Raw genomic sequence first — 58,562 nt, forward strand, 5'->3', positions numbered from 1 at the left:
GCAGATAAGGCAAATTTCAGAAGCATACTAGTCTCTTAGCATAACTAGACCGACAACCAAGGCCCCTTCATTCTATCTGTATATTCACAACATAAGATTTCTCATAACAAAAGAAAATTTAATAAATATTTTATTAAATTGATAAAAGTAGATGGAGAAAAACCATGGACAACCACTCTCTAGGCCTTTATTTACCATTCATGAAATGAGGAGAAAGACTTTATGTTATAAGTAGTAAATTCTCAAATATTGTCCCCAATGTAGATATGTAGCCTGTTATACTACTTCTCCGTGTTCTATCATCTGTCTGTCTGTCTGTCTGACTGTCTGTCTGACTGTCTATCTATCTATCTATCTATCTATCTATCATCTATCTATCTATCTATCTATCTATCTATCTATCTATCTATCTATCATCTTTCTATCTATCTACCATCTATCTGTGCTTCAAAGGCTCCACAGTATAAGGGTACTCCAAAGGCAGATGCTTGAGGAATTCAAGTTTTGCAAATTCTAATATGAATTGTCCACATCCAAACCTCCCAGACAAGGATGAAAACCAGAAAATAGCAATCCAGCAGATTATGTTCTTCTGTAAATGGTGCAGCACAGTCCTTATCTCAAAAACCATATCGAATGGTGTTTACTAATGTGTATTTAGGTAAAATGCATTTTGAAATTCATACTATGAGTTAAAATATGTTTAGAAATGCATATTATGAGGAAAATATATTAAAACCATGTATTTAAATACATATTTAAAGGCAAACTTGCATAAACATTTTTCATACACAAATTGCAGATTCATGCAGGAAACGGATGGGACAGACTTCTATATATACTCTCAACTTTGTATCTTGTTGTGCTGTACATTTTCCTGCAGAGTTCAGCTAGGTTTATTTAAGAAAATTATATTTCCCAAACATTCTTGCCAGAGCAGTTTTGATGTCTTTGTTTTTCAAACTGTATATGATAGGGTTTAACATGGGAGTTAAGATGCTATACTGGATAGAAACCACTTTGTCCAGATCTATGAGCGATTCCGAACTTGGCTTCATATACCGGAAAAAAGCTGCAATGTAAAATAAGCCCACCACAATGAGATGGGAAGTACAGGTGGAGAAGGCTTTACGTCTGCCTTCTGTTGAATGAATCTTCAGGATGGTGGAAATGATGTAAATGTAAGAGATGAGAGTGAGAAGGAATGAGCTTACACCAAAAAACAACACAGAGATAAGAAGAACAATGGAATTGGTGAGGGTCTGAGTACAAGATAACACCAAGAGGGGCGGAAGCTCACAGCTAAAGTGGCTGATGACATTGTTCATGCAAAAATGCAAGTTTAACAAAGGCAATGCATTCACCAAAGTTATGAAAAAGCTAACTGCCCAGGCTCCAGCCACCAGCTGTTCGCACATTTCTTTTTTCATGACTGTTGCATAATGCAGTGGGTCACATATAGCAACATATCGGTCATAAGTCATTGCTGATAGGATGAATACCTCAGCACAAGAAGTCTGAAAGAAGAAGAATATCTGTGCAATGCATCCTTCCCAGGAAATTGTTTTCTTCTTTGTTATGAGGTTTGCCAACATCTTGGGAACAGTGACAGATGAATAGCAGATGTCGACAATAGCCAAATTACCAAGAAAGAATAACATGGGTGTCTGAAGGCTAGACTCAGTCCTGGTCACCAGCATGATTGCTGCATTTCCTGATAATGTCATTAAAAAAATTATTAGAAATGTCAAGAAGAGAAAAACCTGTAGGAGGGGATCACTGGAGAGTCCCATGAGTATAAACTCTGTAAAAAGAGTTTGATTTTCCATCTCAAGTTATTCAACAAACGTAGAATCTGTACAAATGAAAAACAAATGAAATTGGTTTAATATGTAGTAAATATGAGCAATGTTTAGTAAAGATACATATGCATGAAATTATACATTAATTTTAGGGATGGGTAGAATTTCTCCCCGAAACTTCGGGGGCCGAGTGCCAACGCATTCGGTCCTCCAAAGGTTGTTCGGGGAGAAATTCTCCACCCCCCCTGCCCCCCCCCCAGGATGGGACTTACCTTTCACGAATGTCGCTCCCAGCGGCGGGTCCCGGCGGCGGTTCGGCAGGCCTTCTTCAGGGGCGGGGGTGGCAGCCGGTCTTTTGACCGGCTGCCACTGCCGCCATTACAAGAAAAGTTAAAAAAAAACAACGCCCCGTTATAGGCTACGTAATGATTAACGTAGCCTATCACGGCTAGATTTGCAAAGTCAGCCGTGATAGGCTACATTAATCGTCACATAGCCTATCACGGGTGACTTAAAAAAAAAAAAAAGCGCGTATGGCTAATGGCGGCCCCCATAGGGAGCCGCCATTCGCGTTCCTTATTTGGTCCCTGTAGTCTACGTAAAGATTTATGTAGACTACGGCGAAAATAAGGGCAACGCAAATAGCATTCCCTTATTTTCGCCGTAGTCTACGTAAATCTTTACGTAGACTACAGGGACCAAATAAGGAACGCGAATGGCGGCTCCCTATGGGGACCGCCATTTGAGTACGCACTTTTTTTTTTTTTAAGTCACCCGTGATAGGCTACGTGACGATTAACGTAGCCTATCATGGCTGACTTTGCAGATCTAGCTGTGATAGGCTACGTAAATTGTTACGTAGCATATCACGGGGCGTGTTTTTTTTTTTTACTTTTCTTTTGAAGTTCGCGGCCGGGGAGATGGGGCACTTCTCCCCAGCCTGAATTTCAGCCTAGCAAGGCAGGAAGCCTCCCCCCTGGCCTGAATTTTGGCTGGGCAAGGCGGGAAGCCTCCCCCCCCAGCCTGAACTTCGGGAGGAGAAGCGAAGCGCCTCCCCACCACTGCGAAAAAAGCTGCGGGACAAGGTAAGTCCCTTTCGTACATCCCTAATTAATTTAAGCATTAAAATGCTATTCCAGCACATTGAAGAAAATGCATGTGAATGAATGGTGTTGGGTTATGGTTTCTCTTGATGCAGAAGGGGATAGTGACATGGATTTGATGAGGGATGGCTGAGCCTCACTGTTGATTCAAGTAATCATTCCTCCTGCAGATGCTCCACTTCTGCCACAATAGTTGCACATAGATAAAACACAGCACAAAAATAATCTTAATGCACTCATGTGTACAGTAATACCAACATTGTTTTAATGCAGTTTTAGCAATGCACATATTAATGTAAAAGGGGGTAGATATAAGTCAACTGAAGGAACTGAAAGCTCTAGCCACCTGTGCATGAACACAAACAGAGCAGTGTACAAAAGTGTGAAACAATGGAAGATATAGAAGACATCAGTTCTGCATTCGAGCAAAGGGCTGGATGTGCCTGATCTTGTCTGATCTCAGAAGCTAAGCAGGGTCAGCCGTGGTTAGTTCTTGGATGGGAGACCGCCTGGGAATCAGGCTTCCTGCATTGAGCAGGGGGTTGGACTTGGTGGTCTTGTAGGCCCCTTCCAACCCTATGATTCTATGATACAAAATTAGCTAATCAGAACTCCAAATTCCAAAGTTCAATAGGGAGAAGTTTTGGAACACAACTTTTGAAGGACATACTCCTGTGCCAGAAAGTCAGACATGTAACTGCTGGTCCTTTTTCTAGCACAGATGTGCAATGATGGAACCTATGTATCTGCTGTATTCCTCCCTACCATGTAGCTTTTAATCCACAGGAATCTGTTTATTAAAAAAGGATTTATCTCTGAGAACCCAGGTCTGGATTGTTGCACATGAATCAATGCTTGCTGCCATAAAAAAACTGTTACTGGTGGAAAATGTTTCAAAACACCTCCATGATCCACATCTGCTTGGTAAAATTAGAATGTCATGTTGATTCTCTTGGCAGATATAAAGAAAATACAAAATAAATCTTTATATACTTTTGCGCTAACTATTCTTTTGGGTTGGCTGCAAACCTCCCTTTTAATATAGAAGACCTTGGGTTGGACACACACAGAGGGTGTTTCCAGATGAAGGACTCTTAGAACCACTTATTAGAAGGCATTGTGAAGCTATTCTGGCTTATTCTCATCAACAGATTTTCTACAGTAAGAAAAAAAATGGAAGAATTGTGGGCAATATGGGAGGGTTACAAATGGAAGATGGCATTGTCTTGTAAGGATCATGATAATCACTGTGAAATCCAGCCATGTTTGGGCTCAACAGACTCCTGGCAAGCACCAAATTCAGCTCACATTTGCATAGGGATGTCAGAGAATTCCGCCATGGATCTCGGAATGCCAGTGCATTTGGCCCCATGAACTCCGTGGCGGAACGGCCTGCCCCCCCGCCCCCCGCAGATCGCCCCCGGGATGAGACTTACCTGAGGCGGATGTTCCAGATGGCAGCAGCTCAAGCGGCAGCTTCGGTGGAGGCGGCGGTGGCGGCTGGTCTTCCGACCGGCTGCCGCCATTGCCATTTGCAGTCTCCCCCCCCATTCGTGATAGGCTACGTAAAGACTTATGTAGCCTATCACATTTGGATAAAAAAAAAACACGTATGCAAATGGCGGCTATGGCCACTGCCATTTGCGTTCCCTATTTTTGGTTGTCTTAGTCTATGTAAATATTTACGTAGACTAAGATTATGAAACCAGTGCATTCGGACCCCCGAAATCCATGGTGGAATGAAGCCCCCACCCCCCCAACCCATGAAAGTCCCGCAAAAGGGAGCACTTACCTGCTGCCGTCCGTGATGACTTGCAAATGGCAGCCATCCTACGGCCGCCATTCACTTCTTCATCATAGCCGTGATAGGCTACGTAAGTATTTACGTAGCCTATCACGGCAAGCCAAAAAACAAACAAACAAAAAACAGCATATGCAAATGGCGGTGGCTACAGCGGCCACCATTTGCATTCCCTATTTTTAGCCATTTTAGCCTACATCAATATTTACGTAGGCTATTACAGCAAAAAAAAGGGGAACGCAAATAGCGTAGTGGGCACAATTTGCATTCCTTTTTTCCCTGCAGTTTTAGCCTACATAAATATTTATGTAAGCTATTACAGCGGGGGGGGGGGAGGAACGCAAATAGCGCCCACTACGCTATTTGTGTTCCCCTTTTTTTCACCGTAATAGCCTATGTAAATATTTACGTAGGCTAAAACGGCTAAAAATAGGGAATGCAAATGGTGGCCACTGTAGCCACCGCCATTTGCATGCACTGTTTTTTTGGGGGGGCTTGCCGTGATAGGATATGTAAATACTTACGTAGCCTATCATGGCAGCTTCGCTGGACGCAAATGGAGGCTGCCACGGAGGCTGTCATTTGCGTCCGCAGCAGCCCGTCCGCGGCCGGAACCCCGGCTGCGGACAGCCTTGGCCAGCGGCTCCGCAGAGCTGCCACGGAGCAGAGCTGGCCCAGGGCAGATTCCAGGGGGAGGGATGGAGCACCTCCCCCCCACTGCGAATCCAAGCTGCGAAAAGGTAAGAGACTTTCGTACATCCCTAGGCTGAGCTGATGAGAACTCAGTGACTTCCCCCATCCCCGGACCAATTCCTCTGACATCCGTAGTAAAGTGACATGGATGAGGGAGGGTAAAAGCAGTATTAAAACCTCACTGGAAGACCATCGCAGAAGTACTGAGGGAAGTTGAATATTGTCCAAACAGCATCCCTCCATGAGTTTCTTTGTGTACTCAGACTGCATGGCTCCATGTGCATGCCACTGAACTCAAGAAGAAAACACTGATAATGGGCATAAATAGCACAGCTGGTCCCCTTAAAAGGATGCACTGTACTGGTTACTGGCTATTTGAGACAGCCTTGGACATACTAAGCAACCACTGAAGCCAGTGAACCACTTCCTATTCTGGAGGAAGATGCTGGTCTTCTGACATTAAGATATCAGATAGTAAGATATCTGATAGTAATACAGTTTGATTTTCCATCTCAAATTATTCAACAAACCTACAATCTGTATGAATGAAAAACAAATATAATTGGTTGAATATGTAGTAAATATGAGGAATGTTTTGTTTTGTTTTAAAAAACAACTCACATACAAGCATAACTATACACATTCATTAAAGCATTAAAATACTATTCCAGCACCTTGCAGAAAATCCATGTGAATGAACAGTGGTGTGTTAATAGACAGGTGAGGCTGATGGAGATAGGAGCACTAAGTTGGTGGGGGCTGGGCTGGCCAAATTAGCCTCATGGTTGAGTCAAAAAATTATGCTTCTTGCAGATGCTTCTGCATCTACAGACAGACATTGAGTAAGCACTGCACAAAAATAATGCACTGATGTGTACAATTACATTGCTATTACTTTTTACTGTTGTTTAATCAATTAATATATTGGTGTATAAAGAAGAGATAGAAGTGAACTCAAGTAATTAGAAACACTGGATAGAAGAGGAGGTAATCAGAACTACACATTCCAAGGCAAAGGTTGGATGAGGGAGAATTTTAAAAACAGCACAACCTTTTTAACGGACAACTTCTGTGAAAGGAGTCAGAAATGTAGCTGCTGAACTGTTTTCTAGCACAGATGTGCAGTGGTAGGAACCTATTGATCTGGTGTATTTCTGCCTGCCATACAGCTGTTAAGTTCACAGGAATCTGTCTACTAAAAAAAAAAAAGGATTTAACTTGAGACCCCACCATCACCCCTTCCAAATTGTATTGTTGCACATGGATCAAACTCACTCCTCCTGCCACAAAAAAACCCAAAAACCTTACCAGTGGAAAGTGTTTCAGAACTATTCCATGATCCATATCTACTTGGTAAAACCAAAATGCCATTTTGCTTCTATAGGCAGATATGAAGAATATGCATAATTATTTTTTATGGAGTTATGGAGTTTTATGGAGTTACTATTCTTTTCAGTTTGGCTGCAAACCTCCCTTTTTATATTGGAGGCACGGGGTTGGATGAACACAAAGGCTGTTTCCAGATGAAGGACTCTTGGCACCACTTTTTCTCCTCAACACATTTTCTGCAGTAAGAAAAAAGATAGAACATGAGGTGGAAAAATATGGGTGAATTGAAGATGACATTGTCTGGACCCCCTGTAAAATGCCATGGATGAGGGTGGGTGATGGAAATATTTTAGTCTCATCTGGAAGACCATCTCAGGAGTACTGAGGGAAGCTGATTTTTTCCAAGCAGTATCCCTTCATGAGTCCCTTTGTTTACTGAGACATCATTGTTCCATTTGCACATGAAACTGAACTCAAGAAGAAAATATTGATGATCAATAATGTGTAGGAGCAGGTCAATTGGTCCCCTTAAATGGATGCCCTGTAGTGGTTACTGACTATTTGAGAAAGCCTGGAACATTCAACCCAACCACTGAAGACCAGACACAGATGGCTACTTACCTGAGATGTAATCCATGCATGCAACTACTACAACTCCAATTACATTTGATTGAAAACGTATTTCAAATTGGAGTCTCCATTGATTTCCCAATCTTTTGGAAAGTTAATTCTGTGGAAAACAACAACAACATGCAAGAGAGAGAGAGAGAGAGAGGTGAAAACATAAGAAAAAAAATGGAATGAAATTCACTCATATAATCATCTTGTCCATTTAGAGAGATTCTTATTTTTTTCCCCAACAATAGCAACAAAGAAGAAGAAATTAGTTACTTTGCTTTGACAGAGGCACAAAATACCTTTCATCTTCTATATTTTTAGTCTTTCTACTATGCACTGAAAAGCCTTTTCTTGAGCAAGGTAGTATAAAAAGTGACTGATATCTTCTTATGTAATATATGATACACAATTTCTTTTACTTATCTAATTTTCCTTGGGGATCCATTTGTATTCAAAGCAAAGTCTGACTTCATTACAATGCCACAGCTGGGGACATCCATTAAGGGTGAGATGGCTTAACTGTTGCCCAGGGACTACCAGTGGGTCTCAGCTGACTTTCAGGTGGGCCCTAGTGCTGCAACCTATCCAGTACTTCCAACAGCAGGGAGAGATGAAATAAACTTTGAGTGTGTTTGTGTGCGTGTTGGGGAGGGAAGGTGAACTGAATAAAATGGTTTTCTAATTTTGTATAAACCTTTTGGATATTATGGGGTTAATTTATTTTCTATATTTTCTATATTCTAAAGGTCAAAAGTTCAGGAACTGAAGGGATAGCAGGTGCTGTTATGTCTATGAAGCAAAGGAGAGGACTGGCGCTTCAGCTTAAGGTCAGGAGCTTTGGTCAGGTTTTTCGTGCTGAAATGTCTACACAGAGGAAGAAAAATAGCTTTGAGTTTTGCAATAAGTTCTTGGCAAAAAGTTGGCACAACACAATCTCACAAAGGCTCAAAACAAGCAAAAGCTCTGGTATGACCAGAAAACCAGGAAAATAAGTTTTTAGATTGGTGACAAAGTAATGTTTTTCCTAGGGATGGCGGAGAATTTCTCCCCGAAACTTCGGGGGGCCAAGCGCCAACATGTTCGGCCCCCTGAACAAGTTTCGGGGAGAAATTCTCCGCACCCCCCCGCCCCCCGCACCCCCCCAGGGACAGGACTTACCTTTGCCGAATGTCCCTCCCGGCCTTCGCGTTCCTTATTTGGTCGCTGTAGTCTACGTAAAGATTATGTAGACTACAGCGAAAATAAGGGCAATGCTATTTGCGTTGCCCTTATTTTCGCCGTAGTCTACGTAAAGATTTACGTAGACTACACCAACCAAATAAGGAACGCGAATGGCGGCTCCCTATGGGGGCCGCCATTTGCGTACGCGCTTTTTTTTTTTTTCCAAGTCACCCGTGATAGGCTACGTGATGATTAACGTAGCCTATCACGGCTGACTTTGCAGATCTAGCCGTGATAGGCTACGTTAATCGTCACGTAGACTATCACGGGGACTTTTTTTTTTTTAACTTCTAATTTCGTGGCCTGGCGAGGCGAGGCGCCTCCTCCCCGGCCTGAATTTCAGCCGGGCGAAGCGGGAAGCCTCCCCCCCAGCCTGAATTTCGGCTGGGCGAGGCGGGAAGCCTCCCCCCCTGGCCTGAACTTTGCGGGGGGAGCAGCGAAGCACCTCCCCCCCACCGCGAAAAGCTGCGAGACCAGGTAAGTGACTTTTGTGCACCCCTAGTTTTTCCTGCCCAGACAGCACAAGTGAGAGGCCAGTTGGGAAGGGCCTTACAAGGCCCAGGATTTTTTTAAAAAGGGAAGACCCCACTACTTATGTGGTTACCAGGTTTGCTGGTGGTGGGAATAGGATCATGCACATCAATATGATCAAGCCTGACTATGAGAGGGAAGCTTCTTTATACTACCTCTCCATTCTCCCTTCCAATGAACAAAAAGCTGAACAAGATTTACTTGTGGAAAGTAAAGAGAAGGGAGGGGAAGATCAGATGAAATGGGAAGAAGGAATACCTGATAACATCAGAAGTGCCATACTAGGGATCTTGACACAATTGGCACACTTCTTTAGCACAAAACCTGGACAGACCAGACTAGTTAAACATACTATCAAACATACTTAATCACCCACCCATAGGGTCTACTGCTTACAGGGTGAATGTAGGGATGGCAGAGAATTCCGCCACGGATCTCGGTGAGACCGAATGTCAGTGCTTTCGGCCCCCTGAAATCTCTGGTGGAACGGCCTGCCACCCCCCGCTTCCCCGCGGATCCCCCCCGGGACGAGACTTACCTGGGGCTGATCTTCCAGGTGGCGGCGGCTCCAGCGGCAGCTGATCTTCTGACCGGCTTCTGCTGCCGCCATTTGCAGTCCTGTTAAAAAAAAAAAAAGACGTGATAGCCTACGTAAAGATTTACATAGCCTATCACGGCTAGGTTTAAAAAAAAAACGTGATAGGCTATGTAAACCTTTACGTAGCCTATTATAGCTGGGTGGGTTTAAAAAACAAACAAACCCACGTATGCAAATGGAGGTGGCTACGGCCGCCGCCATTTGCGTTCCTTATTTTTAGCTGTCTTAGTCTATGTAAATATTTAAGTAGACTATGACGGCGAAAATAAAGGGGAATGCAAATAGCGTAGCGGGTGCTATTTGCGTCTCTTTTTGATTCGCCATTTTAGCCTATGTAAAGATTTACGTAGGCTAAAACGGGGAATCAAAAAGGGACGCAAATAGCGCCTGCTACACTATTTGCCTTCCCCTTTATTTTCGCCATCATACTCTACGTAAATATTTACGTAGATTCAGATGGCGAAAAATAAGGAACATAAATGGCGGCGGCTGTAGCCGCCACCATTTGCATATGCGGTTTGTTTGTTTGTTTTCCCCAGAGCCCTCCGCGGCCAGAAATCCAGCTGCGGATGGCTCTGGGCTGGCTGGGCCTGGCCGGCTGCTCTGCAGAGCTGCCGCGGAGCACAGCCGGCCATCGAGGATTCTGGGGGGGAGGAACGGATAGCCTCCCCCCCGTCGAGGATTCCAGGGGGAGGGACGGAACACATCCCCCCCACCATCAACATAATCCACGAAAGGTAAGTCACTTTCGTACATCCCTTGGTGAATGGGAGGGTATTATCAGACATCTGGAGGGAAGTCCAGGACATGTTGGAACTTGGGTGATTAAGGAATTGGATAGCCCCTGGGCATCACCCATTGTAATTGTCCCTAAATCTAGGGATGTCAGAGAATTTCGCCACGAACCTCGGGGTGGCCGAATGCCAGCGCATTCTGCCCCCTGAAATCGGTGGCGAAATGGTCTGCCCCCCACCCCCACCCTGGGACGGGGCTTACCTTGGGCTAATCCTCCTGGCGGCGGTGGCTCCAGCGGTGGTGGTTCGGCGGCACCGGCTGCCACGGCCGGTCTCCTGACTGGCTGCCGCCGCCGCCATTTCCAGTAAAAAAAAACACAAAAAAAGTGATAGGCTATGTAAAGATTTATGTAGCCTATCACGGCTAGATTTTGAAATCTGTCACATTTCTTCCCCTTCTATATGCCAGGAACTGATGGGGCCAGATGCCATGATCTTAGTTTTTTTAATGTTGAGTTTCAAACCAGCTTTTGCACCCTCCACTTTCACCCTCAACAAGAGGCTTTTTAGATTGTCTTCGCTTTCTGCCATTAGGGTGGTATCGTCTGCATATCAGAGGTTGTTGATAATTCTCCCGGCTATCTTAATTCCGACCTGTGATTCATCCAGCCCGGCATTTCTCATGATGTACTCTGCATATAAGTTAAATAAGCAGGGTGACAATATGCAGCCTTGTCGTACTCCTTTCCCAATTTTGAACCACTCGGTTGTTCCATCTCTGGTTCTTACTGTTACTTCTTGACCCTCATACAGGTTTCTCAGGAGACAGGTAAGGTGGTCTGGTACTCCCATCACTTTAAGAATTTGCCACAGTTTGTTGTGATCCACACAATCAAAGGCTTTAGCATAGTCAATGAAGCAGAAATAGACATTTTTCTGGAATTCTCTTGCTTTCTCCATGATCCAGCGAACGTTGGCAATTTGATCTGTAGTTCCTCACCTCCACTATTCTATTCTATTCCTATTCTAATCTATTCCTCACCTCCACTGTATATTCATCAGGGATATGATTTAGGTCATACCTGAACGGTTTAGTGGTTTTCCCTACATTCTTCAATTTAAGCCAAAATTTTGCGATAATAAGCTCGTGGTCTGAGCCACAGTCAGCTCCAGGTCTTGTTTTTACTGACTGTGTAGAGCTTCTCCATCTGTGACTGCAAAGAACATAATCAATCTGATTTCGATATTGACCATCTGGTGATGTCCATGTGTAGAGTCGCCTCTTGTGCTGTTGGAAAAGAGTGTTTGCTATGATCAGCGTGTTCTCCTGGCAAAACTCTATTAGCTTTTGTCCTGCTTCATTTTGTGCACCAAGGCCATGCCAGCCTGTTATCCCAGTGATTTCTTGACTTCCTACTTTAATAGGGATGGCGGAAAATTTCTCCCCGAAACTTCGGGGGGCCGAGCGCCAACGTGTTCGGCCCCCCGAACAAGTTTCGGGGAGAAATCCTCCACACACCCGCACCCCCCGCACCCCCCCCGGGACGGGACTTACCTTCCCTGAATGTCCCTTCCGGCGGTGGGTCCGGCTGGCGGTTCATCGGGTGTTCGAGCGGGGCGGGAGCGGCAGCCGGTCTTTCGACCGGCTGGAGCCCCCGCCATTGCAATAAAAGAAAAAAGAAAAAAAAAGTCCCCTGATAGGCTACGTGACGATTCACGTAGCCTATCACAGCTAGATTTGCAAAGTCAGCCATGATAGGCTACGTCAATCGTCATGTAGCCTATCACGGGTGACTTAAAAAAAAAAAAAAAGTGTGTACGGATAATGGCAGCCCCCATAGGGAGCCGCCATTCCCATTTCTTATTTGGTCGCTGTAGTCTACGTAAATGTTTATGTAGACTACGGCGAAAATAAGGGCAACGCTATTTGCGTTGCCCTTATTTTCGCCGTAGTCTACGTAAACATTTACGTAGACTACAGCAACTAAATAAGGAACGCGAATGGCGGCTCCCTATGGGGGCCGCCATTCGCGTACGCGCTTTTTTTTTAAAGTCACCTGTGATAGGCTACGTGACGATTGACGTAGCCTATCACGGCTGACTTTGCAGATCTAGCCGTGATAGGCTACGTGAATCGTCACGTAGCCTATCAGGGGGCGTTTTTTTGTTTTTTTTTTAACTTTCGCGTTCGCGGCCAGGCGAGGCGGCAAGCCTCCTCCCCGGCCTGAATTTCGGCCGGGCGAGGCAGGAAGCCTCCCCCCCGGCCTGAATTTCGGCCGGGCGAGGCGGGAAGCCTCCCCCCCCAGCCTGAACTTCACGGGGGGAGCAGCGAAGCGCTCCCCCCCACCGCGAACAAGCTGCGAGAAAAGGTAAGTGACTTTCGTCCACCCCTACATTCCAATCCCCTATGATGAAGAGGACATCTTTTTTTGGTGTTAGTTCTAGAAGGTGTTGTAGGTCTTCATAGAACCGATCACCCTCAGCTTCTTTGGCATCAGTGGTTGGGGCATAGACTTGAATTACTGTGATGTTGAACGGTTTGCCTTGGATTCATACTGAGATCATTCTATCGTTTTTAAGATTGTACCCCAGTACTGCTTTTCCCACCCTTTTGTTGACTATGAGTGCTACTCCATTTCTTCTAAGGGATTCTTGCCCACAGTAGTAGATATGATGGTTACCTGAATTAAATTCGCCCATGCCTGTCCGTTTTAGTTCTCTGATTCCCAAGATGTCGATGTTCAATCTTGCCATCTCATGTTTGACCACCTCTAGCTTACCTTGATTCATTGATCTTACATTCCAGGTTCCTAAACAATATTGTTCTTTACAGCATCAGATTTTCTTTTCACCACCAGACACATCCACAGCTGAGTGTCCTTTCGGCTTTGGCCCAGCTGCTTCACTCTTTCTGGAGCTACTTGGAAATACCCTCTGCTCTTCCCCAGTAGTATATTGGACACTTTCCGACCTGAGGGGCTCATCTTCCGGTGTCATATCTTTTAGCCTTGTGATATGTTCCATGGGGTTTTCTTGGCAAGGATACTGGAGTGGGTTGCCATTTCCTTCTCCAGTGGACCACATTTTGTCAGAACTCTCTGCCATGACCTGTCCATCTTGGGTGGCCCTGCACGGCATAGCTTATGGCTTCACTGAGTTACGCAAGCCCCTTTGCCACAACAAGGCAGTGATCCATGAAGGGGGATGGATGTGTATCCAATGGATATATTACTAGACCTTTTAAGCTCAGCCACCATCATCTCCATTATTGATTTGTGTAAAGGGTTTCGGCAAATAGTGCTAGATAAGGAGTCCAGAGCTAAGTCTGCATTCATAACACCAGATGGACAATAAACACCAGTGAGTTTATTGTGAACCCATTTGGTCTCATGAATAGTCCTTTGGCATTCCAGAGGCTTATGAATGAAGTATTAAGAGTCATGGCTAGTTATGCAATAGCCTATATAGAGGATATAGCCGTTTTTAGTCATTCACTAGCGGAATATTTGCAATGGCTTCAAAATTTCCTGTCTGCCATAGAGAAAGCAGGACTGACAATTAAAGCAGCTAAGTACTGGTTTTGGAGAAAAGAAGTGATTTATCTGGGCCACTGAGTGAAGAGCAGGACCTTGACTCCACTAGAAAACAAGGTTGAAGCAATTAAGACCTGGCCAACTCCCACCACAAAGAAACAAGTCAGAGCATTTTTAGGGATGGCTGGGTACTACCAGAGATTAGTTTGGAGAGACTGCTGCTTCATTGCATGAACTTACCTAAAAACACAAGTCTGATAAAGCGACCTGGAGTGAGCCATGTCAGAAAGCCTTTGACGAGTTAAAGCAAACTCTGAAGAGCACCCATATTAACTGCACCCAGTTTCGACCAGCCATTCATTCTGGCAACTGACACATCAGAGTCAGGAATTGGGGCTGAATTCATGCATGAAAAGGAAGGCACCAATCACCGTATAGCCTACTACAGCTGCAAGCTGAATGAGCATGAAAAGAACTACTCATCTGTGTAAATGGAGTGCCTAGAAGTCATGTGGACACTGGACAAAGTTAAGCCATATATCTGGGGCCAGAAATTCACTGTGCTGACCAATCAATGAGCATGCATGTGGCTGCAGACCATAAAAAATCACGATCATCATCTTCAACTTTGGTTGTGGAAACCCCAGGAATTCCAGGCAGAGATTCACCATGTAGCCAATAAAGGCAACCTCATTGCAGATGGCCTGTCAAGAAGAGAAGCATCCAATGTGCCCATCATGTAAGACTTTATTTCTGACCAGAAGTGTTATTGGCCAGAAGAACACTGAGGCATTCATGGGGCAATACCTTCCCTTCCACTGACTCTGGGTGAGGGTGGAGGGTTTGTTTATTATCCTGGGGATGGGTTTTGTGGGAGGAGAAGTGTTTGTTTCTTTTCTTTTCTTTTGTGTGAGTTTCCATTGTTTGAAAGAAGACTGTAACATGGACTGCAATTTTAACAGCAAAATTTTGGACTCACTGTATGAACTGGACTTATAACTCATTCACCTACACCATGTAAGCTCCAGATCATGATTTGGTAGGCAAGGCAAGTACCATCCTCCACTTGAAGATGGGGGAGGGGGAATAGTGTGACAAAATCACCTGTTTGTTATGTTTATCTGTTTTAGGTGCAATCCTATAGAGATAGGCGGCCGCCTATTGGATAGGTGGCTATCCAATGCAGGGCAGGAGAAGCATGGAGGGGATCATTCCCTCCGTGCTTCTCCTGCCCTACATTTGCGGCCAAGGCACACTTGGCATTAATTGTGGCTGGGTATAAGGTTAGCTAAGTCAGTCGGTACAGCTGATTTGGCAGTGACCTTCCACTCCCTAGGCTTATTATCCTACGTGTGAAAAGATAATAGGGAAAAGCCTGTGTAAAGGATAGGTGGATGTCACAACCTGCCACACTGGTTTTAATCACGAAAATGTTTAGTGATATGATTGAACAGCGCAACAGTTTCTCTTGAGAAATGCAGATAAGGCAAATTTCAGAAGCATACTAGTCTCTTAGCATAACTAGACCGACAACCAAGGCCCCTTCATTCTATCTGTATATTCACAACATAAGATTTCTCATAACAAAAGAAAATTTAATAAATATTTTATTAAATTGATAAAAGTAGATGGAGAAAAACCATGGACAACCACTCTCTAGGCCTTTATTTACCATTCATGAAATGAGGAGAAAGACTTTATGTTATAAGTAGTAAATTCTCAAATATTGTCCCCAATGTAGATATGTAGCCTGTTATACTACTTCTCCGTGTTCTATCATCTGTCTGTCTGTCTGTCTGACTGTCTGTCTGACTGTCTATCTATCTATCTATCTATCTATCTATCTATCTATCATCTATCTATCTATCTATCTATCTATCATCTTTCTATCTATCTACCATCTATCTGTGCTTCAAAGGCTCCACAGTATAAGGGTACTCCAAAGGCAGATGCTTGAGGAATTCAAGTTTTGCAAATTCTAATATGAATTGTCCACATCCAAACCTCCCAGACAAGGATGAAAACCAGAAAATAGCAATCCAGCAGATTATGTTCTTCTGTAAATGGTGCAGCACAGTCCTTATCTCAAAAACCATATCGAATGGTGTTTACTAATGTGTATTTAGGTAAAATGCATTTTGAAATTCATACTATGAGTTAAAATATGTTTAGAAATGCATATTATGAGGAAAATATATTAAAACCATGTATTTAAATACATATTTAAAGGCAAACTTGCATAAACATTTTTCATACACAAATTGCAGATTCATGCAGGAAACGGATGGGACAGACTTCTATATATACTCTCAACTTTGTATCTTGTTGTGCTGTACATTTTCCTGCAGAGTTCAGCTAGGTTTATTTAAGAAAATTATATTTCCCAAACATTCTTGCCAGAGCAGTTTTGATGTCTTTGTTTTTCAAACTGTATATGATAGGGTTTAACATGGGAGTTAAGATGCTATACTGGATAGAAACCACTTTGTCCAGATCTATGAGCGATTCCGAACTTGGCTTCATATACCGGAAAAAAGCTGCAATGTAAAATAAGCCCACCACAATGAGATGGGAAGTACAGGTGGAGAAGGCTTTACGTCTGCCTTCTGTTGAACGAATCTTCAGGATGGTGGAAATGATGTAAATGTAAGAGATGAGAGTGAGAAGGAATGAGCTTACACCAAAAAACAACACAGAGATAAGAAGAACAATGGAATTGGTGAGGGTCTGAGTACAAGATAACACCAAGAGTGATGGAAGCTCACAGCTATAGTGGCTGATGACATTGTTCATGCAAAAATGCAAGTTTAACAAAGGCAATGCGTTCACCAAAGCATACAAAAAACCCATTCCCCAGGCTCCAGCCACCAGATATTTGCAGATTTCTTTTTTCATAATTGTTGCATATTGCAGTGGGTCACATATAGCAATGTATTGGTCATAAGCCATTGCTGATAGGATGAATACCTCAGCACAAGCAGCCTGAAAGAAGAAGAATATCTGTGCAATGCATCCTTCCCAGGAAATTGTTTTCTTCTTTGTTATGAAGTTTGCCAACATCTTGGGCACAGTGACAGATGAATAACAGATGTCAACAAAGGCTAAATGACCAAGAAAGAAGAACATGGGTGTCTGAAGGCTGGACTCAGTCCTGGTCACCAGCATGATTGCTGCATTACCTAATAATGTCAGTAAAAAAATTATTAGAAACATCAAGAAGAGAAAACCCTGTAGGAGGGGATCACTGGAGAGTCCCATGAGTATAAACTCTGTAAAAAGAGTTTGATTTTCCATCTCAAGTTATTCAATAAACTTAGAATCTGTACAAATGAAAAGCAAATGGAACTGGGTTAATATGTAATAAATATGAGCACTGTTTAATAAAAACATACAAGCCTAAAAATACACAATTATTCAAGCTTTGAAGTAATGTCCCAGTACCTGGCAGAAAATACATGTGAAATAATGGTACTGGGCTATGATTCACCTGAGGTATAGGTGGATAGGGGCAACAATTTGTCGAGGTTCGACCAAATTCGTCTCACTGTTGATTCAAGCAATCATTCTTCCTGCACATGCTTCACTTCTGCATCTATAGATGGTCACTGATAAAACATAGCACAAAAATAATGCAGTGATATGTACAATTACATCAATGTTGCATTTTTAATTGATATTTTCTCAATGCACATGTTGGTGAATAAAGGAGGAGATACCAGTGAACCTAAGTAATGAGAAACATGGGATAGAAGATGAGGTAAACAGAACTACTCATTCCAAGGCAAAAGTTGGATGGGGGAGAATTTTAGAAACATCACTACTTTTTAATGGACACACTCCTGTACAAGACAGTCAGAAATGTAACTGCTCGACTTTCCAAGCACAGATATGCAGTGATAGCAACCTATTGATCTGGTGTATTTCTACCTTCCATAAAGTCCAGGAATCTGTGTACTAAAATTGGTTTACTTTTGAAAAACCACCACCACCACCACCACCCATTTAAGATTGTTGCACTTGAATCAAACTCATGCTTGCTGCCATTAAAAACTGTTACCAGTGGGAAATGTTTTGGAACAACCCCATGATCTACAACTACTCGATATAGCTAGAATGCAATGTTGATTCTGTTGGCAGACATGAAGAAAATGCACACAACTTTATATAGTTTTGTTCTTTCAGTTTGGCTGCAAACCTCCCTTTTAATATGGGAGACCCTGGGTTGGATGCACACAAAGTCTATTTCTGGATGAAGGACTCTTAGCACCACTCATTGGAAGGCATCATGAAGCTATTCTGTCTTTCTCTCCACAACAGATGTTCTGCAGTAAATAGAAAGATGGACTATGACATGGGAAAATAGGGGAGAAATAGAATTTGAAGATGACATTGTCTGGACCCCCTCTAAAATGCTGTTGATGAGAGCAGGTTGTGGAATAATAAAGCTTCATCTGGAAGGGGAGCTGAGAAGTGTCCAAACAGCATCTCTTCATGAGTCCCTTTGTTTACTGAGATGTCATCATTCCATGTTCATGACACTGACTGAAATCAAGAAGAAATTATTGATAATAAATCATGGGTAGAAGCATTGGTCTCCTTTAAAGGATGCCCTGTAGTGGTTACTGGATATTTGAGACAGCCTGAAAAATAGAACCCAACCACTGAAGCTACAGGACACAGATGGCTGCTATATAACTGATATTTAATCCATAGAACTACTCCCACCCTGATTAGATTTGATTGAAATAGTATGTTAAATTGGAGTCCCCATCAATTTCCTAATCATTTGGAAAGTTAATTCTGTGAAAAAAAGTCTCATCTATCTATCTATCTATCTATCTATCTATCTATCTATCTATCCTCGAAGAACACTGATATGCTTGACAAAAGGGGAAACATCTGGGTCTACAGACTCAGAACTCAGTCCGAATGGCCTAAATCTGGAGGACAATTCGTAAGTATATACCAGTCATACCTCTGTTTTTCCTCCTAAGGAATTTCCATTTCCAGGAATTCCAAACTGCCACAACTTGTATCCATTTAACAGCACAGATACAGATGAGGGTGGAAGCTGTAAAGTATATTTATACACACACATGCACACACATTAAAATATTCTCTATTGTTAGTCTTTCTATCATGTGTGTGTATATATATATAAAAAGGTAAAGGTGTCCCCAACCAGTCATGTCCGACACTGGGGTGTGTGTGTGTGCTCATCTGCATTTCTAAGCTGAAGAGCCAGTGCTGTCTGAAGACGCTTCCGTGGTCATGTGGCCGGCATGACTGAACACCAAGGTGCACAGAACGCTGTTACCTTTCCCGCCGAAGTGGTACCTATTTATCTACTTGGAATTTCTTGCTTTTGAACTGCTAGGTTGGCAGGAACTGGGACTGAAGACGGGAGCTCACTCCATCACGCCGCACTCGGGTCTTGAACCGCTGTCCTGCTTGGAATAAAAATAGTTACCCTGCTTTGACAGAGGCACAGAATGTCTTGCATCTTCTAAATTGTTTCATCTTCCTACTAAGAACTGAAGTCTTTTCTTAAGCAAGGTAGTTTAAAAAGTGACTGAGGTGATCGTTTCTTCTGGAATTCATCCTATAAAATTTCTTCTGCCTAATTTCCCTTGGGGGTCCATTTGCAATCAAAACCAACTGTGTGTTCATCCTCCCAAAAATAACATACATATTATTATAAGACTGCAGCTGAAGCCCTATGTTAAGGTTTAAATTGATTTAAGGGTGCAATCCTATGCATGTTTAGATAGAGAAAAGGCCTACAGCTCCCAAAATGTCCCAGCCAGCCATGGCTTCTATTCAGAGCATAGCTTCATTGATTGATCTGAAACATGGCATCGTAGGAAAGAAGGATTTAGGATTTAGTAGTTCTTTTCATGCCCCTAAATCATGCAAGGATTTAGGATGAGTCATGCCAATTTTGAGCTAGAACTTGTAAGAACTGGCTTATTTATAGGAGTTTAAATTGCAGTGAGTGACTTCTAGAGGTTTGACAGGTATTGCCTTTTCTCATTCTTTTCCCCCCATAGACTTTGCTGGAGTTAGACTCTATCAACCAAGTCCTCCATTTGTACTGGATCATTTGGAAGTACAAATAGAGACCTTGTACTTTGGTGTTAGATCCAGTGGAGCATCTTAGCCCGAGTAGAAGTATAACACACCTGTAGTTTTTATTTAAAAAGAAGTTGCCTATGCAATGACTCAGCTTTTCATTCTTTGTCCTCTTGGACAAAGAATTGTTCATATTCTTTGTCCTCTTGGCAACTGAGCTACATGTTTCTGCAGGGTTGCCATCTTGTCCCTATTGTTCTGTAACATTTATAGGAAGCCACGGGGGGGGGGGGTCATTAGTGAATCTGGGGCAAAGTGCTGTTGGTATGTTGATGACACACACTCTATCTCCCTGAGATATCTGAATCAAGTGAGGTTGTGCAAGTCCTGGATCAGTGCCTAGACTCAGTGATGGGCTGGATGAGGGCCAATAAACTGAGGCTTAATCCTAGCAGTACAGAAGCCCTATGGATGAGTGGTTTCCAAGTCCAGGCTATAGCCTCATTGCCTGGGCTTGGTGTTGCACTCCCTCTCAAAGTTCAGGTTAATACTCTGGGAATACTCCTGGATCTATCTTTGTCAGTGGAGGCCCAAGTGGCCGTGGTAGCTCTGTGAGACATTTGTCCTTGCCTGGGGATTTCATGGTATGGGATTTTAGCTAGATAATGGATCAGTAGGGATGTACGAAAGTCACTTACCTTTTGATGAAATTGATTCATGGTGGGGGGGAGGCGCTCCATCCCTCCCCCCAAAATTTTAGACAGGGGGGGAGGCGCTCCGTCCCTCCCCGTAAAAAAAATTCTGGCTGGGGTGGAGGCGCTCCGTCCCTCCACCCCCAAATCCTGGCCAGCCGGGCCCGCAAATGGCGGCGACCATAGCTGCCGCCATTTGCCTCCCTGCAGTCAGCCATGATAGGCTACGTAAATGTTTACGTAGCCTATCACAACTGACTAAAAAAAAAAAAGCGCGTACGCAAATGGCAACGCCTATGGGCACTGCCATTTGCGTTCCTTATTTTGGCACATCTTAGTGTACGTAAACATTTATGTAGACTACGGCGAAAATAAGGGGAACGCAAATAGCGTAGTGTCTATGCCATTTGCGTTCCCCTTATTTTCGCCGTAGTCTACGTAAATCTTTATGTAGACTAAGACATGCTAAAATAAGGAATGCAAATGGTGGTGCCCATGGGTGCCGCCATTTGCGTAGGGATGGCGGAGAATTTCTCCCCAAAACTTTGGGGGGCCGAGCACCAACGTGTTCAGCCCCCCGAACAAGTTTCGGGGAGAAATTCTCCACCCCCCCGCACCCCCCCCGGGACCGGACTTACCTTTGCCGAATGTCCCTCCCGGCGGCGGGTCCGGCCGGCGGTTCGGCGGGTCTTCGTCCGGGGCGGGAGCGGCAGCCGGTCTTTTGACCGGCTGCCGCCGCCGCCATTCCAAGAAAAGAAAAGAAAAAAAAAACACCCCCGTGATAGGCTACGTGATGATTAACGTAGCCTATCACGGCTAGATCTGCAAAGTCAGCCGTGATAGGCTACGTTAATCGTCACGTAGCCTATAACGGGTGACTTTAAAAAAAAAAAGCGTGTACGCAAATGGCGGCCCCCATAGGGAGCCACCATTCCCGTTCCTTATTTGGTCGCTGTAGTCTACGTAAAGATTTACGTAGACTACGGCGAAAATAAGGGCAACGCTATTTGCGTTGCCCTTATTTTCGCCGTAGTCTATGTAATCTTTACGTAGACTACAGCGACCAAATAAGGAACGGGAATGGTGGCTCCCTTATGGGGGCCGCCATTTGCGTACACGCTTTTTTTTTTTAAGTCACCCGTGATAGGCTACGTGACGATTAACGTAGCCTATCACGGCTGACTTTGCAGATCTAGCCGTGACAGGCTACGTTAATCGTAACGTAGCCTATCACGGGGGAGTTTAAAAAAAAAAACCAAAAAAACTTTTGAGTTCGTGGCTGGGGAGACGGGGCGCTTCTCCCCGGCCTGAATTTCGGCCGGGCGAGGCGGGAAGCCTCCCCCCCGGCCTGAATTTCGGCAAGGCGAGGCGGGAAGCCTCCCCCCCCGGCCTGAACTTTGCGGGGGGAGCAGCGAAGCACCTCCCCCCCACCACGAAAATCTTCGAGGACAGGTAAGTGAGTTTCGTCCAACCCTACATTTGCGTACGCGCTTTTTTTTTTTTTACTCAGCCGTGATAGCCTATCACGGTAGCCTATCATGGTGTTTTTTAAAATTTAGCCGTGATAGGCTATGTAAATCTTTACGTAGCCTATCACATTTTTTTGTTTTTGGGGGGTTTTTTTACTGGAAAGGGCAGTGGTGGCAGCCAATCGGAAGACCGGCCGCCGCCGCTGAACCGCCGCTGAACCGTCGCCACCAGGAGGATTCGCCCAAGTTAAGTCCCGTCCCGGGGGGGGGCAGACCGTTTCGTCACCTATTTCGGGGGGCCGAATGTGCTGGCATTTGGCCTCCCTGAAATTCGTGGTGAAATTCTCTGACATTCCTGTGGATCAGCAGGTAATGTATCCATGCTATATTCCAAGAACCAAGTGCCACCACAGGAACTATACGTTTACAAAATCCCTGATATGAACACACAGACTTTTAAAATAAAGGACTCTGAGAACAGGCATGTCTTTTTATTTTTTCCTTCAAAATCACAAGCAGTTTTTTTACAGTTTAAGCATGAGCATTAAACATACAAAATGCAAAGCGCTTGCAAGCAAAACACATTTTTCAAAACACATTGTTAAAAGGTTTTAAAGGATTTATTCAGGAGCATTGTCTTTTATTGTAAACATTAAAATTTCTTACACAGGGACATTTCTAAGCTAAAGAAAAAAGAAGCACAGAAGTCAAGGAGGACTGATGTTCTGTCCTCTAAGGTATGTCCTTCAATGAGGGCTGATGTTTGGTCCTATTTGCCTCTCATATTGAATCATTCCTTATGAACTTCCTTACATGTTTTCCACAAAACAGAATTTCTCTCTCCCTCTCTCTCTCTCTACACACACACACACACACACACATACATACATACACACACACATACAGTGTGTGTGTGTGTGTATATATATATATGTGTGTGTGTGTATATATATATATATATATATATATATATAGTTCCCAGCTATGATTTTAAGTAATATATTTACTTGATATAGCACCAGCTTTCCTGAGACATACATTTCCTTCAAACAGGACGGCACTTGGATGTCTTTCACAGGTCCTGTTTTATTCCTATAATATTATATGTTCACTTATTTATCTCATAAACTGAACATAAGAACAATTGTACAATAAGCGAACCCCCCACCCCCACTTTCTCATTTGATGGAACTGCTGACTTTTCCTGAGTTCAATTGGGGAAAACTAAATCATTTTTTCCCATAGCAGATTCCTAGGTCAGTGAGAAATTCAGTTAAAAGTCACAGCAGTAGGGTGGGAGAGGGGTCACAACCAGACCCTGCTGAATGGGGTGAGGTGTGATGCAGGGGGGAAGAGCATACCCCAAACTGGATGTGGGTACCTTATATGATCAGAGTCCGCCTGTTCACAGAAGGCAGATCCAGGATCCAATTCAATATATGTGGCATGCGGTGTGTGTGTGTGTGTGGGGGGGTTACAGTTGAGAGTAGTTCCCTGTTAATGTTTTCATATAAATATAGTTAACCATTTGTCAGGCTGGGAGGGAGAGAAGTCACAAAGGATGTCAGTGGTAGGGACAGCGGGAGCATGGCATCTTGGTGGTGGCAGCAGCAGGATGGAAGGGGAGCGCCCCCCTCCCACCCTGCCACTGCCACACAACACTCCCTCTGTCCAAGCTGGTGGCTCCCTTCCCACTCTGCCACCACCACCACACAACTGTCATTTTTGCCCTGCTGGTGGCAGTGGCAGAAACTTGGTTCTATGGTTCTACCTTTGCCTCTGACCCAGAATGTGCACAAATTACAGCCACAATTTATGCACATTCCTGGTTAGGAAAAATAAAACAGAACAAAAAAAAAAACACTGACCAAGTTCCTGGATTTCGGGGGCAAGGGCAAGCTGAGCCAGGGGCAGTGTGGGAATCTGACTGGCCCTAAAAGGGCCAAATTCCTGCATGAGAGACATCATTACCAAATATTCAATCATTAAAAAATCTGCCAGTTTAAAAGATCAGAAGCAAAGGCTCTCTCAAGTTGGTCCCAAATCCACAAAGACAGAAAATTGGAAGCCAAGGCTGATGCTTTATCTGACGTGCTCTGTGACTAGTCATGTTGTGCAGTGACACAAATTGTGCTTTCAAAGCCTCAAAGCCAAAGGGAAACATATTCAGAGGAGAAAAGTGGATTCTTCTCCCCAAAGGAAGGCAAGAACCAGGCTGAGCCCCAAAAGACTCTCAGAACAAACCAAAATCTGCTTTTAAAGTTTAAAGTTCAGCAAAAGGTAAAAATCAAGCAAGCCAGGTTGGAATAAACCTAGTTCTTATCTTTTTCCCAGGGTGCTATTGCTTTCTGTAATCCCATGACTCCCCACAATTGTCTGCTTTTTGACTGGCTCTTTTCCCTAGGTGCTAACTGGAAAATTTGGTTCCGGGTTGGCAAATTACATATTGGAGGGCAGAAACCTGCAGGGACAGTTTCTCGCTGTTTTAGGCACTGATGTTACTCCAGGCTTTATCAGGATACAAAGGAGCACTCTGGACACATGGAGCTGCTAGCTGCAGGGAGTAACAAATGTAACCTTTACTCAAAGTGCTTCATTGTTCCAGGGCTTGGTTACTGCTTTATAGGGATGTACGAATCCCTTACCTGGTTCCGGGTGGGGATGTCCGCAGTGGGGGGGAGGCGATCCGTCCCTCCCCCCAGAATCCTCCCTAGCTGGCTCCGCTCTGCGGTGAGTCCGCAGAGCTGCCAGCCGGGGCCAGCCACAGCCCGACTTCCTGCCACGGCCAGTCTTCGGACGCAAATGACATCCGGCTTAGGGGACGCCATTTGCATCCCCTGCCTTTTCCGGGATAGGCTACATAAAGATTTACGTAGCCTATAATGGCAAAAGGCAGGGATGCAAATGGCATCTGCTATGCCATTTATGCCCCTGCTCTTTCTGTCATAGGGTTTGTAAATCTTTTTTGCATCCCTGCCTTTTCTGGGATCGGCTACGTAAAGATTTACATAGCCTATTACAACAAAGAGCAGGGGCGCAAATGGCGTAGCCAATGCCATTTGCGTCCCTGCCTTTTGCCGTGATTGGCTATGTAAATCTTTACATAGCCTATCCCAGAAAAGGCAGGGGACACAAATGGCGTCCCCTAAGCCAGACGCCATTTTGTTCCACAGCCCAGCAGCGGATGGCTGCGGAATGAAGACGGTGACCTGGAATAGCTGCCGCCACCACCAGGTAGGGTCCGTCCTGGGGGGGGGGATTTCGGGGGTGGCAGGGGGGTAGTCTGTTCCGCCACAAACTCCGGGGGGGGGGTGGATTGTAAAGAATCCAGCCTCACTAGAGTCCGTGGCAGATTTCTCCGCCATCCCTATTGCTTTATCAGCACAATTGCCTGCTTCTCAGACTCCAGGAAGCAAAACTTTCTGCTCTCAAGGAAAGACAGGCCTGCTTATGAACCAAAGTTTCACTCCCATTCCATTCCATTGCTTCCTTCTAAGCCCTCTGTTCTCTGAACTAGGGATGTACAAAACTCACCTTTTCACGGAATTTTTCGCGGTGTGGGGGGAGGCGCTCCACCCCTCCCCCCGGAATCCTCGACGGGGGGGAGGCAATCCTGTCCTCCCTCCTGGAATCCTGCCCGGCTGGCTCAGCTCCACAGCGGCTCTGCGGAGCAGCCAGCCAGGGCTGTACACAGCCAGATTTCCGGCCGCGGACGGGCTGCTGCAGATGCAAATGCTGCGGACACAAAATTTTTTAAAAGAAATTCTGTTCCACCAAATACAATAAAAAAGAAATTGGAAAACATCAATCTGTAAAGTAAATAGCTTATAGGGTCCCCCTTTTTCTTCTGTTAACTGCCTTTTCTCCCTCATCGTTTAACCAATCATCCTGAAATGTTCAGGCCATATAAAATAGGCATTTATTTCTGGAACATGCAAATTTCAAGACGATTTGTGAAGTCTTTTCCATTTTATTAAGGTTAGAACAACCCACCCTCCTGATTTCTATTTAACATTGCAGAACCCTTATTTTACTGATGCCTTGTCGAATAGGAGCCGCTGCTGTGGCTCCTATAATACACATATAAATCCCATGCAAAAGTAACTGCACTGGCAATATATTAACTAGGGGTGTACGAAACCCCGCTTACCTGGCTCCGCTGGGTTCCGCTGGGGGGGAGGTGCTCCATCCCTCCCCCCCAGAATCCTCGCCGGCCGGTTCCGCTCAGCGGGGATTCCGCGGAGCCGCTGGCTGGCTCCGCCAGCAGCTGGACATCTGGCTGCTAGCTAGCAGGGACGCAAACGGTGGCGGCCATAGCCGCCACCGTTTGCATCCCTGAATTCAGCCAAGATAGGCTACGTAAAGACTTACGTAGCCTATCACGTCTGGGTTAAAAAAACCCACAAAAAGCACATACACAAATGGCGGCGGCTATGGCCGCCACCATTCGCATTCCTTATTTTTGGCTGTCTTAGTCTAAGAGGAAGACATGAAAGGGGAACACAAATAGCGTAGCGGATGCTATTTGCATTCCCCCTTATTTTCGCTGTCTTAGTCTACATAAATATTTACGTAGACTAAGACGGCCAAAAGTAAGGAACGCAAATAGCCATAGCCGCCGCCATATGCGTATGCGTTTTTTTTTTTAATCCCAGACGTGATAGGCTACGTAAGTCTTTACATAGCCTATCACGAATGGGGGGGGGAAACAGACTGCAAATGGCGGCAGCGGCGGCAGCCGGTCGGAAGACCAGCCGCCGCCGAAGCCGCCGCCGAAGCTGCCGCTGAAGCTGCCGCCGTCCGGAACATCTGCCCCAGGTAAGTCTCATCCTGGGGGGGATCTGCGGGGGGGTGGGGGGGCAGGCCATTCCGCCATGTTCAGGGGCCTAAATCTGTCATTCGGCCTCACCATGATCCATGGCGGAATTCTCTGAAATCCCTAATATTAACTATCAAGCCAGGTTTAGGGATATACGAAAGTCACTTACCTTTTTGATGGGGTGATTCGCGGTGTGGGGGAGGCGCTCTGCACCTCCCCCCGAAATCCTAGTCTGGCTTGGTCCGCTCCACGGAGATTCCATGGAACTGCCAGCCAGAACTGCCTGCAGCTGGACATCCGGCTGCTGGGCAGCCTGCAGGGGAAAAAAAAAAAAAGCATACGCAAAAGGCGGTGGCTACTGCAGCCGCCATTTGCGTTCCCTTTTTTTCGCTGTTTTAGCCTACATAAATATTTACGTAAGCTATTACGGTGAAAAAAATGGGAACGCAAATAGCGTAGTGGGCGCCATTTGCATTCCCTTTTTTGTTTTTTTGGCTTGCCGTGATAGGCTATGTAAATACTTACTTAAACATGTAAGTACTTACTTAGCCTATCATGGCTAACACACGGATGCCTTTTGCGTCACTGCAGCGGCCGTGATAGGCTACATAAGTATTTACGTAGCCTATCATGTCTATGATGAAGAAGCGAATGTCAGTGCGGATGGCAGCAGGTAAGTGCTCCATTTCATGCGCCTTTCATGGGTTGGGGAGGCAGGGGCTTCGTCATTCGGCCTCACTGAGATCTGTGGTGGAATTCTTTGACATCTAGGGATGTCAGAGAATTTCACCACGAATCTCGGGGAGGCGAATGCCAGTGCATTCGGCCACCCGAAATCGGTGGCAAAACAGTCTGCCACCCCCCCGCCCCCCCGGGACGGGAATTACCTTGTGCGACTGTCCCTGGCGGCAGTGGCTCCAGCAGCAGTTCGGTGGTGATTGGGTGGTGGCGGCTGTGGCGGCCGGTCTTCCGACCGGCCGCCGCCAGTGCCATTTCCAGTAAAAAAAAAAAAAAAGTGATAGGCTATGTAAACATTTACGTAGCCTATCATGGCTAGATTTTAAAAAAATACCGTGATAGGCTGTGTAAATGTTTACGTAGCCTATCACTGCTGAGTAAAAAAAAAAAAAAGCACATACGCCCCTGGGCGCCGCCATATGCGTTCCTTATTTTGGCACATCTAGTCTATGTAAACATTTACGTAGACTACGGCAAAAATAAGGGGAACGCAAATAGCGTAGAAGCTATGCTATTTGCGTTCCCCTTATTTTCACCGTAGTCTACGTAAAAGTTTACATAGATTAGATGTGCCAAAATAAGGAACGGAAATTGCGGCGCCCATGGGCGCCACCATTTGCATACGTGCAGTTTTGTTTTGTTTTGTTTTTTTACTCAGCTGTGATAGGCTACGTAAACATTTATGTAGCCTATCACGGCTGATTGCAGGGACGCAAACGGCGGCTGCTACGGCCGCCGCCATTTGCGTTCCCGGCCAGCCAGGATTCGTGGTGGGAGGGACGGGGCGCCTTCCCCCCAGCCAGAATTTCGGGGGGGAGGGACGGGGCACCTCCCCCTCGGCCAGAATTTCGGGGGGAGGGACGGAGCGCCTCCCCCCCACCGCGAATCAAATTTCGGTCAAGGTAAGTGACTTTCGTACATCCCTACTGACATCCGTAGCCAGGTTCAAGGTTTTGTTGTTGACACAGAAAGCCCTAAAGAACTCAGGACCAGGATACAATTGTACAAGTGAAGGTCCACTTGGGTGACATTTGATGTGCAACCCGCTATAACATTTTCTAATAATAATAATGATGATGATGATGACACAATGAGTCAACATTTAAATAAGTATTCCACTTATCAAGGTTGGCGTCTAATCCGTTGAAATCAAGTCAAAGAAGAGTAAATGTTTAAATAAGTGGATCAGGGCACAATCCTATGCAAATAGCCAGCCGACTCTGAACTCGGAGGCGACCGCCTATCCAAAGTAGGGCAGGAGAAGCATGGAAGGGGTTGTCCTCTCCATGCTTCCCCTGGCCTGCATTTTCATCTTGACAGCCGACTGCAGCTGTCTAGCCATGGGAGGGCTGAGCAGGGCAGGAGGCTGCCATATAATACATTGGTTGTGTAGTACAGGCATTTCCGCCCCAGAACAGCACCCAGAATGCCCCTCTGAAGCCTCTCTGTGCTCCTCTTGCGAGCGTGGAGCACAGGGCTGTTCTGCCTGCCTCCAAGGCAGTGCGGAACTGGGGGGAGGTCACTTCCCCAGGAACTGACCTTGGAGTGCAAGCTCTGAGGTGGTTCCTGGAAAAGCAGATATCCTATGGCCATCTAGCCATTGTCTAGCGGCCGTAGGATTGCTCCCCTACTGACTTTATTCTAAACAAAGTATGACCAAATAAGGAATTTTAATTTCTCATGGTATAAAATACCTAACATCTGTATAGCATTTTAAGTATTCAAAGCACCCCATGTACTTTTTTCTAGTTACAATAATTGCAATAACCATATAGGGTAAGAAGTAATATTATTGCCCATGCTATAATGCGTGTGTGTGTGTGTGTGTGTGTGTGTGTGTGTGTTGAAGCTGAAGCAATATTTAATGGTCACTAGGGGTATGCAAAACACTTACCTGGTTCCGCTGGGGCCATCCACGGTGCGGGGGAGGCACTCCATTCTCCCCCCCCCAGAATCCTCCCTGGCTGGCTCCGCTCCATGGCGACTCCACGGAGCTGCCGGCTGGGCTGCTGCAGCCACAAATGGTGGCCGCTATGCTGGCCACCATTTGTGTGGCTGCCAAGCCGTGATAGGCTACATAAGTATTTACGTAGCCTATCACAAAAAAGGCAGCCACGCAAATGGCGGCCACTACAATGGCCACCATTTGCAGCAGCAGCAGCCCGGTAGTGGCCGGGAGACCAGCTGGAGCCACGGCATCCACCGCCGCATCCACCACCACCGGAGCTGCTGGAGCCGCCGCATCTGCTGCCAGGTACGCTCCATCCTGGGGGGATTCCACGGGGTGGCAGGGGGGTGAGGCCATTCCGCCACGGATTCTGGGGGGCTGGATTCTAAAGAATCTGTCCTCACTGGAGTCCATGGCGGAATTCTCTGAAATCCCTAATGGGCACTAGTACACCCTGATGTAGCACTAGTAGCACTATTATGCCTTGATCTATTCCCTTTCCTATTGCTTCCTCTTCTTCAGTAGGATACTTGTACTGCTTTTGGCAAGGGGGATACTCTCTTTCAGTGAGTGAGCACATCTCCATCTACCTTCCCATATTATGCCTTGTCTTTAGTCCAGACCACTGGTGAAATCTTCTATCCAGGGGCCATTAACTAAAGGGAAGATGGGAAGGGGCACTTTAAGGTTGAGGCATCTATGGCAGGGATGTCAGAGAATTCTGCCATGGACTCCAGTGAAGATGGATTCTTTAGAATCTACCCCCCAGAATCCGTGGCAGAATGGCCTCCCCCCCTCACCACTCCACAGAATTCCCCCGGGACGGAGCTTACCTGGCGGCGGCTCCGGCAGCAGATGTGGTGGCGGCGGCTCCAGCTGGTCTCCTGGCGGGCCGCTGCTGGGCTGCTGTGGACTCAAATGGCGGCTGTTGTAGTGGCCACCATTTGCGTCCTTGCAGTCAGCCATGATAGGCTATGTATTTACGTACCCTATCACGGAAAAGGCAGCCACACAAATGGCAGCTGCTATGCCATTTGCGTGGCTGCTTTTACTGTGATAGGCTACGTAAATAACGTAGCCTATCACGGCTGACTGCAAGGACGCAAATGGCGGCCGCTACAACAGCCGCCATTTGAGGCCACAGCAGCCCAGCTGCAGCCGGAACTCTGGCTGTGGGCGGAGCCACTGCAGAGCGCAGCTGGCTGGGGAGGACTCTGGGGGGAGGGACGGAGCACCTCTCCTTCACCGTGGATTGCCCGGCGTGGAGCCAGGTAAGACTTTTGTACATCCCTAATCCATGGATTGTTGACACTTCTTCGGGTGTGTTTGTCCAGAGAAAACAGTTGTCTAAGTCGACCATGAGTAGGGGTGTATGAACCCTACTCACCAGTCCATCTGGGAGAACTTTGCGGGGGTGGCGGATGGGGGCTGGTCCGTTCTGCCACAGACTCTGGGGGACTCATTGGAGTCCGTGGCAGAATTCTCCACCAACCCTAACCGTTAGGTGATTTTTTTTTTAGGAAGGGCACACCTAAGATTCCTTTTCTTTGCCAGGGTAAATACAGTTCCCCATTTTTCCTTTCCCCTTTCCAAAGGAACACACATGGAGCAACAAGGTTAAAGGGGATAACACAATATCGGCACATTTATTGAGTTTGGTTTGAAAGAAATATATGTTTCTGATTTGGGGAAGTCAGTGTGGTAGAGCAGTTACAGAGATGATGTGTTGGTGGTTGCAGGAGGCTCTGCAGCCTTCCAGGGAGAAGAGTCAGTTTGGGAGAAATTATCTCTGTTTTCAGGGGAAGCTGCTTCCTGGACAGAGAGTGAAGCTGCAAATATGGGCTGTCTGTACTACAACAGGGTGTGTGTGTTGGGGTGAGGGGAGTGGGAATTCAGGAGTCCCTAATAGTCATAGGAGCAGAAAAGAAAAGGAAGCCAGGGGATACAGTGGGAGGCTGAAGAAGCAGGTTGCTGGGCAAGTTACTGTAAATGGGAGGAGTCCTGTACTCTGGCTACTCCATCACTCATTCATTCTAGCTTGCAAATCCAAAGGCAGGAATCTGAGTGTAGGAAACCTCTGCCCCCTGGTAATAACTTTTTATTCCTAAGAAGACGTTCACACATCTCCAATAATAATAATAAAATATTAGAAAGGGTTATTCTACCATTCCTTGACTTGCTAGACTGATACAAAATGCTTGAAATTAGCTGCAAAGGACAGTGCACCGGGAGATCCCAACATCTAGAATGAAAACAGTAAGTTCTTTATATATATATATTCTAAAAGAATTGCTGGAGTCAGTCTTCTGTGGATAACTTTGTCTTTCCCAGAGTTGCAGAGGAAAGGAAATTGCACCTGGAGGTTCCAACATCTAGAAAACAAACAAACAAACAACAAACAAAACAAAAAAGTTCTTCATATACTTTAGGAATTGCCAGAAGAGTTTCCCATGGATGACTTTCTTTTCTTTTTTCTTTTTTACATCCAAATCCTGGATTTTGAAACTGAGTTCCATGGGCACAATTCAGCCACTGAAAGCAATTCAGTATTTATTTCTTCCAATAGGGAGATATTCAAGTGCATGCTTGAGTTTGATCCATGACTTACTTAAGTCCCATTGATTTCACTGGCTCAGCTCTACACATAATTAAATATGGATCTGACCATACACTTACCTGCATTTACTACTAGCCGAAGGAGAAGCCAGGGAAGAAAATGTGGTGTTGAGAGTGGGGTTGAAGGGGCAAGGCTCTGGGGAAGCTAGTCTAAATGGAAGGGGGACTGTGATCTGGCTACTCCAGCATTCATTCACTTTAGCTTGCAAATCTGAGGGGAGGAATCTACCCGAAGCTTGAAACACATACACATTCCAATGTGTATTCCTTTCTGGTGGCTCCTGCTCATGAATACCTCAGATCCTGTTGTGTACCCCAGCTGTGGGCATCCACCTCTTAGGTTAGAAGTGCCAAGATAGTGATAAATCAGACTCAAAGGCTTACTTACAAGGAGCACTTTATTGGGTAACTTACAGCACACAGGCGTACCAAATGGTCGGATCGGACAGCTTCTCTGACCTCGAGCCATTGGGTACAATGGGTCTTATACTCTACATGTCAGCAATAGGGGTGTACAGATTACTTACCCCATTCCGCTGGGGCCATCCACTGGGGGGGAGGCAATCTGTCCCTCCCCCCTGGAATCCTCCCCCACCAGCTCCGCTCCACGGGGAGCCCATGGAGCCACCAGCCAGGGCTGCCCACAGCTGGACTTCCGTCCTCTGTTGGGCTGTAGCCACAAATCCAGTCGCTGACTAGCAGGGACGCAAATGGCGGTGGCCGTAGCCGCCGCTGTTTGTGTCCCTGCAGTCAGCCGTGATAGGCTACGTAAATGTTTACGTAGCCTATCATGGCTGATTAAAAAAAACACACAACAACGCGCATACGCAAATGGCGGCGGCCATGGCCGCCACCATTTGCGTATGTGCGTTTTTTGGTTTTTTTAAGTCAGCCGTGATAGGCTACGTAAACATTTACGTAGCCTATCACAGGTTTTTTTAAAATCTAGCCATGATAGGCTACGTAAATCTTTACGTAGCCTATCTAGGGATGGGGGAGAATTTCTCCCCGAAACTTCGGGGGGCCGAGTGCCAATGTATTCGGCCCCCCGAAGTAGTTTCGGGAGAAATTCTCTGCCCCCCCCCGCATCCCGAACCCCCCCCAGGATGGGACTTACCTTTCCCGAATGTCCCTCCTGGTGGTGGGTCCCGGTGGTGGTTCGGCAGGTCTTTGTCAGGGGCGGGGGCAGCAGCCGGTCTTTTGACTGGCTGCCGCCGCCGCCATTCCAAGAAAAGTAAAAAAAAAAAATGCCCCCGTGATAGGCTACGTGATGATTAATGTAGCCTATCACGGCTAGATTTGCAAAGTCAGTCATGATAGGCTACGTAAATTGTCACATAGCCTATCACGGGTGAATTAAAAGAAAAGAAAAGCGCATACTGCTAATGGCGGCCCCCATAGGGAGCCGCCATTCGTGTTCCTTATTTGGTCGCTGTAGTCTACATAAAGATTACGTAGACTACAGCAAAAATAAGGGCAACGCTATTTGCGTTGCCCTTATTTTTGCCGTAGTCTACGTAAAGATTATTTTCGCCGTAGTCTACATAAAGATGCGTATGCGCTTTTTTTTTTTTTTAAGTCACCCGTGATAGGCTACGTGACGATTAACGTAGCCTATCACGGCTGACTTTGCAGATCTAGCCGTGATAGGCTACGTAAATCATCACGTAGCCTATCACAGGGGTGTTTTTTTTTTTTTACTTTTTATTTCGCGGCCGGGCGAGGCGCCTCCTCCCCGGCCTGAATTTCAGCCGGGCGAGGCGGGAAGCATCCCCCCCCAGCCTGAATTTCGGCCGGGTGAGGAGGGAAGCCTCCCCCCCGGCCTGAACTTCGGGGGGAGCAATGAAGCGCCTCCCCCCCACCGCGAAGCAAGCTGCGAGACCAGGTAAGTGGCTTTCGTGCACCCCTAAGCCTATCACATGTTTTTTTTTTTAACCTGGAAATGGCGGCGGCGGCAGCCGGTCGGAAGACTGGCTGCTGGAGCCACTGCCACCGCCGCTGAACTGCCACCGAACCGCCGCCGGAGCTGCCGCCGGAGCCGCCACCACCAGGAAGATCCACCCAAGGTAAGTCTCGTCCCAGGAGGGGTGGGGGGCTGGCTGTTCCGCCACCGATTTCGGGGGGCCGAATGCGCTGGCATTCGGCATCCCCAAGATCCGTGGCGGAATGTTCGTACATCCCTAATTTAAAGGTGGTGGATGACATGTGCCCCTTTCCCACATGTTCATCACAGCTTAGTGTGAAATGTAGGGATTTACAAATCCCTCTTACCTGAGTCTGCCGGGGGTCCACGGGGGGAAGAAGATCTGTTCCTCCACCGGGAATCCTCCCCAGCCAGCTCCGCTCCATGGCAAGTCCACGGAGCCACCGGCTGGGTCTATCCGCTGCCGGACTGCCGTCCACTTCTGGTCTGCGCCGCTCTGCGGACACAAATGACGTCCGACATAGCAGATGCCATTTGTGTCCCTGCTCTTTGCCATGATAGGCTACATAAATCCTTACATAGCCTATCACGGCAAAGAACAGGGACACAAATGGCATCTGCTATGCTGGACGCCATTTGCATCCGCAGACCGGAAGCGGAGGGCAGTGGACAGACCTGGACCTGGCCGGCAGCAGGTAGGATCTGGCCAGTGCCAACTTCTCGGGGTGGCAGAGGTGAGTCTTTCATTCTGCCATGGACAACGCGGGACTGGATTCTTTAGAATCCTGCCTCATTGGAGTCTGTGGTGGAATTCTCCGCCATCCCTAGTGAAATGTCTATAAATGACAGAGCTCACCTAGGGAAAACCTGAGCTTTCCAAGGAGGGAGTAAAGTGGGGAGACTGCATTCCTTCCCTGTATTGTTTCCCTTTCCCAAAAGGCCAGGCTGGCCAAATTAAATTTTCTTCCTGAGGCAAAGGATGGTGCCCCATATTCCATATACAGAAGCTAACCAGATTGACAACTAAATCTTACTTCAACACAGATAAATCCCCGACTGCACCCGAGGCCAGCAGACCAGCTTAGGGGGTGCAGGACAGGTCTCCTGCACACTCAGTTTTATCTTCAAACAAGTCACCACTGGTCCCTGCCACCCACTCCCAGCATCTACTCCCTGAGGCAGTTGCTTCACTCTGCCTAATGGTTGTGTTGGCCTGCTGAAACAGGGGTAAAGGGGTCATTTTCAAGTACATTTTCCAGAACAGCTTAAAATACAGAATAAATGAATGAGCAAATTAGAAACTAATACATTTTGTCACACAAACAAAAACGTGTTTCTACCTGTATAATTTAATATTATTTTGCCTACATTAACATCTTCAAATCTAACTCTTCAGCAAAAATATACGTATATCATATTTCAATGTTTTATATATAATCCTGTCAAATATCACAACTTAAACCAAATCAGTAAATTCATATGCCCATTCAGAACAGCTTCTCAGACTGAGAAAAATCTTCCTTTTAAAAATTTTATTTATTTGTTTGTTTAAAACATTTCTTGGCTGCCTTTCAGCTCAGAAGCCCTCCCAAGGCAGCTTACAAAATAAAAATACATAAAAACTATTAGATTATTAAAAGTAATAAAAACATAAACACAATAGCAATAAAAACAACAATGAAAGTGAACAATAAAGGCAGCAACAACAAAGAACGACAATAGCTGCAACAATGGCAATCATATCAATAGAAGTCCAAGGTAAAAGTAGTATGTTTTCAAAGGCTTCTTAAAAGCCTGCAATAATGGATCATGGCATGCCTACAATGGCAACTTGTTCCAAAGGTGTGTGGGGCCATTGCAGGGAAGGCCCTCTTACGTGTGGTCAGCCACCTAACTCCTGTCATGCATGTGCAAATGAGAAGGGCCTCTCGTTCTGACTTTAAAGTATGGGCAGGCTGGTATGGGTGAAGGCAGTCCTTCATGTAACTTGGTCCCAAACTGTCTGAGGCTTCTGAAGAAATCTGGCACTGATGTTATTTATTGGAGAGGTCCCCCCGCTTGGGGGGTAATTTTTTGGGGAAGGGGTTGATGTTGTTGTTCATGTTGCAGTGGAGTACTGGCTTAATTTTCCGGCTTGAACAAAAATATTAGATTGGCAAAATTTCACTGTCAACAATGTAAATTCATTATATTTGATGAACAAAACAAAAAAATATAATGGGTTGGATCCAGATGTAGGCATGTGCATCTGGGCTGGATGCCCCCATTTCCCATGGCAGTCCCCCTGAACATGGTAATAGGGATCAATCATGGGACCTTGATGAATGGGGTGAGGTCTGATGCAGCGGGGTGGGGAATCCCCCCAAACCAGGCACAGACACCATATATGAGCACAGTCTATCTGTTTGCAGAAGGCAGATGCTGGATCCAACTCAAGATGTGTGGCATGTGGGGCTGTGGCGGGGGTGGGGGTCTACATGTGAGGGTAGCTCCCTGTTAATGTTTAATGTTTAATGGTTAATAGAGTTAACCATTTGTTGTAGTATGGGGATGGTGGAATGAAAAAGGAAGAATATTACCTTTGCAACAATTTCAGAACAGATCTGGGAGTATTGTTCGAGAAGTGCTTAAGATTCAATAACTTATACAATGCAGCCTTAATCTCTTTGTTTCTCATGCTATAAATGAATGGATTCAACATTGGAGGGAGTATAGTATATATAACAGCAAAGACCAGATCCAGATCAGATGAATTATTACTGGGAGGTCTCGCATAGACAAAGAGGCTAGAGAACATAAACACAGAGACAACCGTGAGGTGGGGCAGGCAAGTGGAGACAGCCTTCTGCCGTCCGTGTACAGAAGGAATTTTATGGACTGCACTGAAGATCCCCACGTAAGTTCCAATAATGTATAAAAAACATACAAATCCTGCAGTAGAGCTAAACATAATAAGTCCTAATTCAACTAGATACAATTCAGAGCAAGAGAGTTTTAATAGACTGGGGATTTCACAGAAGAATTGATCAACACTATTGGAACAGAAGGTCATTGCAAAGGTGCTACCTGTGTGTAAAATGGCATATAGAAGACCAGTAACCCACACAATAAGTACCATGTGGATGCAGGCCCCTTTGTTCATAATTGCTTCATATTGCAGTGGATTACAAATGGCAACATGCCGGTCATGTGCCATGATGGTTAAAAAGGCAAAATCTGAGGCTATGAAGAAGAAGAAGAAGAAAACTTGAGCAACACACTCCAAATAAGAAATGAGCCTACTATTCAAGAGTGAATTAACCATGGATTTGGGTACAGTGACAGAAATATTACCAATATCGCAAATGGCCAAGTTCATTAAGAAGAAGTACATTGGTGTATGTAGGTGATAGTCAAGGATTATTGCAATAATGATGAAAAGGTTCCCCATCAGGGTTGTCAGGTATAATGCTAGGAACACAAAGAAGTGTAAGATCTGTAGTTCTCGGACTGGAGAGAATTCCAGAAGCAGAAATTCAGTGGTGGAAGAGGTAAGATTTGGCATTCTGTACTCAGGACTAAAGTCTGTGCTGCTACCTGCGGGAGGAAGAAGAAAAACCATCACTCTACCACCCATGACTTGTTCTCCAGTTAATGTAATGCAGCACTGGGGAACCTGTGGAAAATTATTGGACTCTAATTGCCATCTGCCCAGCCAGGCTGACCAATGGTGAGGGTTGATGGGAGCAGTGTGGTGTAGTGGCTAGAGTGTTGGACTGGAAGCCAGGAGATCCAGGTTCTAGTCCTGATGCCAGCAACTGAAAGAATGATGTGTGGGGGGAAGATGTTTGGAAGAGAAAGATAGCTGGTTGGCAAACTGACAGATGGGAGAATGGAAATGGAAGTGATGAGAAAAACAGAAGCAAAACTGAGAAGCAAATTACTTACTGTTCCTTGAAAGTATTGTTCAACAGTTGATGCAATTTCTGTTCCAAATGTTTCTAGGTCATTAGGTGTTTGCATTTGTTTGTTCATGAAGCACTATCTTTCTTTGAGACTTGTTGCTGTGTGTAGTTTCTTTGCTTTATTATTGGTTTTAAAGCATTTGGAGAGATTTTATTCTAGTCTCCTTTGGCTTCTCAGAGACTTGCTCCCAAGAGTCCAGCACATCTGATGAGAAACAGTTAATGAAAGGTTTATTTGTTTGCCAGCTTTCATTTCTCAGACTGTATTTTTGTTTCTCTTTCCTGAACCAACTTAAAGAGAACATTAGTATTGGAACCCATCTTAATGAGGAGATGTTACTCCCTCCCCCACTGGTCAACTGGTGTCACAGAAAGAGGCATGATTTAAGTGGCAGTGACCACAGAATAATAAGAGCAGCTGCAATACACTGGCCATGTTCAAAGAAAACACCTCCTCACACTGGTTTCTGTGACCTGTGAGGGAGTCTGTTCTGTTTACGGTGTTGTAGTAATTTTAATTATGTATTATTTTCATTTTGTTCTTATATTGCTATATCATATTTTAATGTGAACCACTTCAGGGTTGTAATATACTAAGTGGTCTAAAAGTACTAGAAAGAAATAAATGACTTAGGCTTTAAGGTGCCACAAAACTCTTGTTCTTGCTGCAACTGACTAAGATGGCTACCCTTGGAAATCAGTATCCTACTGCAGCTGCAAGATTCACCGATGTATGGCTTTTCCACAGTTGCACTATGGAATTTTCTCTGCATTGTCTTCCTCCACCAGGCAGCATGAAAGTTAGAATGATGGACAATATGGCTAACACAAGTTCCTTGTAGCACTTTCTGCTGCTGGAGTTCTGTGGGATTCGGGGCCTGCAAATCATACATTCCTTCATATTCCTGGTATTGTATTTGACAGGCATGACAGGGAATCTTCTCATCAATCCCCTTTGATGAGCTTCCACCAGCCTTTAAAAACCTGGCTGTTCAGGCGGGCATTTGGGGTGGGTTAGGGTTGTTTAGAGCAGTGGTTGTTTTGTTATGTTGTTCTGTTATTCAGTTGATTTTGTAAATTTGTTATATTTCATGGTGTTATTAGTATTGTATGCCGCCTAGAGTGGCCGGATAGCCAGGCAGATGGGCGGCCAATAAATATAATAAATAAATAAAAGAATAAATGAATGAATACTTCATCTTTACAATAGTCTTTTACCATCATCTGCACACTAGGGCTGTGCATGGACCCCCCACTTTACTTTGGATGGTGCTTCAGACTTTCTGAAGTGGCCTTGCTTAGCTTCGGACCAATTCAGACCCCACCCGCTTCATCTGGGATATCCAAATCACTCGTTTTTGGCATGTTCCCATTGACTTGCATGGGAAAACACTAATCTTTTATTTGTTTGTTTGTTTGTTTGTTTATTTGTTTATTTATTACATTTATATCCTGCCTTTTTTCCACCTTAAGGAACCCAAGGCAGCGTACATAATCCTCCTCCTCTCCATTTTATCTTCACAACAACAACCCTGTGAGGTGGGTTGGGCTGAGTCTGTGACTGGCCCAAAGTCACCCAGTGAGCTTCCATGGCTGAGTGGGGACTAGTACCTTGATCTCTCAACTCCCAGTCCAACACTCTAGCCACTATACCACCCTGGCTCTCCACACCACAGTACATCACTAATGGACATAACGTTTACACTTTTTGTGATAAATACATGAAATGTGTGGAACTCTCAATCCCCTTGGAGGGCATCCCACCTGCCAAATCCCAGACAGTTTGGCCCAATAGTTTTTGTGCAAGGTGCAGGTGAAATTTAATGTTTTCAAGGAAATCTCTCAAAGCAAGGAGCTATAACTTTTCACTGGTTGCACAGAAGTGCATGAAATCTGGGGAACGCACAGCCCCCTAGAGGGAATCCCACCTGCCAAATATCAGACAGTGTGGCCCAGGTTTTTTTTGTGCTACGCATAGGTAAAATGTGCTGTTCTCGGAAACTCAAAGTTCATAAAGTCGCCTTGAGTTCCTTGCGAGAGGGAGAAAGGCAGGGTATAAATGCAATAAATAAATAAATAAATAAATAAATAAATAAATAAATAAATATAAAAATAAAGGGATAGTCAAGTTAGATGTTGAAATGGTGAGGAGGTCAGCATCCCTAAACTCTGCTGTAGGTTTTGAAGTGCAAACACCCCCTTTCCCCTGGTACTACTTTCCTATTCCCAGTCAATAACCTCAGGCTCTCTTTGGCTGAATTGCCTGGGAAAAAACTGGCTGGTAGGCAGGAAGCAAACAAAGACAACAACCCTGCCAGGCGGGCATGCTGACTGGAATGAAGAGCAACAACAGTTGTCTTTGTTGTTGCCCGGCCAAAATTCAGGCCGGGGGGGAGGCGCCTCGCCTCGCCCGGCCAAAATTCAGGCTGGGGAGGAGGCGCCTCACCTCACCCGGCCACAAAATAAAAAGTAAAAAAAAAAAACCGCCACCGTGATAGGCTACGTGATGATTTATGTAGCCTATCACGGCTAGATCTGCAAAGTCAGCCGTGATAGGCTACGTTAATCGTCACATAGCCTATCGCGGGTGACTTAAAAAAAAAAAAGTGTGTACGCAAATGGCAGCCCCCATAGGGAGCCGCCATTCGCATTCCTTATTTGGTCGCTGTAGTCTACGTAAATCTTTACGTAGACTACGGCGAAAATAGGGGCAATGCAAATAGCGTTGCCCTTATTTTCACCGTAGTCTACGTAATCTTTACGTAGACTACAGCGACCAAATAAGGAACGCGAATAGCAGCTCCCTATGGGGGCCACCATTAGCCGTACGGACTTTTTTTTTTTTTAAGTCACCCGTGATAGGCTACGTGACGATTTACGTAGCCTATCACGGCTGACTTTGCAAATGTAGCCGTGATAGGCTACGTTAATCGTCACATAGCCTATCATGGGGGCGTTTTTGTTTTTGTTTTTTTACTTTTCTTGGAATGGCGGCGGCGGCAGCCGGTCGAAAGACCGATTGCCACCCCTGCCCCTGTCAAAGCCCTGCTGAACCGCCGCTGCGACCCGCCACCGGGAGCGACATTCGGGAAAGGTAAGTTCCATCCCCGGGGGGGGCGCGGGGTGGGGGGGGTGCAGAGAATTTCTCCCCAAAACTACTTCGGGGGGCCAAATACGTTGGCACTCGGCCCCCCGAAGTTTCGGCGAGAAATTCTCTGACACCCCTAGGAGAGACTAACATAGCTGTCACAGCTCGCACTTTACTCTCAGCTTCATTCTGCCAAAGGAAAGTGAGAAGGATTAATCTCCTCCTTGCTCTCCTTCGGCAGGATGGCAGCTGCTCCGGTGCCACAGCTTCCTCTGCCATGCCTGGCAGAGACTGGCATAGTTGCTCTCAGTGGCTGCAAGCAACAGAGGCAGAATAGGACTGGCTCTGAGAGAGAAAAGCCATGGAGCTTCCCCCTCAGCTCCCGTCCCATCCTGCTGCTGCCGCTGCCACCGCTGCCGCCACCATCACTGCACACAATGGCAGCTTATCAGGGAAGCGGGAGGCTGCGCAATTATCAGTCTTGTGCACCCCAGTCTGGAGACCAGTGCTCTAGCCAAAGAACATTCAGACACTCCTCTCCAGTAACACCACCTCTCTCACAATGAGCAAATGGAGGATGACTCACAGCAAAGCTTCCTCCCTCCTCTTCTCCCCTTTCCCCCTCCCTCCTCCTCTTCTGCCCCTCCGGGTGGATCTCCCTCAAGTGGATACATTTGGAGCCTCCACTTCCTCTCCCCTTCCCCCCTCCACCCTTCTCCTCCCCCTCCATGTGATCTTGCAGAAGTTGATACATTTTGGAGACAGCCTGTCTAGGCTGCTCCGAAAGCATAGGAAGACCTACAAATCTCCGAGGCAGACGAGGTACCTCGTCGACAAGCCACTTCATTTGGGGGGCTCCTCATTGCTCTTCTGATCTGCTTCTGATCATGGTGAGGCACCTCCGAATAGGGATGGATGAAAGTCCTTTACCTGTTCTCGAAGCTTGCTTCGCGGTGGGGGGGAGGCGCTTCGGTTCTCCCCCCGAAGTTCAGGCGAGGGGGGGAGGCGCCCTGCCCCGCCCAGCCAAAATTCAGGCCGGGGGGAGGTGCCCCATCCCTCGCCGCCGAAATTCAGGCCAGGGAGGAGCTCCCCGTCTCCCGGGGAAAAAAGCGCATACGCAAATGGTGGCGCCCATGGGTGCCGCCATTTGCGTACGCGCTTTTTTTTTTTCAAAGTCACCCATGTTAGGCTACGTGATGATTTATGTAGCCTATCATGGCTGACTTTGGAAATCTAGCCGTGATAGGCTACGTAAATCGCCACGTAGCCTATCACGGGTGTGGTTTTTTGTTTTCCTTTTTTTTTTGCAATGGCGGCAGCGGCAGCTGGTCGTGAGACCGGCCGCTGCCCCCGCCCCTGTCAAACCACCGCCGAATCACCACCGGGACCTGCCTCCAAGAGGGACATTCGCCAAAGGTAAGTCCCATCCCCGGGGGGGGGGCGGAGAATTTCTCCACCAATTTCGGGGGACCGAATGCACTGGCATTCGGCCTCCCCAAGATTTGTGGAGAAATTCTCTGACATCCCTAGAAACCTGGCTATGCTGGGCTTCGGCTCAATTTCATTAGCTATACCCAAATCCATGGTTAATTCCTTTATGAATACCAGGTTGACTTCTTATTCTGATGTGTTGCACAGGGTTTTTTTTTTCTTTTCCATTTCTTCTTTTTTCATCTGATTTTGCCCTGTTCATGGTGATGGCACATGATGGTGATTTGAATAGGGATGTATGAATTGTGTACCTTCTGTGCCACTTGACTTCCGCAGTTTGCGGCCAGTGCTCCGTACCGTCATTCGCAAGCCCCCAGAATTCTACTCTCTTTTTTTCCGCTCTGAGAATTACAAAGATAAATCCGTACCGACAGTCGTAATTCTGCATAACTTCCGTAAGAAAGGCTATTTTTCGTAGATATTTACATATTTTTTCCCCTGCCCTGAGACCTGCAGTAATTAGTTTCAGCCAAAACACTTCCTCCTCCTCGGGGCTTCCCAAAACAAGGCTGTCCTAGGTGTGCCTGAGTAATGCACTCTTTGTTTCAAGCAATGCTGTTTGAAAGAAAGAAAGTCAAAACCTTTGAAAATGACCATGCCGGTCTGGAGCCCTGCACGAGGTATTATTCCCCCTTCTAGGCTTTCTATTTCCACATCCAGCCTTGTTGGTGACATGGTGAGGCTAAAATGGAGAGGAGAACCAACTCTGTGCATGTCTACTCAGAAGTAAGTCTTATTGAGTTCAATGCAACTTACTCCTACACATGTCAGCACCCCACTTGCCCCCAGCTCAGGTTTGTATTTCCACATCCAGCTCATTAGCGAACCTCCTGTTAGTTATCTCACTGGGTGACTTTGGGCTGGACTCTAAGCACTAGATCATACTTCTGTTATGACACTCATGAAGAAAAAGAGACAGTATAATGGAAAGTTTTTTCTGAAGCAGTCACACTTGTACAAATGCAGCATGAAGGGAAAGATCAGCAACCTTCTCTTTGTTTGAATAAAAAGCACACTCTGCCCATGCTCAGGGGATGGACAAAATGAGGAATAAACATACCAGGCTATATGAAGAACTATATTCTTCCATTGTGTGTATGTGTAATCTCCCTCCATCCAGCTGTTCCCTAGAAACCCCCCCCCCATTCACCCAAGGGTCTTCTGAGATAACTAACAGGAGGTTTGATAATGAGCTGGATGTGGAAATACAAAGCTGAGCAGAGGGGAGAACCAACTCTGTGCACAAGTAAGTAAACAGAAGTAAGTCTTACTGAGTTCAATGCAACTCCAGCACACTACGCTATTTGCATTCCCTTTCTTGTGTTGTAGTTTCATTCGTTGTCAGCCTATCTTGAAGCTCATTAAGTTTCGTCTCCATTATTTGCCAGAAAGCAATAATTAAATCCACAACTCCTTGCAGGGTGGTGATGGAATTTTGGATTAAATCCAACCTCTTGGCTTGCTCCGCAAATTGCGATGATAAAGTTTTTATCAAAGTAAATAATTCCCCTATATCTTCTGTTCTCGGAGCTTTTGGAAAAGGAGGTACAGGGGGAGTGGGCGGTGATGCAATCCCCTTCCTTCTCCTTGCTGTAGCCATGTTTCTCTTCAAACAAATCTTGCAGGTTCTCAAATATTCTCAAATATTGTTGATATTCTTAAACCATCCTTCAGGTGTTGTTGACATTTCTTAATCCATATATTACAATGAAACACATCATCCCTGTTTTCTCCTATTAAATAGGAGTTTCAGAACAGCTTTTTGCGATGGTTAAGCTCTGGGAAGATAATCCTGGAATCCCCCCCCCCGCCTTGTGGGGAGTACTTTTCCCCAAGATATTATCCAGATGCTGCCTTGCCCCCCCATTTTAATTCCAGGGGGGAGATGAAAAGGTTTTTCAACCTTTTCAAAAGCTGTTTGAGATAGTGTCCCACAGAGACTCCATGGGATGCTGTGAGGGTGACATTGGTTCCAACCAGAAGTCCAAAGTTTTTATTTTATTTTAAATCATATTTTATTTTTTTATATACGATCCTGTCCAACATCACCCCTTCAAATGAATAAATTAAGAAACACTTTCAGAAATAACCTCTCCATCTGAGAAAAACATTTTTTTCTTTCTTTTTTAAAGGAATCTGCCACTGAAGGTATTTATTAGGGATGGACGAAAGGGACTTACCTCGTCCCGCAGCTTGCTTCGCGGTGGGGGGGAGGCGCTTTGGTTCTCCCCCTGAAGTTCAGGTGAGGGGGGGAAGGCGCCCTACCTCGCCGGGCCGAAATTCAGGCCGGAGGGGAGGTGCCCCATCCCTCACCAGCGAAATTCAGGCTGGGTAGGAGCGCCCCGTCTACCCAGCCGCGAAAAAAAAAGTAAAAACACACACACACACACACACCCGTGATAGGCTACGTAACGATTTACGTAGCCTATCACGGCTGACTTTGGAAATCTAGCCGTGATAGGCTACGTAAATTGTTACGTAGCCTATCACGGGTGTTTTTTTTTTTTTACTTTACTTTACTTTTTTGCAATGGCAGTGGCGGCAGCCAGTCAGGAGACCGGCCGCCCCCCCCCAGCCAAACCGCCGCCAAACCGCCGCCAGGACCCGCCGCCGAGAGGGACATTTGCCGAAGTTAAGTCCCATCCCGGGGGGGGCGGGGGGCCAGCGGAGAATTTCCCCAACACTTTCAGGGGGCCGAATGCGTCGGCACTCAGCCTCCCGAAGATTCGTGGAGAAATTCTCCGCCAACCCTAGTATTTATCAAAGAGATGTAATTCCCTTTTTCCACTCTTTGTTCATGTTGCAATGAAGCACTGGCTTACTTTTCAAGGCTGAATTACAATTGCAATATTAGATTGGCTAGATTATACTGTGTACAAAGTAAACTCATTATATTCGTGATATACGAATCCCTTACCTGGTTCCAGTCGGGGCATCCGCTGGGGGGGGGGAGATGATCCATTCCTCCCCCCGGAATCCTCGACGGGGGGAGGCGATCCAGTCCTCCCCCCCAGAATCCTGCCTGGCCGGCTCCACTCCGCAGCCAGTCCGCAGAGCCGCCAGCCAGGCCAACCCGCAGAGGGCCCTGCATCCACTGCCAGGCTGGTGCAGGCGCAAATGGCGTCCTGAGTAGGGGATGCCATTTGCATCCCTATGGTAGTCCATGATAGGCTACATTAATATTTACGTAGCCTATCATGGCAAGCCAAAAAAACCCCACAGCGTACGCAAATGGCGGTGGCTACGGCGTCCGCCATTTGCGTTCCTTTTTTTTCGCTGTTTTAGCCTACATAAATATTTATGTAAGCCATTATGGTGAAAAAAAACGGGTATGCAAATGGCTTAGTGGGCACCATTTGTGTTCCCCTTTTTTTTGCTGTAATAGCTTACGTTTTTTTTTTTTTTTTTGCTTGCCTTGTGATAGGCTATGTAAATACTTATGTGGCCTATCACGGACTACCACAGGGACGCAAATGGCATCCCCTACTCAGGACGCCATTTGCGTCCATACCAGCATGGCAGCGGATGCAGGCCCCGCTGCGGGTCGGCCCGGCCAGCGGCTCTGCCAACTGGCCGCAGAGCGGAGCCGTCCAGGCAGGATTCTGGGGGGGGGGGAGGACCGGATCACCTCCCCCCGTTGGGGATTCCACAAATGGCGTCCCTGCATTAGCCGTGATAGGCTACATAATTATTTATGTAGCCTATCACGGCTATGATGAAGCGAATGGTGGCTGTGGACGCCATTCGCAAGTCAGTGCGGATGGCAGCAAGTAAGTGCTCCGTTTCGCATGCCTTTCATGGGGGGTCGTGGGCTTCGTTCCGCCACAGATTTTGAGGGGCTGAATGCACTGGCATTCGGCCTCACCAAGATCCATGGTGGAGTTCTCTGACATCCCTAGTTGCCTCCCCCTCCCATGACAGGCCTTCTGAACATGGTGCACAGGCGTGATGTGACCCTGCTCAATGGGTTGAGCTATGATGCAGTGGGGAGTGGAATCCCGCCAAATCAGGCACAGACACCTTCTATGAACAGAGACCTTCTGTTCATAAAAGGCAGAACGTGGATCCAGTCAATATGTGTTGCATGAAGGAAGGCTACAGCTGAGGATAGTTTCCTGTTAATGTTTTCATATGAACATAGTGAACCATTGGGGGGCAGGGGAGTTACAAAGGCAGAATATTATAAACCCAACAATTTCAGAATAGACCTGGGAGTAGTATTCAAAAAGTGCTTAAGATTCAATAATTTATACAATGCAGCCTTAATCTCTTTGTTTCTCATGCTATAAATGAATGGATTCAACATTGGAGGGAGTATAGTATATATAACAGCAAAGACCAGATCCAGATCAGATGAATTATTACTGGGAGGTCTCGCATAGACAAAGAGGCCAGAGAACAAATACACAGAAACAACCATGAGGTGGGGCAGGCAAGTGGAGACAGCCTTCTGTCTTGCCCGTACAGAAGGAATTTTATGGACTGCACTGAAGATCAAGACGTAAGTTCCAACAATGAATACAAAGCATCCAAATGCGGCACTAGAACTAAGCACAAGAAGTCCCATTTCAAAGAGGTACAAGCCAGAGCAAGAGAGTTTTAGTAATTTTGGGATTTCACAGAAGAATTGATCAACACTATTGGAACAGAAGGTCATTGAAAAGGTGCCAGATGTGTGTACTACAGCATAAAGAAGACCAGTAACCCACACAATTAGTACCATCTGGATGCAGGCTCCTTTGTTCATAATTGCTTCATATCTCAGTGGATTACAAATGGCAACATGCCGGTCATGTGCCATGATGGTTAACAAGGCAAAATCTGAGGCTATGAAGAAATAGAAAAAGAAAACTTGAGCAACACACTCTGGATAAGAAATGAGCGTACTGTTCATAAGCGAATTAACCATGGATTTGGGTACAGTGACAGAGATAATGCCAAGATCACAAATGGCCAAGTTCATTAAGAAGAAGTACATTGGTGTATGTAGGTGATAGTCAAGGATTATTGCAATGATGATGAAAAGGTTCCCCATCAGGGTTGTCAGGTATAATGCTAAGAACACAAAGAAGTGTAAGTTCTGTAGTTCTCGGACTGGAGAAAATTCCAGAAGCAGAAATTCGGTGGTGGAATAGGTAAGATTTGGCATTCTGTACTAAGGACTAAAGTCTGTGCTGCTACCTGTCAGAGGAAAAGAAAAACCATCACTATACCACCCATGATTGTTTCTCCAGTTAATGTAATGCAGCACTGGGGGACCTGAAGAAGTTATTGGACTCTAATTCCCATCTGCCCAGCCAGGCTGGCCAATGGTGAGGGATGATGGGAGCAGTAGTAGTCCATCAACATCTGGAGGGCCACACATTCACCAGCCCTGATGAAAGCCTTGTATGCAGACCAGCTTAGTTCACGTTGATAAACGAGATGGGCAGCAGTACAATCCACCAGCAAATCTGAACCCGATGAAGGGAGAAAGGATATGATCATCCTTCAGCCTAGTCAAACTTACCCTCATGGTATAAGAAAGGGTCTGATAATGACAAAATACTTTTTGATAGCATTCAGATGACGCTGGACCACCAGCAAAATGGAATAGTTTGTTAAATCAGTGTGACAGCTTTGGAAGGAGTTACATTACCCCTTATATTCCTCCTATATTCACCACCACCATACATAGAAATACTCTGGAGTATCAAATGGAAGATACACCAACAGCTGTCTATTCCAGTCAGTTTTGGCTGACCATGATGAAACAAAAATCACCGGAGAGGGAGAATGTAACCTGACTGGCTACTTGGAAACAAGTCTGTTATTTGCATTAGCTCACTATTAGCTCACCAACTAGTTGGGTCAACATATTTAGACACCACCGTCACTCATTACCTGCATGTAATCAGTTCATGAAGTGGCCCTGTGGACATGCCATCTGGCCAAAAAAATTAAAAATCTATAGCCATGGAAAGTTCCTTATGCTTGTAGAAAGAAAAAGTTCTGTTGGTCAAATTAATGTACTGTCCATCCCTTAAGGACCCACTAACCCTCCATTACAATATCGAGTGAAATTCTCTAGCATCAGAGGACAATGCACATGTATTAAAATTGATGTGGAATAGGATGGGTTTAATTGTCTTGGTTGAAAGAAGGCAGTGCAGTTCCTTTGCGGCCTCAGCAAACAGAACATTTATATCTTCCTCAAATAAGTCTCATTAATCTCTTCCTCAAAAGATTACTTAGGGAGTGAAGGAAGATTATATCTTTCCCATTCAAAGCAACAGTGCAGAAAGGGTATGTTTTGATGTGGTGTCTGGGTAAAACCCCTGCCCAGAAGTGGTCATTTCAGGGTTGAGGGGAGGCCAAGCCCTCCCTCTCTCTCTCTAAAATTGTCATTGGAGTGATTCTTTCCAGGCCACATGCATCTGACAGGTTCCCAGTTGTTACTTCTACAATGTAAAAGTAGATTTGAAATGTCAGGGACCACCCAAATACAAAAGTAATATGTGAAGAATGAACTGTAGTACCGGGCATGATCTGTCTGAAGCTTAAATTTTGGGGCTCTAGCCTAGAGATGGGAGGAAATAAATAATATGGGCAATGTTTCAATGGAGGAATAAGCAACAGACAGTCTGTGGGCTACATGTGGCACCCCCACCCCACCACCCCACATTTTCCCCTGCCATTGCCGCACTACCAAAGTTCAGTGGCATGGAAGCAGCAGCACAATTTTAAAAAAATTAAAAATCAATAAGACACATTTAGCTTATTTTCTATTTTGATTTTTGGTGGGCCGGCAGCGGCAGGACTGGCCCCAAGACCACCCCGAGCTGCCCATCCTTGTTGTAAATGAAACAGCAAAGAAGGAGATGGAAGGAAAGGAGAGAGAAGGAGAATAGGTTGGATGCTAGAAAAAAAAGAGATTACAGTAGCTTGTTCAATAATGCAGAGAAGACAAAATTTGCTAAGGCGTTTCAGAGGCTATCTGGTTGCTTGTTCATTAACCCTGAAGACAAGGGGGGAATGGTGGCTCCGATTTTGAAGGGCAGGTGCTATCCAAGGTGCTGGACCCTTCTTGGGGATAGGGTTCGGCACCTTGGGAAGCTCTTTTAGACTTCTGGCTGGTTGTAACTAAAACCCAGAATGGCATCTCTGTCCCACAAAACGTGGAGCTGCCAATCCCCCTTGCCTGAAGACAAGCAGCCAGAGCAAGGGTCCCCAACCTCTTGGGGTTCTTTGGCACAATTGGAAATTTGCAAAACTGCTGTGGGCACCACCACAAAATGTCTAATCAGTGGATTGCTGCTTTGGCATCTACCTGTTGTATCTATGGATCTTAGGCGGAGTCTTCTTCAGGAAACACCTTTGTTTTATGTCTGTTAAACACTGCAGCATCTCTTTCTCAAGGAGTGGTCTAATTCACTTAATTGCTGGCAGTACAATCATTGGAAGGACAGATAATGAAGCTGAAGCTCCAATATTTTGGCCACCTAATGCGAAGAGAAAACTCCCTGGAAAAGACCCTGATGCTGGGAAAGACTGAAGGCAAAAGGAGAAGGGGACGGCAGAGGATGAGATGGCTAGATAGCATCACGGATGCAATGAATATGAACTTGAGCACGCTCCGGGAGAGAGCGCAGGACAGGAAGGCCTGGCGTGCTATGGTCCATGGGGTCACGAAGAGTCGGACACGACTGAACGACTGAACAACAACAACAACAACAATACAACTAATGCTTCTTTAAAACTTATATTTTGGAAATATCCAGTATTTGCATGTTTGGGAGGGAGGATATTACAAGATATGTTTTGTACTGGAACACTCTTTCATATTCACTGATGTACACACTCTTCTGAATTATTGACCTGCTAATGGAAATTAACAAACTGTCAGAGAAAATGGATTCTCTGTGCCCTTTGGACCGCTAAAGGACTGATATTATAGCACTGGATGGACAAACAATCACCTCCAATAATGCAATGGCTCGAGGACCTTACATTGCTTTCAAGATTTAAACAGGTGGCATATAGACACCACCCTCAAATGGATACTACTTGGGACATGCAGTCCACTTTTGTTGTACTATAATTGCTAGAAAGGTGTAGTCATTTCATACAAATCCATGTGTATGTGTATATTCAAGGAACCTGGGGAAAATAAAAATAAACACTATTGTGACACTAACCCTAACCCTTTGCAGGAACCATTAGAGGTGCTCAAAAGCACCGTTTTGCGTACCCCTGAGCTAGAGAGTGAGCTTGTGTGTGTTTGCGTGTGTAACTAGCACACTTCCCATCCATGTAAGTATACTGTAGAAGAAATATACTACTCTTGCTGGTGCCACAAGACATTTCTTGTATTATTATTCTTATAGAACATGGGTGAAAATAAATCATCACTGGTACCAGACAGAAAATGACATTGTTTCATATCGCAACAGATTTGAAAGGAGGCACTTCACTCATTCCCCTGTAGGATATTGAGTGTTGTCCTACATCTATGTGTAGAATTGCTACATTGCTATTTGCAAAAGACAGTCCAACTGTGTAGTCCACCAAATTGTGGAGTCACTTCTTATGCCAGTGCTGTACCACCACCTGGGGCTACTTGGCTGCAGTTTGAGGAGCGGCCATAAGATCTGGTGAGCCACATGGTTGCCTTCGGCTCAGTTCAGTGCTGTAATGTGGGAATCCAGTCACCTGGAAGTGGTTTTTCACTGGTTCACACACATATCAGTCAAAATATGAATTGGGACTGATTTCTGTAACTGAACGAATGGGAGGGAGGTATTGGGGGGTGGAATCTGGAAGACAAACAAGGATAGCTGGTTGGCAAACAGACATATGGGATAATGGGAATGGAAGTGATGAGAAAAATGGAATCAAACTTGAGAAGCAATTTACTTACCACTTTTTGTAAGTATTGTTCAACAATTGATGCAATTTCTGTTCCAAATGTTTCTAGGTCATTAGGAATTCACATTTCTTTGAAACACTTTCATTCTGTCTTTGAGAGTTGATGCTGTATGTGTGCTTTCTTCCTACCATTATTGGATTTAAAGCATTTTCTGCACAGGGACAGATTTTTATTCTAGTCTCCTCTGACTTCTCAGAGACTTGCTCCCAAGAGTCCAGCACAGCTGATGAGAAATAGTTGTTGAGAGGTTTGTTTGTTTGCTTTAATTTCTCAGCCTATATTTTATTTCTCTTTCCTGAACCAACTTAAAGAGAACATTAATATTGGAGCCCATCTAATTAAGGAGATATTACTCCCTCCCCCAATATGACTGGTCAAGTGATGTTACTAAAGGAGGTATGTTTGAAGTAGTAATGACCACTCCTCCCTTATTGAAGGAATTAAAATACAGGCATTAGGTGAGTACATATTTTGGCTTGCACCATCCTTTGAAGACACCAAGTGAGGTAATGAATAGCTTCAGAATAGCCAACAGTGGAAAGCTCTGGAAGCCGCACCTGATACATTGGCTGAATCCTTGTAAACTCTTGTTGCAATGCTTGCTGAGGGCATGTCTGAATCTATTTCTATGTCCCCTGAGTGCTTCCACCAGAATAAAACATGATCAGGAAATTAATTTGGTGCTAGAGAAACTACATCTGCACTGCAGACCTCAGGACTTCATCAAAAGCAAACAGGTTTTATTGAAAGAAAGGCAAAATACCCCTTACCTTGTGAATGCTCAGTTATTGGGGCATCTGTTGGGCCATACGGTGCCGGTGATTTCCCCTTTCGAGGCCATAGAAAGAGTTACAATCTTGGCAGGGGAAATCCTAGCAGGGGGATGTAACAGGGAGTACCAAAACCAGTTCTAGGGATTCCTTTTCCATAATATGAGGAACCACCGATCACCATACTATGAAATCCTGGCCTTTTTCCTCTTTCCTTTTTCTTGCACTTCTGGTTGGAGATGGCATCATGATCGGTTCTTTGCTGTGTCTCTCCCAAGTTTCAGCTTTAAAATTACTTCTTTGAGGCTGCCATGTTATTTGAGTATTTGTAATTAAACTTACTTTGTTTTCTATTTGCACATTCGTATTTGCTTGTTGTGCTTCTGGAAGTGAGAGGCGGATGGCAACATCAGGGGGGAAGAGAGGCTTGGGAATGCTGCCTACCCCCCCCAACTGCCCCCTGCAAAGGTTTCTAGTAGGGATGTCAGAGAATTCCTCCACGGACTCCAGTGAGGCCAGTGTCAGGAGTGCCCTGGTGGCCTCTTTCAGTCTAGTCCAATAGCCAACTCAAGACACAGACAAAAGGATTCTTTTTAAGGCTTTAATCCTTTTACAACTTAATGACTCTATCACCAGAGACTAAGCAATGAACAGCAGAGAAACCTATGCCCTGGGTTAGACAGTTAGTCCCCGTTTGAAGTAGAATCTCTTGCAGACCCTGAACTTATGGGCTAGGGAGAGTTCCTCCCTCTTTCCCTTGGGTCCTCAGGACGTGACCATTGCTGGCGTGCCAAATAGGTGCGACACCTCCTTTCTGCGCCCTCCATCGCTCGTCACTCCTTCCGTCTGCGTCGAGCATCTACCAAGCCCCCCTCCTGCACTCGCTCACTCCCAGGGTCACTATCTATCTCAGGAATGCCAGCGGGAGGAATCTCTGCCAGCTGCTGTGCCTGTGAGGGATGAGCGCGCTCCTCTCCCATGGATTGCTGTTCCTCCTCAGAATCAGAACTGCTCTGGGGTAGGGATGGCGGAGAATTTCTCCCCGAATCTTCAGGAGGCCGAACACCAACGCATTTGGCCCCCCGAAGTTGGTTGGGAAATTATCTGCCGGCCCCCCAACCCCCCTGGGATGGGACTTACCTTCGGCGAATGTCCCTCTCAGCAGCGGGTCCCGGCGGCGGTTCGGCAGCGGTCCATCGCTGGCAGGGGCGGCGGCTGGTCTCCCGACCGGCTGCTGCCGCCATTGCAAAAAAAAAACTAAATTAAAAAAAACACACACCCATGATAGGCTACGCAACGATTTACGTAGCCTATCACAGCTAGATTTCCAAAGTCAGCCATGATAGGCTACGTAAATCGTCACGTAGCCTATCACGGGTGACTTTGAAAAAAAAAAAGCGCGTACGCAAATGGCGGCTCCCATGGGGAACTTTGTATTGCCCTTATAACACGCTATTTGTGTTGCCCTTATTTTCGCCGTAGTCTATGTAAATCGTTATGTAGAATAGACGTGCCAAAATAAAGAACGAAAATGGCGGCGCCCATGGGCGCCGCCATTTGCGTACGTGCTTTTTTTTTTTTTCAAAAGTCACCCTTGATAGGCTACGTGATGATTTACGTAGCCTATCACAGCTGACTTTGGAAATCTAGCCGTGATAGGCTATGTAAATCGTCATGTAGCCTATCATGGGGTCTTATTTTTTTTTTACTTTTTGTTTCGCGGCCGGGGAGACGGGGCGCTTCTCCCCGGCCTGAATTTCAGCCGGGCGAGGAGGGGTGCCTTCCCCCCCAGCCTGAATTTCGGCCGGGCGAGGTGGGACGCCTCCCTCCCCTCGCCTGAACTTCGGGGGGGGAAGCGAAGCGCCTTCCCCCCACCGCGAAGCCAACCTGCGAAAAGGTAAGTGACTTTCGTACATCCCTACTCTGGGGTTCTATGGGCTCAGTTTCCTCCCTGACCACCGGATTCTAAAGAATTCCCCCCAGAATCCATGGCAGAATGGCCTCCCGCCCCCCACCACAGGGCTTACCTGGTGGCAGCTCCAGCATTGGCTCTGGTGGCAGTGGCTCTGGCTGGTCTCCTGGCCGGCGACTGCCGGGCTGCTGTGGCCGCAAATGGCGGCAGTCGTAGCGGCCACCATTTGCATCCCTGCTTTAGCCATGATAGGCTACGTAAATATTTATATAGCCTATCACGGGCTACCATAGGGATGAAAATGTTATCCCCTACGCAGGACGCCATTTGTGTATGAACCAGCCTGGCAGCGGCTGGAGGCCCCGCTGCAGATCAGCCCGGCCGGTGGCTCTGTGACATGGCCATGGAGCAGAGCTGGCCGGGCAGGATTCCAGCGGGAGGAATGGATTGCCTCCCCCGTCCAGGCGGATGCCCCGACTGGAACCAGGTAAGGGATTCGTACATCCCTAGTTTCTAGAGATGCCGGAGACAGAGAGGAGTTGCTTGCTTTGATAAATCTAAGTTATCAGTGCAGTCAAAGAAGCCTGAAACAATTCAGGATTCCACCACTACCCTTCAAGAGTCTATGGATTCAATGAAAATTTATCTTCAAAACATGGAGTCAAAAGTTAACACATTTGAAGACCGGGTTACTGCTCATGAAACTGCTATGGATGCCTCTCATAATGTTCTGTCTGCTCGAATTTCTCAACTGAAGGCCTTTGCTCGCAGGGCTATCCTCCATATTCTTGCCATTAAAGATTTGGCTACTGATATCCATCTTGCTGAATTTATGGATAAATTTCTGCATGCATTATTGGCTTTGCCATCTGATTTTCCACTTGATATTGAGCATGCTTATCATTTTCCCAGTTCTACACGTGGCATCAGAGCAGGTCCTGTTATCGTTATGGTTCAATTCTTACATGCTTCTACAAAAAAAATCTTATGCCTTTTGCAAGAGAGCGAGGTGAGTTTTGGTGGGGCCCAGCAAACGACAAGATTATGCTCTTTCCTGATTATACTAAAGAAATTGCTGATAAAAGAAGACAATTTACCAAGGCGAGAAATTTGGCAAAGCAAATTAACTTGCAATATCATATCAAATATCCTGCCACATTTTGATTTTTTTTTTTAAGGCCAGATGAAGAAGTTTGTAAATCCTGATGCTGCAGAATCATTTCTCACTGGCATTAAAATCAAAACACGGGATTCAACTTCTTCAGTTTCTTGAGCTGGAATCCAGCCATTTTCTATAATTTTTTTACTGCTCCTCTGAAGCTTCATTTGGGTTATAGTTGATAAGAAGTCTGGGTGTCATGCCAGATCAAATGCATTGTATATTACTACTTCTCCCCCTTCTCTTCTCTTCTTTCTTTCTTTCTTTCTTTCTTTCTTTCATTTGTTCGTTCTTTCTCTCTCTTTTCTTCTTTTCCTCTTATATACATATAATGTATATATAATTCCTGTTGTTGAGTGTGTTAATTTACATATTTTGAGTAAATACAGGTTATATGTAACTACTATATTAAACTTAGCTTAATAATGGTTATGTAGTTACATACATGTCCATATATGCATGTGTATGTACATGTATACACATACGTGTTTGTGTGTGTGTGTGTTTGTGTGTGTGTACAGATATGAAAACATCTCCAGATATAATAGTAGTTAAAATATCCAACTGGCTTTTTAATTTTATTGTTACTATTACTATTTCTTGTTGGTTAAATTTGTAATGTTCCTAACTCTTCTCTGTATATGTATTTAATATGCGGGAGGGGCTAAGCTGAGCACTGCGGTCACACGTTGGTCCAAACGGAAGGCAAACGTGTTTATTTTTTGTTTTTGTTAAGGTTTTTTGTTTTGGTTTGTTAGGGTTGCTTTTGGCACTTTTATGGTAGGTGGACACAAATGGGAGTATTTGAGCTTTATTTTTCTTTTGGGTTTTTTATTTTCAATTTTTGTTCATATTTTGGAATACTTTTATTTTTTTTCTCAGTTTCTACATAACAAGAATTATTTTGATGAAGTCTGAAATGGTTAGTCCTAAATGTAAATTAAGGATGTATTTGTTATACCAATTATGGTATATAAATTTAGTCACTGTTTGCAAATCTACAAGGATGTGTCTGGGTAGAGGGGCAAACAATTTGCTTTTGTTTTTTCAGTGTTTAATGTGACTTAATGGAATGTCAAGGGGCTGCAAAATGTAAAGAAACAGAGAAGAGTTCTTACTAAGTTAAAAGAGCTTAATGTTGACATGGCCTTCTTACAGGAAACACATTTGATGGCTGCAGATCAGCAGATGTTGCAAAAGGATTGTGTTGGGGAGGCCTATGTCACAGTCACAGACACTTCAACATGGTGTAGAGGGGTTGCAATTTTAATTCATAAGTGACTTTTTATCTCAGTTCAACAGGCGATTTTTGATACTGAGGGGCGTTTTTTGATCTTGGTAGGAAGGTATATGAACAAATTAATTGTTATGATCAATGTATATGGGCCAAATATTGATCATAGGTCTTAGATCCTTTGTTAGATAGGAGTACACCTTCTCCCAAGACTCAATCTGTGTTGAGACTGGCACTTCAGGCTTATATGATGGAATATGGTTTAATTGATGCTTGGAGAATTTTACATCCTGCTGACAGAGAGTATACTTTTATTTCACCAGTTCACCATAATTGTTTTAGATTAGTCTTTTTTTTAAAAAAAAAATCTACAACTTTAGCATGTCAAATCAAAGATTGCAAGATTGATACATTGGTAGTGTCAGATCATGCCCCAGTATGTTTGGAACCGCAATTTTCTGATATTCCTAGGGCCCCCGGTCTTTGGCGTTTTAATGTTTCACTTCTTAATGATGAGAAGTTTAAAACCCGGATGTTAGCGGAACTATCAGAGTATTTCAATACTAATGAGGGCACAGCAGGTTTGTGCACCATTGAATGGGAGGCTAGTAAAGCTTTTATAAGTGGGTGAATTATCTCTTATGCTTCCTATCAAAAAAAAGCTTAAACAAACTCAACAGAAGCATTTAAATAAGAAGCTGAAATTTCTCATAACTCAGTTTGCCGCCACTTCCCCTACAGCACAACTTTATCAAGAGCTACGGTATACTAAGTGTGACTTAAATAATATCCTTTCACAACAGGCAGAATTTGCTCTGATATATCTACAACAGAAATACTGGGGAAATGGTGAATGTCCTAGTAAGCTCCTTGCATGTTGTCTTAAACAGCATCAACATCAAAATGTTATTTCAGCTATGGTGTGGTAAACTATATACTTCTCCTACAGACATAAACTCACAATTTTTAAAGTTTTATGTTGATCTGTATAGTACCGGTAATAAGGTATCAGTGCAAGATATGGATGCTTTTTTTCATCTTCCATGTTTAGATTCTTCACAACAACAGCTCCTTTTACCTCCTCTGTGTTTAGAGGAAATCATGAATGAAATAATGAAATGAATATTGGGAAATCACCTACACCGGATGGATTCCCAATTGAATGGTATTAAACATTTCTTAGCTTTTTAGCTCCAAAGTTGTATGACCTCTATAACCATATTTTTTTAAATAGGCACCCTTTCTTCATCGTTAAACGATGCTTATATTACAGTGATTCCTAAGCCAGGCAAAGACCATACCTATTGCACAAACTATCGAGCTATATCATTAATTAATGTAGATATCAAAATATTAACAGCAATCTTTACTTAAGATCAATTAGTGGGGGTTGGTGATGAGTTTTTGGTATTTTCAGTTTTGCGAAATCAATTTGATCTGCCAGCTTCAGCAGAATTGCAGTATTTGCAATTGAAACATTTGTCAGTATCTAGATTCAGTTCTGCTACTTTTACTGCCTTGGAGTCTCCTTTGCTATTGGAAATACTTATTGAAGCTGCTCAGATGTATTGACCTACAATTCATGTTTATAAACATTTATTATCAATGAATAAATTTGGCAGAAGTGGTTTACAGCAGGAATGGAACAAGGAATTGGAATGTCCTATTTGCTTAATGAATGGACTGCCGTTTTGGCATCTGTATCGGACATTTCAATGGATCTTCGGTTACTCCTTATTCAGCAAAAGATTTTGTTTTGGGTCTATTGAACGCCACGTCTTTGTAGTAAAGGCTTGTCAAATTCAGCTAATTGTT

At 45.2% G+C, this 58,562-nt stretch overlaps 4 protein-coding genes across 4 annotated transcripts; all 4 read right to left on the reverse strand.

The window, feature by feature from the left end:
* Window positions 1-896: 896 nt before the first annotated feature.
* On the reverse strand, window positions 897-1,829 carry LOC146341598 (olfactory receptor 5V1-like). The gene has a single exon (XM_084808378.1). It carries the CDS (start codon window positions 1,827-1,829, stop codon window positions 897-899), a length of 933 nt encoding a protein of 310 aa, XP_084664504.1.
* A 14,495-nt stretch (window positions 1,830-16,324) lies between these two features.
* LOC146341599 (olfactory receptor 8S1-like) lies at window positions 16,325-17,738 on the reverse strand. The gene is made up of 2 exons (XM_084808379.1): window positions 17,727-17,738; window positions 16,325-17,257 (listed from the first exon to the last, which is right to left on the reverse strand). The coding sequence occupies exons 1-2, from the start codon at window positions 17,736-17,738 to the stop codon at window positions 16,325-16,327; spliced, it is 945 nt and encodes a 314-aa protein (XP_084664505.1).
* Window positions 17,739-36,816: 19,078 nt separating this feature from the next.
* On the reverse strand, window positions 36,817-37,785 carry LOC146341600 (olfactory receptor 14C36-like). Its single transcript, XM_084807564.1, has one exon. The coding sequence runs from the start codon at window positions 37,783-37,785 to the stop codon at window positions 36,817-36,819; it is 969 nt and encodes a 322-aa protein (XP_084663690.1).
* A 9,159-nt stretch (window positions 37,786-46,944) lies between these two features.
* LOC146341601 (olfactory receptor 14C36-like) lies at window positions 46,945-47,913 on the reverse strand. Its single transcript, XM_084807567.1, has one exon. It carries the CDS (start codon window positions 47,911-47,913, stop codon window positions 46,945-46,947), a length of 969 nt encoding a protein of 322 aa, XP_084663693.1.
* Between the last annotated feature and the right edge of the window lie 10,649 nt (window positions 47,914-58,562).

Source organism: Heloderma suspectum, chromosome 6 (assembly GCF_057233095.1).
Source record: "Heloderma suspectum isolate Gila_16-S chromosome 6, 16-S_ref, whole genome shotgun sequence".
NCBI classification, from domain to species: domain Eukaryota; kingdom Metazoa; phylum Chordata; class Lepidosauria; order Squamata; family Helodermatidae; genus Heloderma; species Heloderma suspectum.

Bases quoted from the DNA above. Each gene is read 5' to 3' on its own strand.
- LOC146341600 (XM_084807564.1), bottom strand. From the start codon at position 37,785: ATGCCAAATCTTACCTCTTCCACCACTGAATTTCTGCTTCTGGAATTC.
- LOC146341601 (XM_084807567.1), bottom strand. From the start codon at position 47,913: ATGCCAAATCTTACCTATTCCACCACCGAATTTCTGCTTCTGGAATTT.
- LOC146341598 (XM_084808378.1), bottom strand. From the start codon at position 1,829: ATGGAAAATCAAACTCTTTTTACAGAGTTTATACTCATGGGACTCTCC.